We start from the raw sequence: 72,089 nt of genomic DNA on the forward strand, positions 1-72,089 counted from the left end.
TTGAGGAGAAAATATTATTCCTTTAAGTCTTCTCCCCTTATGTCTTCTTCCTTCATTTCTTCTTTGGAAACAAAACGTATTTCTTCCTCCAACCTTCTTGAAACATGTTGCATTTTCTTGAGGAGTCACCTTCTTCAGATATATGAATCTTTCCTTTTGATATGAGTCTTATTCTTCTTGAATACATGCAGTCATAGTTCTTCAAACTTTGAAGCTTTTTTCTCTCGCAGTCAGGTAAGCCATTAAGTGTTGTAGTCACTAGTTATATTTCATAAATAATTTCATCGATTTCTTGAAGTTGAACTCTTAATTTAGAAATCCTCATGAAACATGAGGCTATAGTATAATTTATTGTCTTTTTAATATCACAAAGCTCATTCTTCAAACTCATTTCTTGACCAATGTTGTTGATAATGTATAATCAAACTAGGGCATCGTACATCTGCTTTGAATATTTAAGACTTGCAACATAAGGAATCAAGTGATCCCTGATCGAGTCCACAATTATGCTTCTAGCTATGATGCCATCCTTCTCATATTTTCTTTTCCTTTCATCATTTGAATCATCATATGCACGCTTATTAACCTTACCTTTCACAATACCTAAGAGATCATTATTTGCAATAATAAGGTTAATATGTGTCTTCCATGCCCTAGGGTTTGTAGCTCCATGCAATTTGTGCTCAAAGTTCATAGAGGAACCCATAGTCATAGATAGACAATTTAATTGTAGGTGTAGGTTTCATTCAATTCTCTTCCCTTTACCAAAACTAGTTAAGAATGATATCAATGTCCTATTCTTCACTAAAGCTCTACTATGATGTTGATTTTTCAAGTGTAATAGATACATAACAAATTTTTGAAACACTCATAATTACTTCTAATGATGTAGATATTGTTTTAAGAATTCCAGTTTTTCATTAAGAAATTAAACTTTACAAAATCAACCATAAAAGCACAAGGATGGTAGATATCACAATGAACACAAAGAACACAAGATTTACCCTGGGAAAACCCACTTGGGGGGAAAACCAAACAACCTTTTTCTTAGAGAGATTCTTCAATTCAACAAGAGATACACGTAATGCAACTAGTCAACTACGAGATTAAATTGACCAAAAATCCTATGGTCAAACCTAGTCAATCAACGCTCTTGTCAATTCAAACTTCTTCCCTTCAACTTCATCCATTTATGTCCTATCTAGGTTGAGTTTCGACCTTCCAAAATACCCCGAAACTCAGCCCTGCTACCCAGAAACTGTTGCCCAGTCATTTCACTTGCTATCTAGAAACTGCCTAGAAAGTCACACACGTGAAGTCAAGAGAGAGAGAGAGAGAGAGAGAGATGAATGCTAGAGATGAACTTTTCCTTCCTCTTCCTACTTCGTTCTTCTTCTTCTTTGATGAGATGAGAAAAATATTACTTGTCTTGTGTGAGGTTGAATGGTGCTTTGTAGAAGTTTGAATGCACTATAAATAATGTTTTGCTTGTTTGAATGGGTATGTCTCTTCTCTGGGGTCGACTTGACTTGAGGGAGGGCCGAATTGACAAGTTTCAAGCCAAAATTTGAATTTTTTCTCTTACATGAAGAACATGCCATATAATAATTATTTCAACGGTTAATCAATGAAAATTACGTGAATAACATGTCCTGCAATTATATTATATACTTCAAGGGATAACATATAAATTATGGAGACCAACCATAACTACAAAAATTCAACACACACAAGGTAAAAGCTTATATTTAAACACATATTTTGACCTTTTTATATGTCATGACAAGGGAACACAATAAACTATTAATAAAACATACAGTTGCAGAGTTTACAAATTAATTGTACACATTATCAACTCAGTGCATATGCATACCAAGTACACATTATGTAGTTCAACCATGCATTAAATTACCATTCCACATGCACACTAATATTTTCCATGATTTTGATTAACGAATGTTGATTTCCTATTACAAATATATTGCAGAGATGGAAAAATATATAATGGTACAAAAGTTCAACTAATTTCATGTTGCTTCCACCTGAAGGTAAATCTATAATGATATTTTATTTGTACTCTAGGAATGGTGTAGTTATGGATATGAAATGGAGTAGTTGGGATTATTTCCAACACTCCACCTTAATCAAAACCACTAACATTCATGATCCCAAAATTGTTCCTTAGATGAAAAAAACTTTCCTTTCCCAATGATTTGGTGAAGATGCCTGCCTATTGTCCTTGAGACTTGCAATGTTCCAAAACAATTTCTCCATCATTGATAAAATGATACCTTGTGTCAATATGTTTACTTCCTTCATGAAAGACTAAGCTTTTAGATAATGCAATTGCAAAGTTGTTGTCAGAATACATCTTTGTTGTTTCTTCTTCTCCATGCCTTATTTATTTCAACACTTTTAATCCAAATTGCTTGAGAAGCTACTCTTATTATTTCTACATATTTAACTTTAGTTGTGCAAAGAGAAATGATTGGTTTTTTGTTGGAACCCTATGAAATGACTCTTGAACCCAAATAAAAAACATAGCCTGATGTGCTCTTTCTATCATCTACACTTCCTATGTAATCACTTTTTTTATATCCAACGAGCATATATTCATTTATTATAGTATATAAAATGCCATATCCTTTGGTTCCATTAACATACCTTAGAATTCTTTTATTGTTATCCAATGTGTCCCCTTTGGTGTCTCCATGAATCTAGAGACCTAACTCACTGCATACATTAGATTAGGTCTAGTTGCAGTCAAATACATCAAACTTCCAACCATGCTTTTGTATAGTGTTGGATCTACATTGTTGCTACAATTTTCTTTACTCAATTTCAAACCTATGGTTGTTGGTGCTCAAGCATGATTGTTATGCATTTTAGACCTCTTCAAGATGTTTGATGCATACTTTTTTGAGAAATAAAAATTCCATCTTTCATTTTCTTCACTTATATGCCTAGAAAGTACCTTAATAATCCCAAATATGTCATTTCAAAATCATTTTTCATGACCTATTTGAAATCAACAATAAGATCATCACTCACTGTGAAAATTAGATCATCTACATATAAAACCATAATTAAAATCTTACCATCAATTTCTTTGTTGTAAAGTGTAGGTTCACTATAACTTTTTCTAAAGGAATTGTTCAACAAATATGTGTCTATTCTACTATACTATGACCATGGTGCTTTCTTCAACCAATAAAAAGTTTTCTCTATTCTATACACTTTGTATTCTTGCCCTTGAACCTCATAACCATGCGGCTACTCCACATGCAGTTCCTCTTTCAGTTTTCCATTCAAGAAGGTTGATTTCATGTCCATTTGATATACCTTCCACTTATGTTGGGTTGTTATTGCCAAAACTATCCTCACAATTTCCATTCTTAAAAATGGAGAAAAAGTTTCAGCATCATATATTCCATGCTTTTATTTATATTTTTTAAAAACCAACCTTGCTTTATGTCTTTCCATCCTTCATTCTACATTCATTTTGGCCTCTAATACTTTATTTACACCTATGATTTATTTTCCTTATGAAGGACTCATTAATTCCAACGTATCATTCTTTTATATAGAATATATTTCTTCATCCATTGTTGCTACCCATTTTTCTTCTTTAAGTGAATTGTCAAAATTAAGTGGATCATTACATGTAAGTATAAAGAAAAGAGAGAATTCAGACCTACACTACTCTAACCTTCATTTTCCTCATAAACATCTCTCAAACTTCTAAATTTTTTTCTTATCAAGCTTTCCAAAGTTGGATTTGATGTGTCACTTGAAGTTGAAATTGTAGAATGTGTGGTTGTCCATGCATAAAACATTCTTATTATTGATGACCTTTGTTGTCCACTTAGAGGAGTATTCACTTGAATACACAAGGCTACCCCATTGCTTGTTGAAGGTGTCACTTGAGGACTACTTTGTTGAGATTGAATGGTTATGGGAGGAGTCACAATTTAAGAAGTAATTATTGCCATTAATTCCTCTTTATCTTCTTGTGGTAAACTTCCTACTACATTAATTGTTTTCTACAGAATTTTATCCCACACTTCATCTTCTATGAATTGCACATCTCTGCTGATTTCGACCCTTTTAGTTATTGGATTGTTTAAATTATATGCCTCAGATTCATCACTATAACCCATAAATATGCATTTCTCTCCTTTTTCTATTTAATTTACTTTTCAACTCATATAAGACATGTGCATATGCAACACATTCAAACACTCTCATGTGAGAAACACTATGTTTTCTCCCACTCCATGCTTCTTCTAGAGTAATGTTATTTACAGTTTTGGTTGGACATCCTTATAATGTAAGTTGCATATGATACAGATTCATATCAATAATCATTTAGAAAATCCTTTACTTTTAACATTCCCCTTTCCATTTCAATAATTGTTCTTTTTTTTCTTTCCGTATCACCATTTTTCTAAGATGTGTACCATATTGTGAATTGTTTGTGAATTTTATGCTTGCAAAAACAAGACTTCATTTGAAATATATTCATCAACTCTACCAATTCTCAAAGTTTTGATGTGTTTCCCACTTTATTTTTTAACAAGAGCCTTGAATTGACAAAATTTCTCAAACACTTTATTTTATGTCTTAGAAAGTAGATCCATGTTTTTCTTGTGTAGTCATCTATGAACATCAAGAAATAATAACTTCCAATAATTGAGGTTTTATGCATTAGTACACATAAATCTGAATGGATGATCTCTAATGGTGAATTTTCCCTTATTGACTTTACTACTAGAAATGATTTCGTATGTTGTTTGCCTAAGATGCATCCTTCACATTATCTTTCTAGTTTTTCTATAACTGGAAAACCCTTTACCATGCATTTCTTATGTTGTAACTTTAGACCTCCAAAGTTGAGATTTCTAAATATTAGATGCCATAACCAATTTTCATCTTTTATTTTTTCTTAAAAGTTTGTTTGTGTGATTGCTGCAATTTTTCAATCATCCTCTTGTGGGTTCATTGTGGGTTGTGCTTGAGAACACTCTACCTTCAAATATGGTTTTATCCTTAGAGGAAACATTATGTTTCTTGTCATTTAGACTTTTGCAATGAGCTATTTACACAAAAAATTATCTAGAAATGTGCATCCTCCATTTTTTATAAAGACTTTATACCCCTTTTGCATAAGTTGTCCAACACATATTAGATTTTCTTTTAGAACCAAAGAAAAATACACATATGAAATATATTTTTTCTCCCCCTTGGTTATAATATTGATTTTTCCTTTACCGATGACTCACAACTTGTTGCCATTTCCTAGTATGACTTCTGATTTTATGCTCTCATCGAAATTGGAAAACATTTCTATGTTCCCTGTCATTTAATTTATGCAACCTAGGTCTGAAAACCATACATCATTTTCATTCTCTTGTGCTACATTGCGAACTAAGAAAATATTGTCTTCTTCTTCTTCTTCTTTTTTCCGTTGTAAAATTTGCATTTGGTTTACTAAGATCATATTGTTTCTTTCTACATTCATTTGAATAAGCCCATACTTCCTGAAATAATGACAATTAACTTGAGACTTGTCATACCGTTGAATTTGTGTTTTATTTTAGCTTGGATTTCTAGTGTTGCCTCTTCCACTTGATCTTGAATTGTTGGTTCTTACACCTCTATATGGAATTCCTCTACCTATGGAATTTCATCTTCCTATGCCTATACCATGACCAATTGAGACTTGTGTCTTGAAGGCATGTTCCAATGAAGAGTTTACTGACTTGTTCAACTTATGTTCATGAGAAATGAGTGAGGCATGGATCTCATCTACTAAGAACTGTGAGAGATATTTTGTCTCTTTTATGGATACAACAACAGATTCAAACCTTGCTAGTAAACTTCTTAGAATATTTTCAATCACTTTCATTTCTTCAAGTGTCCCACAATGAGATAGTGATTTCTATCCAATAATTTGTGTAAAAAATGATTCTATTGTATCACAGTCCTTCATATAGATAGTTTAAAAATCCCTTCTTAACATTCACAACTTTGTTGTTTTCACCTTTTCCATGCCTTGATATGTTGTCTAGAGAATGTCCCATGCTTTCTTTTACTTTGTTGCTTTTATAATCCTTAGAATAATACTCTCATGCACTATTTAGAATATGTAGAAGATGTTTTTGAGTCTTTCTTCCTGTTATCTTTCAACAAGTCTCTTTGTTCTTGTGTCAATGCAATTTATATTACTGTATTAGCTAGTTCTTGTAACCCATTATCTACAAGATCTCATATATCTTAAGAACAAAACAATGGATTAATTTTGATTACATATTAATCATAGTTAATCCCAAGAAATTGAGCAATTTGTGGATTTTTCAAGCTTGTGATTGAAGCTAAAATGGCTCACTGATAGAAAACTTCTCTTCGTAAAGTACTAATAAACCTTTGGCTTGTTGAGGTTTTGTATCTATAGTAATTTTTCATAAATAATCCCAATCCTAGAAAATAAAGAGAAATGAAAAATATTAATTTTATTTCAAGTTAGCCTTGGAAGATGAAATTTTGAACATTTCAAATTATAATTTTTTCCTTAATATTGTAAAGTCAACTCCAAGTCGGCTTAGCCTAAGGGATGTGTCCATTCAAGCTCCCTTTATCACTATGTATAAATGATTTTGGACATCCAATTTGGAGCATTTGAGGCTTATCTTGGCTCATCATAAGGATGAGTCTGAGGCATAATTTGAGGAAAGAAAATGGAAAAATCGAGGCAGAAAGTAGAGGACAAAATTTGAGGCAAGAGGTAGAAGTTTCAGGAGGGTGAATTTTATCTCTGTTTGATCACTAATCAATTTGATTTCTTTTTGCCTAGAAAATTTAGATTGTATCTATTATTGAATGGAAAAATTTCTCTAAGCAAAGCTTGTTGGGATTTTCCCCTAGTTTGGGCTTTCTCAGGGTAAATTCTTTGTTTCTTTTGTTTGGATATCTCTTCATGATTTTAATGTCATCATTTTTTTATTGTTGAATATTTCCTATGTATAATTACTTAATGATGAAGTAGCACAATATAAAAAATGAATAAAATTATTGGAAGCAATTATATATTATGGAAATTCAAAAAATTCAACATGGTATCATATTTAAGGTTTAAGAGAAGCCCTATAATTTCTTAAAGAAGTATAACCATAAAATCGTCTTAAGAACCTCTATTTTTTGTCGTTGATCCAAGTGTGAAGTAGGAAGAATATAGTTATTTATGAGGTTGCATTAGCCACTGTTTCAAGTGATAATTAGCCCATCCTTTGGGTTGTACAAAAGCCCAAACTCTGCCATGTAACAAAAACCATGAGGTCAAATTTGACCCTAGTTAGGGCTATCTTGAGGTTAGTTTCAAAGATATTTTAGTGCCTAACCATCACAAACATTTTCCTGTGAATCAAACCCTTAGTGCTTGAATACACATTATAAAAATATCAAAGGATGAAGGAGAATTTATGATTGTGTAAATTTGTGAATATAACTGAAGGAAAATACATGAAATAGAGGATCGAGAGGCATCAAAGATGACATCAGAAGGTGTGAAAAGCCTTATAAGCAAATACCTTAGTCAGTGGAAAATTCAACAATGATATCTCTTATGCATGAAGTATTTTGTAAGGACATGTACATTTAGGCCACAATAAGGAGCCTCTCTTAAGTATTATTTTGACTAATGTTTCATAAAGTTGAAGAGTTTTTCAATGTTTGGACCATTTCAAGGATCACATGAATATTTCCTAAGACCTATTTTGAAAACACGGACTTTGTGAAATTTGTTTCGTTTGATTTGTTGTGATCTAATTATTTACAAAGGAATCTATTCCTTAATATTGATATCATCAACACCCAAATTTATGCCAAGAAATGATTCAAGTATCATTCAAATTGTAGATTTCTTTCCTCAGTTAATCAAGAAAGCTCTCCTAAAAGGTTTTATGGCACCAATATTTGACCGAAAATGGTTTGGATAAATTGTCTCATCTACATTTATACATGTCTAATTTGATAACCTTATTATGTAATAAGTCTTGCATCCTGAAGTTAACGATTTTGTAGAAAATCTCTTGACAAGTATACATATGATGTTTTATATTAGCTATTTTTAATTAGAGGGAAGGACATTGGAATACCATCTCGATTTCATAGGAAGGGAATTCATAAGTTTATAGTGAAGAAGAGGTTGAGTTCCTCATCAGCTCATGTTAAAGGCTGAGTCATTAGATTTAAATATTTACCATTGTTTTGAAGAAGCTAAGCTACTAAGTTTAAAAGGAATGCTATTATCTTATATGCTAAAGATGTCTTGCATTGCAGTACTAAATATATTTTTATCGACTGAGACTATATATATGGAATATTTTTAGAAATATGGTAATCTTCATACATCTCTCATTGATCCACCAAATATGTTCCTCTCTAAGACAAAGGGATTTAAGAAGGACACTAGAATAAACATATGCAAGAAATATTTTCAAGACTAGGGTTGTTTGATCCCATAATACAATTTGATTCTTTGAAGAATTTTGAGGGGTTAAGTTCATTTTTGATGACATGGTCAGATTATTGTTGTTTCTACAATAGTTTTTAGGAGGATGAGTTACTTTATTTGGAATAAATAAGGGTAATCATCTGAGATCTGTAAAATATTTTATCCTATTTTAAGGACAAAATTTGTTGATACCTCCTCCATGAAGGAAGTTTTACCTATTGTTTACTTATTGGTGCTATAATGTACCATTAATATTGATACATTTTCATGGAATGAATGAAGATGAGACATCCTTGATTTATTTCATTACATATGCACAGGAATGACGATTCTATGGATTTGGACCTTTTGGATATGGAAAGATAATTTGTAAATGAGATCTTGTTATTCAACCAGCTCACAAAATAGAAGAAGAGATAGATTAATGACTTCAAAATTATCCTCTTTGAGGGGAAACCTCCTTTAAATTACACAAATGAAAAATTCTTGGATGATTCAAATGAAAAAACCTCCTTTCTATATATAGGAGTCTGAGGGGTCACAATATAATCAGAGCTGATAGAACAATAATAATGTAAGGGCACAATAATAATAATAGTGGGCTTCTATGGGGCACAACAATAAAAATAAGGGGCCTACAATCATAATAAAAATGAGGGAATACACCAGTATTATAAGGACCTAACATGCCCCTTTCCTTCAAAAAAGTGTTGTCCTCAACGCTTGAGTAGTTTTGGATGCTTATTTATAAAATTCTCATCCCCCCATGTGGAATCTTGAGTGGGTGAGGTCTTCCACTTGATGAGATACTCTGAACTTGATCAATTTCGTAGCTATCGAGTTCTTGTTTCTATGGCTGCTTCAGGTTCCAATATGATTTTTCCTTCCTCGTCAAGTTCTAGCATTATTGTTTGAACTAGGAGGTTGTCACCTATAACCTTATTTAAGCATGAAACATGGAAAATTGATGCATGAGGGAAGATGCAGGAAGCTCCTGTTTATATGCCATAATACCAATCTTTTGCAACAACTTATAACATTTGGTATCAGAGGATGATATATTGAGAAATAGATGATTTCAAAATTAGCCTCTTGGAGGGGGAAAACTCCTTTACATTGCACAAATTAACAATTCTTGGATGATTCAAATGAAAAAACCTCCTTTCTATATATAGAAGTCTAGGGGGTCACAACATAATCAAAGAAGACATAACAATAATAATGTAAGGGAATAATAATAACAAGAATGGGCTTCTATGGGGCACAATAATAAAAATATGGGGACCACATGGGCACGAAAATAACAATAAGGGGGATACATTGACAATAACAATGAGGGAATACACTAGTATTATAGGGACCTAAAAGATTTGCAAAAGTATAGAATAAAATCTCAAAGGTCCATCTCCACCCTAGGAATTTTGTTTGCATGGATATTGATGTTGGCTATGATAAAGGTTTTGTCAAAGGGAAAATATTACAACATTAATGAAGAACTATCAAGAAAGGAGTGTGTGTAATGAACATAATAGAATATAATGATGTTATTCTCCCTAAGGTTTCTAAACCCTAGGTAATTCTTAATGGATATGGTTAAGAAAGCTCTAAGGTTTGTAAAATAAAAAAAAAACTAGAGCTAAATCCTAAGTATTGAAGGTTGATGCTTCCATTGAAAGAAGAAACCCTTGCTCATGGAATGAATGACAACATGTTGATAATGAAGACTAAGATGATGAACTTGCAGATGCATTTTTCAAAAAAGAAATGATCTAGAGGGAGCTATCATATTCTTTTTATTCTTCAAAGGTAAGTGTTTTATATCTCTCTTCCTTGATTATTCTTGTTGTTATTGTACTATTAAATAGCCTCTTGTCTTTGTTTCTGTTTGTTGAATTATAATAATTCTTCCATGAGATCCTAGTGAGGATTGCAGGTACATCATGAAGACCTTCCAGGGCTTTGGCAGTAAATGGAAGTATTTGAAGAAAAGAACAAAGCTTTTGGCAAGATGATTCTCCTAAGAAGATGGAGAGAGATCTATGAAAAGAAATTTTCTCCAAACCAAAGAAGAATTTTTAGGAAACTCGAGAATAAAATTGATGGATATTTGATGCATCCTAGTTGATCATGTTATTATATGGATTATTTCTGATGAGAACAGGATGAATCACGTGATAAATGGAGTAGCAATGGAAGGGATATTTTCTTCCGTGATAGTAGAATTCATGACAAAAGGAGTTGATCTCTGAGTTTGAAATGATAGATCTTGATTTGATACATTACTTCTTGGGACTAGAAGTATTGTAGAAGTATGATGAAATCCTCTTTAGTAAAAAAGGGTGGAATATTTTTATGATAGAAAAAATTTCCATGACAATTCCCGAGATATTCAAATTAATGAAGATGAGTGGAAATGGGAGCTTCCTAGATTGTCCTAACAAAATTTGTTTCAATGCTAGAATAATTGGAAAGAAATTGTGGTGATGTATTTATGGTGATCATTTTATGGTCGAGCCATGCCATGTGACACAACATGTGTGGAGGTACCAGTATGGTATTGTTGATTGAGATATGTTTCATGTGAAGGAGAACAATTGCTGGATATATAAATTTAGATTAGTCAGAATGTATTGTAGTTTTTTTGGCACATTATGAAGTAGGGTAGCTTTAGGATTGTTTGATCAAGTGCAAGATGAAAAGTCATAGAACATGGTACAAAAGGATTAATTATGCTCCTATGTATTTCTATGGTTGAGTTGATTAAATCATCTATCCATATATAAAGTTGATGTACTTATGGGACAAGCTTGGAGAAATTGAGAATTCCTTCCTTGGTTTGGAGATTATATTTGAGTATTGAGGCTTGGAGTGCTTCCTTAGGTCATGAAGTTTTACCCAGAGACCAATGGTTATGGTAAATGAGATTGATTCTATTATCATCAAAATAAGGATTCCTCCCTTAGGTCATGAGGTTTGATGAGGATACCATTGGTTATGGACGAGGATGTTTATTTTGATTACTCTCTTAGGTCATGTGGTTTGGATGGGAGACCATTGTTATGATCAAAGAGATTTATCATGATTACTCGCTCACATCATAGGGTTTAACCAAGAGACCATTGGTTATTGTTAAGGAGATTGATTCTATTGACATCTAGATAAGGATTCCTCCCTTAGGTCATGAGGTTTGACCAACAGACCATTGGTTATGGCTAGGGAGATTTATTTTGAGTACACTCATAGGTCACGGGGTTTGGATTGGAGGCCATTTCTATGGTCAAAGAGATTGATCATGATTACTCCTTTAGGTCATGGGGCTTTACCAGGAGACTTTTGGTTATGGTCAGGGAGATTGACTCTCATTATTCTCTTAGGTAATGAAGTTTAACAAGGAAACCATTATTTATGATTGGAGAGATTGACCTTATTGAATGCTTCTCGGTCATGGGTTTTGACCATATTGCCTTGGAGTTGGGCTAGTGGGTTGAGCTTGTGCCATTTTTTGTATGATGTTGATGGAATATGCTTCCCACATTGTTCTTGTGTTGAACATGTTGTGGATGGACACATCAACATAAATGATCTCATTCAACCTTCTCTTGGAATATATAATTTTTCAACAAGAAAAAATATGTGGAAGTCATTATGAATACCTCACTAGCTAAGAGGGAGTGTTGAAGTTTTGTCACTACGGTTAGTTTTCATAATTTATCCTAGCCCTCCAAAATAAACATAAATGAAAAAAATTAATTATATTTCAAGTCATTCTTGAAAGAAGGAATTTTGAATTTTTCAAATCATAAAATTTTTCCTCAAAGTTTTAAAGTCGACTCCAAGTCAGCCCAACCCAAGGGACTTGTCCATTCAACCTCCCTTGATCATTATATAGGAAGGAAATTTGACCTCATCTTTTGGAAATACAATTCAGATCATCTGAGGCTTATTTTAGATCATCATAAGGACAAGTCTAAGGCATAATTCGAGGAAAGTACAGTATGGAATATGAAGAATAAAGAAGAGGAAGAAATTTGAGGCAAGCAGCCATAATTTTAGGAGGTAAAATTTTTAGGAGAGTGAATTTTATCTCAGTTTGATCATTGGTAAGTTTGATTTGTTTTTCATTAGAAAATTTAGATTTTATCACTTGTTGTATGGACAAATTTCTCTAAGAACAATTGGCTAGTTTTTTCCTCTAGTTTGGGTTTTCCCAAGGTAAATTTTGTGTTTTTTTTGTCTGGTTGTCTCTTCATGTTTTTACTGTAATTATTGTTTTAATGTTGAAGATTTCCTATGTATAATTCATGGGGGCTTCACTCAATGAACCTTAGAAATATCATATGTGTTCATGGCATACTAAACAATACCCTTAATTTGATTACATATTGGATGGTACCTCTAAAAATCACATTATTTAACCCCCTATCAATACGAGCCCAACACACCTTCCCAATTTAAAAATCTCATATTTTCACTAGATATTGTAGGTATCCATTTTTTAATTAACATTTTTTATACCCCTTTATATTTTTTCATTAACTTTGAGCTCCATTTTTTATACTTGCCAATATAAAAATCCTTTAACCTTTATTGTATGCTCAATATATTATGTCAATTTTTCCTTAATATAGATCCCCCAATATGGATGCATGTGGTATGATATTTCTACCGTAGTAAAGCCCCTATAGTATAATTTCTTAATGATGAAGTAGCTCAAGATAATCAGTGAAAAAATCATTAGAAGTAATTATATGGGAAGGGAATCCTAAAAAAATTCAACATGGCTTTAATACTAAGTGAAGTAAAAAGCAGAGGAGAAAAGAAACACAACAAAAAATTTCAAAATAGAACTCGCATCAATATATATTTGTATTTTTAATTTCAGAAAAAACAAATACATTTAAAAAAAAACATAGAATATTGCTCCTTTTGTAGCCCACTGTAAAAACAAAATTTATAGAGCTATACCACGACATTGTTTTTACATGCACAATGAAAATTGATAATTTACACACAATGAGACCTTACATAGACCTTACACACATTGTAAAAACTTATATTTAAACACCTACTTTGACATTTTTATATGTAGTGACAAGGGAACACAATAAACTATTAATAAAACATATAATTGTGCACATTACCAACTCAGTGCATACACCTACTAAGTACACATTGCATAGTTCGACCATACATTTATTGACCATTCCATATGTGTTGATATTTTCCATGACTTTGATTGAAGATGGTGACTCCCTGTTACAGATATCTTGAAGATGTTGACTCCTTGTTACAAGATGGAAAATGGTACATTTCATGTTGTTGCAACATTAAGGTAAATATGCAATGAAATTTTCTTTGTACTCCACAATAACACAATTATAATTATAAATATAAATAAATGAAGTACTTTGGGATTATTTTCAGCATGTTCCTTTCAATGTAATTACCGATTTAGAATTAAGAGAATATTGAGTGTACATACTAGTCTTTTTTCTTATCAGGTAGGCTCTAGATTAATAGAAAATTTAGAGGATTGAATTACCTCTTCTGCATTGAGTGTAGTGAAAAAACTAACAATATGGGACACCAATAAGATAACTAAGTCCAATATCAAATGCATCTAATTTTTCTATATTCATATGAATATTCTAAACTTTGAGTCAAGTCTTGCACTGCTCTAAGATTGAAGGTGGCTTCAACTAAATATCAGTCTCGCTCTTGAATTTGCAGAAGCAATGTCTCGTCTCACCGCTCATGTCAACTATTCTTCTCTCAGATAGTGCCCAATGTTTTCTTTCATGTCAAAGTGTATATACAGATTGTACCAACCAAAGATCCTTTAAGATGTTAATCTCTCTATATGGTATATATATAGCACACCAATAGTAAATGCATAAATAAAATTTCCATAATAATAAAGCATGAATATGGACTCTATATATACAGCAAGTGAGAAATTTATTTACCATATATATATATAATATTTTAATTATATATATATATATATATATATATATATATATAATTTTAATTAAAAATTCTGAACAATAATTTTTATTTTATTTTTTTTTTCGAAGGTGGCAAAACCTATCAAACTCAGGTGTCAAACCAACAGTGAGGACAACCATCTCTGGCTGCTATCCGCGAATGTCGATTTGACTCATCACCGTTATCAAGGAAAACCACGCCACCTGTAATAACCCGCTGGTGGTCCGTAAGGGAGCAGGCTTTCACTCGTGCCAGATGCCTCTGGGTCTTGGGCCGTTAACCTGTTTCCTTACATCCGAGGAAGACGAGCTCTTAGCCAAGCAGAAGCAGTTTTACGGCATACTCCAGGCCGAACAATAAAATATTATATAAAACATTGTTTAATTATAATATTTTAATTTTATTATTATATAAATTAAAAAATAAAATTAAACTTTATTTTCTTATGCTACCACTCCTATGAATACTCTATAAATAGTTCCCCATCTATACCTTCCATTTAACCCGCTTTCAATATTCTCTATATCTTCCATTTAATATACTTTCGGTACTTTTTTTTTATAAATTTTATAAAATCAAGTTTAAATGTTTTTTTTTATCTTAAATTTGAGATATACTTTTGGTAATATTTTTTTATATAGTTTAAATTAAGATATGGTTTATATGTTCCATTTATTATATTTTAATTTTTAAATCAATTTTAAATATTTTTAAAATAAAATGTAAATAAATTGATATATAATTTATATTTCTTATTTAATTTATTTTGAATTTATTTAAGATAATTTTATTAATTTTAAATATTTTTAAAATTAATACTTTTTATTTAAATTAGAATATAAATTATTATTTTTACTATAATAACAATTTATACTTAATTCATAAATATATGATGATGAGATGATTTATGTCTATTAAGATTAATATGGTCTACCTGTTATGCAATTAGCTCACAAAATAGAAGAAAAGATAGATCGATGACTTGAGAAATAGCCTCTTCGAGGCAGCAACCTCCTTTACATCACATAAATGAACAATTCTTGGATGATACAAATCAGAAAATCTTCTTGGTATACATGGGAGTCTAAGGGGTCAAAATATAATGAGATTCTACATAAGAATAATAATGTAAAGGCACAACAATAACAATATGGGGTCTACATGGGCACAACGATAATAATAGGGACTACACTAACAATAAAAATAAGGAAGCTACACTAATAATAACAAAAAGGGGGCTACACTAGTATTATAGGGACCTAACATGCCCCTTTCCTTCAAAAAAGTGTTGTCCTCAATGCTTGAGTAGTTCTAAATGCTTTTGTATAAAAGTTTCATCCTCCCATGTGGAATCTTTAGTGAGTAAGTTCTTCCACTTAATGAGATACTCTGAAATTGGTCGATTTTGTAGTTGTCGGGTTCTTTCTTTCATGACTGCTTCAGGCTCCAATATGTTTTTTCTTTCTTCATCAAGTTTTGGAAATATTGTTTGAACCAGGAGTTTGTCACTGATAACCTTCTTTAAGCATGAAACATGGAAAAATAGGTGTACTCAGGAATATTGTTATGAAACCAGCTCAAGAAAAAGATAGAAAAGATAGATCAACGCCTTAGAATTCAGCCTCTTCGAGGGGGCAACCTCCTTTACATTACATAAATGAACAATTCTTGGATGATACAAATGAAAAGACCTCCTTTCTATATATAGGAGTCTAAGGGGTCATAACATAATCAGAGCTGACATAACAATAATAATGTAAGGGCACAATAATAACAATAGTGGGCTTCTATGGGGCACATTAGTAACAATATGGGCACTACATGGGTACATCAATATAATAAGTGGGTTGTACTAATAACAATAAGGGGTTATACTAGTAGTATAGGGGCCTAACATGCCCCTCCTTCAAAAAGCGTTGTCCTCAACGCTTGAGTAGTTCTTGATGCTTCTGTATAAAATTCTTGTCCTCCCATGTGGAATATTCAGCAGGTAAGTTCTTCCACTTGATGATATACTCTGAAATTGATCGATTTCGTAGCTGTCGGGTTCTTGTTTCTATGACTGCTCCAGGTTCCAATATGATTTTTCCTTCCTTTTCAATATCTGGCAATATTGTTTGAATTGGGATCTTTTGCAAATTTTGAATAAGTGGCCATACTTCTTTATCCTTCTTCCATTCATCCCTTGCTTCGTTTATCTAATCTGGTTGGATAATAGAAATAGCACAAAACAATGCTTCCACATCCTCATCCTTGAAGAGTCTTCCCATTCGGTAAGGTCGCCATTTTTAAGTGCATGTAGTATTGCCAACATTTCCTTCTCATAAATAGCTTGCTTTAGATGTAGCAGTAAAAATACCCAATCACCTACATCAAAACATTTTTCACTATGATGTTGATCTACCTGTTGTTTCATTTGATTTTGCATCGAAGTGGCGTTATCCTTTAAAAGTTGGAGAACTTGTTGTTGATGCTCGATGTGATCTTTCACTGCTTGAACCTTTTTCTTCTTGATATGTCCTTCTATATTTAGAGTTTGAGGAGTGGTAATTTCTTCCAATCCTTTACAAGATATGGTTGGATTCATTTCTTGACGCTCGACGTGATCTTTCACTTCTTGAACATTTTTCTTCTTGATATGTCCTTCTATCTTGATAGTTTGAGGAGTGGTAATTCTGACCAGTGAATTACAAGATATGGTTGGATTAATTTCTTATTTCTTGATGTGATATTTCACTTCTTGCACCTTTTTCTTCTTGATATGTCCTTCTATCTTGAGAGTTTGAGGAGTGGTCATTCTTGCCAATAGTTTAGAAGATATGTTCTGTTTCATTTCTTCTTTCTCTGGGTCCGGGTCCTGGCATATATCCTCTTCTTTTGATGTTTCTTGATCCTTCTCTTCCTCCTCTTCATACTCTATGTAAAATAATTTCTTCTTAGCACACTTATGACCTTTAGTGCATTTGCTATCACAATTGTAACAAAGCCCTTTTTCTCTTTTTTCTTCCAATTGTTGTGTTATAACCCTTGTAGGTTGTGGAAGGCTAGGATAAACAACACGTCCATCTTTAAAGTTGTGAGGCGTAGACTTCCTTGTTGCCATAATTTTACTTTCAAATATGTCACAAAGCCCTTTTACTCTTTCCAATTGTTGTGGTGTTGCTCTAAAGAAGGTGCTGCTCTTTGTATCCTCATAATGTGCTACCATTTCCTCCATGAGAATTGACAACGTAACAAGTTGTTTACGAGAACAAAGCCCTTTATACCATAAAAATTGATCCAGTTCTAAATATGAAGATGCAATACATACCTTTTGTAACAGTGGTACACCATGTAGATCAAAATATTGCTCCATCTAAAGTATCCAATTTACCAGATACTTGCCATCAAACTTCCTCATCTTGCTTTTTCTAGATTTTAGGACCTCAATCTTGAAACGACTGTAACTCTGTACTTGCAGAAATTTAAGTTCTGAAATTGCTACCTGTAGTAGCCCTCTGTGTCCTCTTTCCAATGCCACTAGTTTGATCCAAATTGGATTCTCAAAAAAAAAGTTATGCACAATCTCCCAAGATGACCTATGTATAGACCTTTCCAGAAGAGCGAAATTGTATGAAGTGCCACGTGTCAATTTGTCGACCTTTGGCTCTAAAAAAGATATACAAGAAACTAAAATTCGTCCTCTTTCTGTACCTTGTTACGAAATTTCAATCCAATGCTCAGAGAGAAAGTTATGACTATTTTCCTCAGGTCACCTGTTTGGAATGTAATTCAGGAGTCTACAAAAAGACCAACTTCCTCACATGATATCTCCACAAATATAGTGCAAAAAGATCTGAAATTTGGACCCGAGGTTCAGCGTGATTTCTTCTCAAATGGGGTTTTTTTGCAACTTCGGAAATGTCGCAGAGAAAAAGTTATAGCGAAAATTCCATGATGACCTGTTTGGAGCAGCGAAACCCTAGAATCCTTTAGCTCTGATACCAAATGTTATGAAACCAACTCAAGGAAAAGATAGAAAAGATAGATCAGCACCTTAGAATTCAGTCTCTTCGAGGGGGCAACCTCCTTTACATTGCATAAATGAACAATTCTTGGATGATACAAATGAAAAGACCTCCTTTCTATATATAGGAGTCTAAGGGGTCATAACATAATCAGAGCCGACATAGCAATAATAATGTAAGGGCACAATAATAACAATAGTGGGCTTCTATGGGGCACATTAGTAACAATATGGGCACTACATGGGTACATCAATATAATAAGTGGGTTGTACTAATAACAATAAGGGGTTACACTAGTAGTATAGGGGCCTAAGAAATATGTAGACAACTCCAATTTGTATACCATAGTACCAATTGTTTGCAACACTTTGTAAGGACCATAATACATGGGTGATAATTTATTATCCTTCTTAGCTCTTTTGAGAGACATTTTTTTGTATGGTTGTAGCCTTAAAAATACCAAGCCACCTACATTAGAACTTCTTTCACGGCGATGCTGATTAGCCTATTGTTTAATTTGATTTTCTGCGAGAGTAAGGTTATCATTTAAGAGTTGGAGAACTTGTTGTTGATGCTCAAAGTGATCTTCCACTACTTGAACCTTAGAATTCTAAAATTTAGGCTTTTGTGATCCACAACAACATTATAAGAAATTATTTCAGAAATAATCACATCAAGGAGAATTTTGCCAACGTGTTTCAAACCAACCAGTGTGGTTCATTGTCGGGACAAGATGAAGAATCAGATTATGGCAGTGGGCTAAATAGATAGATAGATCCTTCCAAAGGATAAAAAGAAACGACTATAAAATGATTACTTTTGACTCCGTGGAAGAAATTGGAAGAATTAATTTCAATTTTTTAGTCAAATATAAATAAATATTAATATTATTCCATCCTTAAGAAATATTCAAAATTAGTTTTGACTATATTAGGAAAATTCATATTATAATTATAAAGTAATTAAATATATAAATGGATTAATAAAAACCTTAGATACCTAAATTAGCATTTGAGTCAACTAAAAACTAGGAGAAAAATAACCTTAGGATTTGAAATAGTAATATATATATATATATATATATATATATATATATATATATAAAAGGATGAAGCATTATAACACCTTTCATGGAAAGAGGATGCGTATAAAAGTAAAATTGAGGGAAATTAATTCTTACTATAAAGCTTAAGAAAATAGACTAAAAGTAAATTCCTATAATGAATAAAAATATTAAATATAAAGAAAGGAAAGGGATACAAAGGGAAAGAAAAAATCCAAGAGGGGAGAAAACAGAAGAAACTAGAACCAAGGAAGAAAAAGGGGGAAACCAGGAAAAGTATAATTAAAAGACCAACAAGGAGAAAAAATTATGAGGAAAGTGTCGGGATCCAACAACTAATAATTTTCCACCCATCATCCCTATTCAGATTACTCAAACTCATCTCAATTTCAATGGCTTCCCTAAACTTACGGTGATGGAAATGGGGAATATTCACAATAACCTTAGCCTCCTCAATGCAAATATGAAGCTTAATCTTCTCAGCATGTTCAGCCAAGGTTGAAGAGCAGGTTCTCCCATGTTTGATGTCAGTTGCATGTTCCTTAATCCTCTTATTTATAAACCAACCTGTTTCACCAATGTATGAGATTCCGTAAGAACATGGGATAACATAAAAACCTTTCATATCCATTGGGTTCATTGAGTCTTTAACATATTTTAAGGAACTTCTTATGGTGCTAAGGGGTTTAAAGGTTGAGGGAACATTATGCTTCCTCAAGATTCTGGAAATGTTATTTGTGGTCCCTTGGATCAAAGTGAGATGAACCCCTGAAATATGATCACTTGGGTCTTTCTTGACCTTAGGACCCATGCTAGCTTTGAGGAAAGCTTTAAGACCATGTTGCCTACTATATTCATTATTGACAATGACATTAAGAAGATGGGCTTTCTCTTTGGAAAGGTGGTCTTCGTCATAAATCGTTAGAGCACAAGTAGCTAATGTGTTGAGAACACCTAGATTTTTCTCAGAAATATGATGTGTTGGACAGTGGATGTTATCCATTAAGTGCCATAAATGGGGTCATTTTTGTTGTAGTATGGAAGTTTTTGTTGTAGTATGGAAGGGAGTGTTATACCGTCATTCAGCCAGAGATAACCACTAGATCCATTATGTTTGTTTATTAGATACAAAGAAATGAAGATGTCCTTACAAACATTTGTTCATTATCTTAGTTTTCCCATTAGATTGAGGATGATAAGATGAGTTATGAGCCAATTGAGTACCAATACAAGAAAATAATTCCGTCCAAAAATTTTCAGTTAAAATGGGATTTCTGACACTTACAATAATCTTTGGATTTCTATGTAGCTTTTGAATTGTTTCCATAAACATAGTAGCAATTGTACTAGATGTAAAAGGATGAGATAATGCACAAAAATGTGCATACTTGGTAAGTCTATCAACTACCACCATGATGACACTCTTTCCTTCAAACTTGGGTAAACTTGTGATAAAATCCATTGAGACCTCCTCGTAACGCTAACTTAGAATCATTAAAGGTTATAACAGACTCGAGGCCTTAATTGTGTCAACTTTATTTTGTTGGCAAAATAAACATTCTTCCGCAAACTTCTGAATATCAGATTTAAGGACATCCCAAAAAAATCCTCGACCCTGTGGTAAGTTTTTAAAAATCATCAGCTATTAGGATACACTGATAATAACAATAAGGGAGATACACTAGTATTATAGGGACCTAACACTACAGGAACTTAAGAAAGTAGTGATTAATTAATATTATTTAATATTTTATTTTCGTGATAAACAGGAAGGGAGAGAAGCGTTGTGAGATCATTGTAGTTTTGATGACTTAATAAGTCAAGAAGTTTGGTAGTGTGAAAAATGTTTTAAGGGAATGAATGTAAGGGTCAGGTGTAACACCCCAACCCACATTTATCCAATTTTAACATGCCTACCAAGGTAAATATGAGTTGATTGTTACTATGCATGACCCAAATTACAAGATGTTGTTATGGAAATGGGGGTCCACTTTTCCAAAACGTACAACAACACCCAAATACACACGATCACTCTGATATCATACTAACTCTCCTTTGATATCATTTTCCTAGGCTTGAACTAATTCTCAACCTTGAGCTACCTCCTAGCCACACACATGCAAGACTGCCAGTGTGACTAGAGGGCTTTATTCACACACACGACTTGTCCTCCATGTAACTGGGCCAAAATTTCTTAGTTAAGACGATGCATCCACAAACATTTGTTCCATAATTTTAGGGACAACACTCAGCCAACTACCCTAAACTGTCCAAAACTGTGTCAACAAGGTTTGTAAATCTTCATACCATGTTTCTAAGATTTTTTCTTGCTCAAGCTTACACAACACATGTTAGTTATTTATACAAACACTTGGCAAATATGGTACCTGTAGGTCGTGATTGCATAATTGTTCATTGTTTACATTAGTAACCCCAGATGTTTATCAAGAAGGCTTACTACCCTCTCATGCTAGTTGCAATAAACCACATGTTATCTCATGCATCCATATAAAACATTCAAGAGGCTATTAACGATGAGTAAGATCCATAACAAGGGCACTTTATATAATAAGAAATATACTATGCATGTAACCAACATTTAACCAGAATGAAGCCTTGACGAACCAATCACAAAATAAACACATGAAAATAAAATTTATGCTCATTGCTCTCATTAAATAATAACACATATTAATATATAGATAATACCAACCAAGTTAGAGATTTCCATATACCACTTGACCCTCGATTGGTCTAAACCAGATCTTTCTTTTTGTGGAATCACCCCCATGCCATATTCCAAGCCTAAATTTGGGATCACTTGAGATAAACCAAAACATAACCAAACAGGGAATTGAGATGACAACCACCTCCACCCTCAAGCCACAATGATTTGACCTAATACCACGTCCAGAAATCACAAAAACTAATTTACAAGTTTCGATGTCGTTGGGGCTTGATTTGACCCTCTTTTAAAACTTGACCCTTTTTATTGGTTTCACGTTGCACTTCCCTCGCCATATGACATCCTTTCATTAATCAAAATCGCTTACTCAAATCTTAATGTTTGCCCTGCATTAGGTTTATCATTACAACTTTTAAAAACCCATTATTGAATTAAATACAGGACTAAAATATTGAATTTGAATTGATTATTACATAATTTTTTTTATAAATTATAACTATTATTATAATAAATGAATGATAAAAAATTAAATAATAAATAATAAATTACAAATAAAATCAAATTAGTAGGTAATTAAAATTAAAAAATATCAATACAATTTTTTAATTAAAATAATTATAAGTAAATATAAATAAAAAATTCAATATAAATCAAATTAGTTTAAATATAAACTAAATAAATTAAAAATAAAATAATTATAAATACAAAAATCTAATTATTAAAATAATAGTAAAAAAATAAAAATAAAAATATAACCATTAAATTATAACATAAACTACAAATAAATTAATCATAATAAAATTTTATATAAATTAAGAAAATATAAATTAAATAACACATGAATTAAAATAATTAAAAATAAATTAAATTAATTAATTAATTAAAACAATAAAAATTAAACCCAACCTAACCACCCTACAACATACCGTATTGGTCCACTTACCAGCATACCTTATCACTTAAAGCACCCAACGTCATCCCTTGAGGCACAAAGGAATATAATAGGAATATAATTTAAGTAATCACCAATGTATATCCCATGTGATTGGACTAAAATATGGAATCTCCTCATAAAGCTTCCTGCCCCTTAAATTATTGCTGCCGGACGATTTAAAAAACACCGAAACCCTGATCATTTTAATGCACGTAAATAAGTCATCTGGTTCGGATGAGCTGCTAACAACTGGTCAAGTAATGACAGGATAGTTGTTGATCAAATTTCCCCAGCGACTTTGATTTCATCAGCCCCAAGTTTGTATAACTCCTCCATAAATGTAACTTTAATTATAAATTTATTATCATTATCTTAAGTTTTGATATAATTTGTATAACTATATGAAAGTAAATATTCATTTGCTATATATGTAATATATATAAAATATAAATATAAATTACATATATATATGAAAGTATATTATATTATTTATACAGTATTATAACATTTTGTATTTTTTTGGATATTTAATATTTTATATTAAAACAGAAATATTAAATTTATAATTAAAAACCTAACACATATATTTTAGATTTTATTCATTTAAATTTTGAATTTTACTTTTGAATAGTTGGATGGAGAAATTTTGCAGACATAAATTTAACATAGGATGAGCATTGAGGTTTTATTACAAATTTAATATAGAGGCAAAGATAAGAATTCAATATTTCCAAAGAAAAACATTAAATTTAATATACATTTAATATTTTGGTTTCTATCTTACTTTGAAGGGTCCGGAAATTATGTTCATGTTGAACGCATATTTTATATCCTAATGTTTTACATAGTGGGAATTTTTTACTAGGTCTCATCTAAGGTAAAAATTAGATTCAATTAATAGTGTACATGAGATAATATTATGAGAACATTATGAAACATAATTTTATGGTTTAATTTCCACAGAAAAAGCGAACCATCCATTAATAAAAATAGAGAGTTACAAAGTATATGCAGAGCATTCCGAAGGACTCGTTCTTTGCCTTAAGAAAGGTAGAAGAAAAGAGTCTCAGCTGGTTAACAAAGACCAGCTCAACATCCTCAACTGGTTGATGAAGAACCAGCACAACAGCCTCAGCTGGAGGACAAGAAAAAATAGAAGAGATAGATAAGAGAAAGAGACCGAAAGAAATAATACACAAAGAGGGAGGGAAATTATGATTTTCTCCCCTTTTTCTTCTCAACCTTTCGCCACTCCCCTTGAGTTGGAGAGGATGAAATAAGGACAAGAGAGGAATCCTCCACAATACAAGGAGCATCCTTATCTGAATCAGAGTGTTCTGGAGAGTGATGTCTTTTAGCCCCGCTAGTGTCCTCAAGAACTGGATTTTTCTTCGACAAAGAGGCCAACATTCCCTGAGCTACCAAATTCTCGGATTCTGGCGACATGTGAACTTGATTAGTTGCTATGGGGGAGGAAGTCGTGGCTTCGCCCCCAATTGGATCATCGTCATGATCAGGTGAAGGGTTATCTGCCTCCTCGTCTTCTGTTTCTTCTTCTGGGTTCTCTGTGTGTTGCCAGCCTCTTGGTTTTTTTGCTTGTTTCTTGTTCCTTCTGTTTTCTCTTTTGACTTGAGGACAGTTATTATGGAGGTGACCTGTCTGTTGACAGCCTCGGCACCTGAAGGCCGTGTTTTTGTAATCTAGTGGTTGTTTCCACTGGGAGTTGTTATGGATCAGAATGATGCTGTCAGGTAGCCCTTGACTGAGGTCAACTTCGACACAGATTCTGGCAAAAGTATGTATGCATCTAGCAATTCTTTCCACATCTTGCTTGATGTATTTGCCTATTGCATTCCCCATTGCTTCAAAAACTTTGGGAAGCCAAAAATGAAGCGGGAGGTTATGTAACCTGACCCAGACCGGCATTTTGGAGACCACCATAGAGGAGGGGTCAAAACCCGGAAACCAGGGGGTCGTGAAGAGCCCTGCATTGCCCCAGAACCATGGCCCCTCATGGAGGACATGGTCTTTTTCCTCAACTGAGTCGAATTTTACAATAAAAAATCCTTTGGAGCATAAATGGATGTCACAGTTTGGTGACCATGTGGAAAAGATCCAATGCCGTAAAGCATCTGTTTTAGGCCAAAAGCCATTGAATCTACAAATGACTGCCAAAGAAGAGAAATCAGCATGAAAGTTGTTTACCTCCGGCATATCGATTGTCAAAACTGGTGTCTGCTTACTTTGCTCCACTATATAAGGACCAGGCAGATCTTGTGGTGGTGTTGGCTTGTTGGTGGCTTCCCCTTTTCCTTTGACAGCATCCTTGAACGAACCTGTGCCCTTTGAGCTAGATCTGAAACTTCCACCTCTCAGCCTCATGCTCAGAAAAATAGTTGAATCTCTCACTACTCCATAGTGTTGCACTGTAAATTTTTCCTGTAAAATGTGTCCTACATAAACCAAGCTCAGCAGGCTTGCTGATATGCCTAATAATTCTTGTATTTCGTCCTTCACATTTTTTATCAGCATCCCTGTTCTTATTTGCTTGCAGATCGTATTCCCTGATAGGGTTCTGATGAAGATTTGTATCGCTTCAAGACCGGAATCCTTTATTGCTAATTTTGTTTTTTGCCTGGATCCTTCTGCTAGTTGGTTCTCCAGTACAAGAAGGGGAGCTGGCTTAGCGTGGTCGATTCTCCGGCATTCATTTAAAGTATCTGGAGGACCTGTAAGAGTCAGGGAGACCTAGACCTCTCGACGAAAGGAGATCTTGGAAAGGGGAGTCCAGAGCATAAATTTCTTCGCTGCCGAGATGGCAACCGCCCAAATCTGCGCGAAGGTGAACAGAGGAGCCTCAAACCACAGGGAACCCAGACCCAAGCTCCCGCCCCATACTTGGTCTTCAACCAAACCTTTAAAATACTGCCAGAAAGCGGCAGATCGGGCCCACGGCATACCGAATGGGGGCAGAGGAACAGTCAGCTGCATCTTTTTCCTATAGACGCAGACAATGCTGCCTAGCCAGGGCGAAACACCCACGGAGGAGAGCGCAGCTACCCCAAACTGGGTAAGGTCCGGTTGATTTGAACCAAAACGCCCAGGGCAATGAGGAAAGGAGCCCAGATCCGCCCTGAGAAAAACGACCTGAGCCAAGAAGGGAGAGAAAACCTCCGGTCTTTGTTTGCTTTGATTCAAACCATGATACTCCTTTCCAGCAAAGGATCTGGGCCGAAACCAAAGGGGAGAATCGAGCTCTGTGAACCCAGCGGCCAGGCACCAAGCCGTTCCAAAACAAAGCTGATCTTTGGGAGCAGCGGCGGCACAGAACGGACCTTCTGAAACCCTAATCACTCGAACACCCGCCATCGCTCCCCTCGTCTTTTCCACAAAAATGGAAGCCTCCATGTGTCATTTTATGGTTTAATTTCATTTATTATAATGTTTTATATTAGAAAACTAATTCATATCTTTTCTTTTAATGTAGGAAATATTATTTAAATTATTTTTAACATGGAGGATTTGAGTGGCAGATTATTTAAATGATGGAATATGTATTATATTTAGTCATAATAATTATCATTAATGTAATTTCATTTGGGAAGTTACAAGAACTAAAAGGGAAACAAAAATCTAGAAATATAAAAGAGAATGTAAGGGTTCATTTCAGGAGCTGTTTTGGGCAAATTGAAGGGCGATGCACTAGGGATGAAGACTTATTCTTTTTACAGCCACAATATACTTGCTACAATGGTGTTTCTCATTGTAACTATGGGGATTTTTATTTAATAATATCTATTTGTTTCTTTTCTTTTCATGTGTTCTTTTTATGTGAGGTTATATTTACTAGTTCATTGTGCAGTTTATTTCTATAACATGATTATTTAGTAATATCAATTATTTAGTAATATTGCATGCAATAATGATTTAAATACGTGGATCTGTCACACTACTTTGGAGAGAATGCTCCGCGAATATGTGGCTCAAACCCTAGGGTTCGAAAACTTGTAAGAAATATGACATTACAGAGGAACGATTGCATCATTAGACAACTGACAGAAGGAAAGGAAATGCAAACATCAGATGAGGGGGGGAGAGATCCCCTCCTACTGGAATGTAGCAGTTGGGGATTCAAGTGGGAAAGCCAGTAAGCAACCGAGTTTTGAGGAATAGGCAATCCCCAATAATGGCCTTGTCCTAGGAACAAGATGGCAGGCCCGGAGCAAAGGTTAGTGCTTGCCATGTGCAATAGAGAAACCCAGATTCATAATACCCATTAACAAACTAGATAGATATTGCAGCTACATGAAGGACCACGTGATGATCTGCAAATTTATTGGTGTTTTGCCAATGGAGAAGGACCTGATCAAATGGATCCAGCAGAAATTAAAAACAAAAGGACATGTAGAACTCAAGCTCGGAGCCAAAAGGTTTTTTACGATAATATTCTCAAACCTACAACATAAGGAAAGAGTCTTCGAAAATGGTCCATATTTTCATTATAATGCAGGATTGTTTATAAGATACTGGTAGGAATGCTATAAACCTAATAAAGAGAAACTCCTAGTAGCCCTTGTTTGGGTGAGACTCTTTGGCCTCCCAATGGATTTTGGGATCCGGAAATACTGGAAGGAATCAGAAACTCAATGGGATGATTTGTTAAAATCATAGAAACCACATGAAGGGGCCACTACACTTCATATGCCAGGATCTACGTGTACATGAATATCTTAGAGCCTATCCCTGAATCAATAGAACTGGAATATCATGAAGAAATCTGAAAACGAACCTTGGACTATGGGCATATACCGTTCTGATGCCACCGATGTCATGAATATGGTCACTCATTCAAAGAATGCTCGTTGAACCAAGAAGCCTTTCTAATTTAAAAAAAAACCAAATGAAACCCCCACATGAGGTAGATGAGGGATTCAAAGAAGTCAAGAACAAAAGGAAGACCCCGAAAGGACAAAAATACCCAGGAAACAACCAAAAGAAAACAAAGAGCAAGAACATATATGAGGTATTATAGGAAGAAGAAGAAGGAATGGAAAATGGGACAAAAGCAATGGACTACTAGGACAAATAAAAAGAAAGTAGTCAAAGTAAATGCAAAGCAACCCCAAAGAAGAAAGCACAAATGGATCCGACAGAAAAATAAGAACAGGAACGAAAATATCTCACCATAATGTAAGTAGATGCAGTTAGGGGAGAGGAGTTAAGCATGAAAGAGGAAGTTCTGAAAATATTGTTAAATGAATGGAGGCATCTAGATGAAAGATTCATCCCAGAGGACCAAAAGAAACTATAGAAGGAAACCTTTCAACAATATAAGGCTAACCAGGGACAGAGACAAGTAGAGAGAGTAGAGCAATTAGGCATGCAACAAGAAGAAAACTCAAAAGAACAACAAAGCAGAAGTAAAGGAGGTAAGATACTAAGAAAAATGGGAGAAGAAATCTGCAAGAGTCAATCCAAATAATGGGAGAGATGCTGGTAAAGATTGGAAGGGTAGTACTACTCTCAGTAGTATTCCAACAACTAAATAAAGTTAACCAATGATAGTGCTATCATGGAATATAAGGGGCCTTAACAGCTGGAAAAAATATAGATATGTATAGGAGAGATTAGGAAAGGAAAAGCCTCAAATAGCTCTTCTCCAAGAAACAAAGATAATAGGTGAAAAACTAGAGGAGATTCTACCAAAAATGAAACCAAGATATGAAGCAGTTGCACTAGATGCAAAAAGGAGTGCAGGGGGAATAGCTATACTCTGGAACCCTACATAGGTTATCGTAGACAAATGTATAAGAATGTCGTGAATTCTTACTGGTTGCTTCCAGAATATAGGAACTAAAGAATGGATCATAATCTTAGCAATATATTGGCTGCATATCCCTATAGAGAAGGAAAACTTTATACAAAGCATTACGAAATTAAGCCACTTGCATGCAGAAAAACTCTGGTTAATAGCAGGGATTTCAATTTAATAAACTCTTTGGAGGAAAAAAAAAGAAGGATCAGAAGAGAAGAACCTGAAATGGAGCAGTTTAGGGACATACAAGAAGAGATACACCTAGTAGATATCCCCACCAATAATGGAACTTATGCAAGGAATAACAGAATAGGAGGAAACCGTCAAATTGCATCAAAGCTAGACAGATTCCTCGGAATTGAGAATTTAATAAATAGAGATGCTTATTATGAAGCATGAATCCTACCATGCATGGCATCTGACCACTCACCAATTAGGCTGGAAGTAGATATGAAACAAAGGAAAAATAAGCGACCACTTCTGGTTTGAAGCCTTCTGCCTCTGAGATCCAACCTTCTTAGAAAAAATAAAGGGATGGTGGAGATCAAGCATATAACAAGGAAGGAACAAAATGCATACATTCCATCTTTGCCTTAAAGAGCTCAAACACAAAATAAAAAAATGGAACAAAGAAGAAGTTGGGAATATTGAACAAGATCGGGAATTGATTTAGGCAAGGACAAAAAGGGTGCAACAACAAATAATAACAAATGGCTGATCAGAAACCCTAGTGGAGGAAGAAGGAAAATTTCTCACAAGGATGGAGGAAAGGAGGCAAAAAGAATAAATCTTGTGGAAATAGAAATCGAGAGTCCAGTGGCTAAGGGAGGGAGAAAGGAACAGAAGATTATTCCATAAAGAAATGATACAACACTATCAATATAGATGAATATTTTCTTTATTAGATCAAGGAGGAAACCAACTAATACAAACTGAAGAGATGGAGAACTTGCTAGTTCATCATTTCTAAGATATAATGACAAAGCGAAATCAAGACACAACAGAGGAGATAGGTAAGATAACTAGGCATATCCCCTAGCTAGTCAGTGGAGATCATAACCTAGGTCTAATGAGGATAATAACCATGGAATAAGTGGAAGAGTTAGTCAAAGGATTAGCAAAGAATAAAGCTCTGAGACTAGATGGATTTATTGCAAAATTCTTCCAAGCAACATGGCCTATTCTAGGAGAGGATATCCTAGAAGTAGTGTGATCCATATTTAAATAGGAACGCAATAAAATATAGAGATAACCATAAAGACAAATATGCAGCGGAAATAATACTTCATTTCATTACTGTAAAATACTGAAATATTCTTACAAATAGAAATGGAAATAACCCAGCCAGGGCGATGGTAGCTTATCTCTGAGAAGAGATGTGTTGGCTACATGCCTCTGAACTGTTCCCCAAAAATTGTGTTACAATGAGGCTCGAGGGCCTGTTTATTGTTGAGAAACAATGGAAAACCCTTCACATTCCAAAACCTAACCCTAGAAGATGAAACGCCAAATTGTGGGCCCCGTTTTTGGGTAAGTTGGTACATCAACTTTGCGGGGTCGCGAATTGGTCGTACTATCTCTGTTTGACGCGCATGATAGCCCGTTGGAAAGATCTCTCCGAGGACTATGATGGAAAAGGCATTTTTTAGGCAGAAAAATCGCTGGCGGTGGATTTCCCAAAAAACGTCGTTTAGGGCCTCAAAACGGCTCCGGAAGTTTAGGACCCGAAAAATTGCTAAAAATAGTAAACTGTGCTATAATTAAGGAAACAGAAAAAATGAAAGAGACAGTTGTGGGGGTCCAAATGGGATAGGTGGGTGGCCACCAACATCCACCTGGATCATTCCTCCCCCCTTAGGAAGCAATGGTCCCCATTGCGTTGAGTTCCTCCCTGAGATGAGGAAGCTTCTGCTGAGCTGGGTCTCTGGTGAGCTGTTCTGCAATCTCTGATGTGTCCAGAAATGGTGGGGAGCATGGTCGGCGATGGTCCACATTGAACACTCGGTGCAAGCGAAGGAATGGAGGAATGTTGTGCTTCAAAGCATTGTTTCCCGTAGCCTTGTTACTTGTATAAGGACCATGTCGAAGTGGTCTGAGTTTCTGATGGGTTCTGGTAAGGCACTCCCTCTGTAAATGTAACCAAACTTTGTTGCCCACCTCAAACTTGTGTGGTACCCCTCCGGGTAAGGAGAAGTTGTCCCTGTGTTCTGTCACGACTGTATCCCTCTGTTGCTGCTGCTGTGTGGAGGAACCCTTCGCGGGGGTCATGGATGTAGCAACGATCTTCCCCTTACTTTGGGAGCGAATGAGACAGAAAATAAATTTCCTAGTCTGTGAGATGAGCTTGCTGCCTTTCTTAGCAGTGATCAAAGAGGTGGCAGTAGGCGGGGCTACCTCCGGTATCCTGTATAATGAATTATCCAAAGAAATGATGACAGCGCGAGGCCTTGACTCATACACAGCATGTCACCTATACAAGTATGGATGGCCTAATAGTACATCACAAACATCCAGAGGTGTAACATCACACAATACCTCATTTGTGAAGGGCTTGATGCTGTAGGGTAGGCGGCACTGCTGGCGAACTTTGAGATCTCGTCCTTCGTGAAGCCAACCGATATTGTACGGCTATGGGTGTGGTGTAGTTGGTAGGCCCAACCGCTTCACGACCTCTGCTGAAATGAGGTTCTTTTGGCTGCCACTGTCGACAATGAATTGCAGCGGCAAACCCTTCACCCACATCTGTGAGTGGAAAAGACGTTCCCCCTCCTCTGGATCCTCGGGCTCATTTTTCTGGATCTTGGTAGTAGCAACAGTGGCGCTGGGATCCACATCAATGATCTGCTTCCCTTTGTCATTCCCCTTGTCGGGTTCTGACTCAGAGTCGGAACATGGATTCGATTCGGAAGCCTTCAACTCAGCCACCAGCGACTGCTTGGTCCAACACTCACTTGTGTTATGAGTGGAACTCTTGTGGAACTCACACCACTTTCCTGTGTCCTTCTTCGACTTCGTGGTGTTGTTCTTTTCTTGCGGCGTCGACAGGTTGTCTTGGGTCACCCTGCCTTGGCTTTGTCCTTTAGGCTTTGGATTTGCAGATCCAAAGTCTTACTTCTTCTGTTTGAACTTTTGCTCAATTTTGACAGCGTATCGGTATGCTGTGCCGAGTGAGGAGATGTTCAAGAACTCCATCTCTTCCTGGATGTATCTGTGTAGGCAGCCGCGGTATTTGAGTACCAGATGCAACTCAGAAACTTTGATACCCAATTGTGTGCGAAGGGTATGAAAAATGTTTGTGAACTCTGGCACATCTTGGTCTTGTCCCTGCCGCAGTGTGGTCCATTTGATGTATTTGTCCTCATAGCTTTTGACAGGGTAGTACTGCTCCTTGATGGCATCCCGGAAGTCATTCCAAGTGGGTGCGGCTGAAAACAGTGAGCCTGTACTTTCATCCTTCTGTTCGCAGTAGGTTTCCCACCAGTCCTTGACGTGGGGGGCTGCTTTGAGAAGAGAAAAAACAATCTTTTCCCGACTTGAAAATTCATGAACAGAAAAATACCCATCGAGCAGATTTAACCATTTATCTACGGCATCTGCGTTTATTTGACCCTCGAGGATGGGGATTTCAAAATTAACTTGTACCTTAAATGGCGTGGCATTTCCAGAGTAGCTGTTGGAAGCCGATGCGTCACCTCTAGGTAGCCGCTGAAGGATTTGGGCAAAGCTATCCATCATCGCGTTCCTTTGTCGCTCGAGGGCTTGTTTGAGCAAGATTTTGATATGATCTCCTGCCCCCTCGTTTTTCTTCTCATCCGCCATGGGAGGTCGTCGAGATTTGCGAGGCTGGTCTTGCAAAGGTTCGACCAGTTCCAGACCCTACTCCTTATATCCCGACCTCGTTGGGGACATGCAAAGAAAAACAGAGAAAAAGCAAACCGCTCTGATACCACTTATCCAGATTTAAACGAGAACGCAATAAAATATAGAGATAACCATAAAGACAAATATGCAGCGGAAATAATACTTCATTTCATTATTGTAAAATACTGAAATATTCTTACAAATAGAAATGGAAATAACCCAGCTAGGGCGATGGTAGCTTATCTCTGAGAAGAGATGTGTCGGCTACATGCCTCTGAACTGTTCCCCAAAAACTGTGTTACAATGAGGCTCGAGGGCCTATTTATTGTTGAGAAACAATGGAAAACCCTTCACATTCCAAAACCTAACCCTAGAAGATGAAACACCAAATTGTGGGCCCCTTTTTTGGGTAAGTTGGTACATCAACTTCCCGGGGTCGCGAATTGGTCGTACTATCTCCGTTTGACGCGCATGATAGCCTGTTGGAAAGATCTCTCCGAGGACTATGAAGGAAAAGGGGATTTTTAGGCAGAAAAATTGTTGGCGGTGGATTTCCCAAAAAACGTCGTTTAGGGCCTCAAAACGGCTCAAGAGTTTAGGACCCGAAAAACTGGTAAAAATAGTAAACTGTGATATAATTAAGGAAACAGAAAAAATGAAAGAGACAGTTGTGGGGGTCCAAATGGGATAGGTGGCTGGCCACCAACATCCACCTGGATCATAGTGGAGGAGTCCAGACGAACAAAAAAGGTACACCCGGCTCTTAACTCAACCTTTTTAGCTCTTATTCTAAAATCTGACCACTCCAAAGAGCCGCAGGGGTTTATAACCATAGGTTTATAAATTGTAATTTATACAATCCTTTCAACCATCTTGGTCAATCGTCTCAAACCGATTCTCCCAACCCTAATTTCACAAGAGCAAACTGGTTTCGTTAAAGGAAGAAAAATAGTGGATGGAATAGTAACAACTCAAGAAGCAATACATTCCCTTAAGCACCTCAAAGCCAAAGGAATTATGATCAAATTAGATCTATCGAAAGCTTATGATCGGTTAAGCTGGACCTACCTCCAAGGTATCCTGAAAGCCTTCGGCTTTGACCCTAGATGGATAAATTGGATTTATTCTTTGATATCGACTCCTGTATTTTCAATCCTCTTGAATGAAAAAGGCAGCTCAAACAAGGATATCTGATTTCCCCTTTCTTTTTCATATTAAGAGGTGAAGTTCTTGGGAGATATGTGAAATAGAAGGTGGAAGCAAGACAATTTAACTGCCTATGCATGTGGGGAAATGATTTGGCCTTAACACATCAATAGTTTGTTGATGACATTATGATGTTCTTCCAAGCAACCCTTAAGGAAGCCAGAGCCCTCCTTGCCATTTTGCAAGACTTCATGAATGCTTCAGGAATGTAGATCAACAAAGAGAAGTCAGATATCTTCTTCTTCAACACAAGAACTCAATCCCAAACATTTTTAGCAAGAATAATGGGATTTTGTATAGGAACCTTCCCATAAAAATATCTAGGGATTTCATTAAGCCTTCATCCGATCAGAGTGGAAAATTGGAAGGTACTCCTGGAAAAGATCCAAGGTTGCCTATAGAACTAGACTTTCCGCACTTTAAACATGGCAAGTAGAGTCATACTGCTTAAGGCAGTGCTGCAATCAATACCTATATACCAGCTTTCAAGCCTAGCAGTCCCTAAAACTATGTGCAACGAGATGACAAATATATTCAAGAAATTCTTGTGGCAAGGGCCACAAACAACAAAGAAATGGGCTTTATTATCTTGGAACTAGCTAATTAAACCAAACAAAGTAGGGGGGTTGGGCCTCCGGGACCTGTACACTCTGAACCAGGTCATGGGGGCTAAGTTATGGTGGCGATGGATACAAGGAGGAGTAGATCTATGGAAAGAGACATGGGGTAGAAAATATGGGATGCTTCGGTCGACAAAAGGAACACTGAGAATCCAGGAGAATATAAAAGGATCGGTAATTTGGAACCTTGCAGCAGAAAACAAGGAACTGGTAAGAACCCATAGTTTCTGGGAAATTACAGGAGGAGATAAAGAAAGGTTCTAGAAAGAGGCTTGGAAGCAGAGAGAAAAAGTATTTAGTAAGCTAGACCTAGCAGAAATATTCCTAAACACCAAGAGGTCAACAAACCAGATGGTGAGAAACTTCTGGGAAATGGAAATAGGAGCACAATGGAGAAAATGGAAGAGCAGACAACATTGGTCTGAAGCACCAGATTCTATACAATGGGAAAATTATGATAAAGAAATGGAAACCAGAAGAATAGCGATTGCGTAAGGATCAGATATTATAAGGTGGGGATACAGAACAAAATGGATGTTCACCATCAAAGAAGGATATTATCTGCAAGCAGAACACCAACAACATTAAGGGAAACCCATATGGGAATGCATATGGAAGGACAAACTATGGCCGAAAGTAGCCTTCTTCCTATGGGTGGTACACCATGGCCGCACCTTAACATGGGGCCAACTATAGGTAAGAGGGACGCAGGGGCCATTAGTCTATTGCACATGTGAAGGACAAAATGAAACAATGGAACACCTAATGAATGCTTGCAGTTACAACAAAGTCCTATGAAAAAATATCGAATTACTCTTCAGCCACATGGACAAGGATCAATCAAGCACCAAAAAAACAATGGAAAAATGGAGAAAGAAAATATACTAGAGCCCTATCTTGAACCGAGCCTAGAATATCTCATTACGATTCCTTCTGTGGGCAATATGGAAAGAGAGGAACCAAAGAATATTCAAAGGGGAAAAAACAGTAATGGAATTGTGGGAAATGACAGTTCAAAATATCCAAGAGATGATTCTAGCTGAGAAATGGTACCCAGATGATTGGGAAAACACACCATGGGAGAGACGAGTAATGAACATGCAAAATATGAACTCAAGAATGTTGATGCGGAACTCCTAGAAACAACAACCTTTACGTTGAGACTCCTTAGCCCACTTCATGTTTCCCCTGGAGCACTTTCTTAAACTAAACTTCGATGGTGTAGCCAAAGGAAATCCGGGAACAACTGGCTCAAGGGGAGTGTTTAGAGATCACCAAGGAAACACAATCAGGACATTTGCAATGGATTGTGGAACAGCGAACAACAACGAGGCAAAATTATTCGTGTTGAAATTTTTTTTAGAATTTGCTCGAAGAGAAAACTACCAAAAGATGGTTGTGGAAGGAGAATCAACACTAGTGATAGATACAATGAGAAAAATTCAGCAAGGAACCTCATGCAAAAAAATAAGCCAAGGTTGGAGAACAACAAGACTAGTACAAGAAATAGGAACCTTGATAAAAGGAGTAGCCTACATCATCTTGACACATGTACGTCAATTGCGAAACGTGGCAATAGATTTCTTAGCAAACTGGGGATGTGGCAGACTTGGTAGTAGTCTAGATATATCGGGAGAAGCGATAAATCAAACAGAAGGGTTGAATAGCCTCACGGAAATACTAAGAAACGAGGAAGATAAAGCACATAATCCTCGATTGAGGTGTGTAAGGCAATGGGAGCCATCAAGTGGAGGAAGTGTGGGACAAGTGGAAGGAGGACGGGAGAGTTGGCAAAAGGAATGGGTGAAAAGAAGGTGGCTAGAGAAGCCGAAGAAAGGAAGTAAATGATAGAGGGTAATCAATAGATGGGAGGTGGGCACCTCAACCGAGGACCTCACATGAAGGAAGAAGAGGAGAAAATTAAAAAATGGAAAGGGGAAAGTACCTCAGTATTGAGGACAGATAGGTGGGGGAGAATGTTAAGGAAAATGGTGGTGAGGCAATAAGGCATTTACATGCAGGGTGATCATGCGGACGAATAAGGTGGTGAACGCCAAGAGAAGATGGGTGACAAACAACAACTAGAATTCGTCTATAGAAATGGGTATGTAATTACAGCTCCCTCCTATGGTGATAGAGTAACAATGCCTTGCAAATGGAGAAGAATGTGGAAAACAAGTAATGAATGTCTGGTATACATTAAGGTAAGAATGTTTGTTTTGTGAGTTAAGGAAATAAATGAAATACTCCATAGGTTTAAGTATAATTGCTTGATTATTATGTATGGGGTTGAGCGGATAGAATTCATGGAAGGGTGGGGGGGGGAAATTCGAACCCTGTAAGGGGCCTGGTTGGTCTCGGGGAAAAATAAGACTCTCTGGTCTTGTCGCAAAGGAAATCCATGGCAAACCTAGTGGTTTCAATTATAACTGCTTGTTGACAGGTTTGGGTATCCTTGGATGGCCACTCTGGAGGGGTGGGGGGGAGAATTTGGGACCTATGAGAAACCTGGAAGGAAAACCTATGAGAAACCTGGATTGGGATTTAAAGCCAAAGCCTCCAACTCCATGTAAGTGGTGTCCGTGTACTATATGGTTCTCACCTTTAAAACATCTGACTCACCTTAGGAATAGTATTCCTATCATCAAACAAACAATGGTCCATACAACACGCTTTCATGCACATTTTATTACCACTAGACTTATGGTTGTAAAATGATGATAGGTTCAATTGTGGCATTGTATGGAATGTGGCATTGTATGGGTGTCTTCCTATTTACAATTTCAACGACTATTTCAAAGCCTCCATGCATTGTTAAGTTCCCTTCAATGAGTTTTATATACCTCATTCTTCCCATTACGCATGTGAATTTACCAATGCATTGAGCATAAAACACATTCTCTTGTGCAGGACTATTATGTCTTTGAATCATCAAGGAGATGATGGTTTATTAAGATCAATAGGGGTTTATATATATCTATATATATATATATATATATATATATATATATAGATAGATAGATTATTTAATTAGTACTCAATGTTTATCATGCCTACAATGTAATGGTATAGTAACCCATGTGCACCATACTCACATAAATGTTTGTATGTATGTGATTTAAGTATAAGGAAAATCAATGTTTAAATATCGATATCGAAACAAATAACTAGGCCTTGGACTACTATCTTTCCTGCAACAAAAATAGGAATAAACACTTATATTTATATTTTTGGTGCAAACAACATTTTTAATGAGCATGAGGTTAATTTGTGACAACTACTTTAGGATGTGATTCACTTAGGTGTTTATACATGTATACATATTGTCTGCACAAAGAACATAAATGCAACATCACAAAAATGAAGCACCAAATTTGAAATGCTCATTACATTAACCACAAGAATTCATGTAATTCCATACATACTCTACAAAATCAATTCCTCAACATAAATGTGATTTCATATTAGATATTACACAAGAAGAACTTATCTTGGATTCAACTCAAGATGGGCAATTCTATTTGGAATTGCAACTTTCCACTCAACCATAGATTGTTGCCGCCAAATCTCTCTTGTAGCCATCACCCCCGAGTCGTTTTCTAGGGACTGAGATGGTTACTTAAGAAATTGAATAAAAAATGTTGTTTGAAATAGGGACCCTAGAGGTTCTTTCTCCTCCACCCACTAGCTAAATTTTTGTCAATAAAAAGCATAGAGACTCCATAGATCCACTGTTGCTAGTCTACTAAACCCACTCTAGAAGTTCGAATTATCAATTCTCAGCTGTACTATCCTAGCAGCTCGAACTATCTCTCTTTTCTATTATGCCCTCGCCAATCCAAATATTTTCTGTTGCATTTTTAGTAACTTTAGTCACCTCTTTTGTGTTTCTCTCTTACCCTCTCTAGTAGCTTGAATCCTCCTCATCCCTTTTCCTGCTATCGAGTCTGTTAGTTTGCTCCCTAGCTTCCCCCTCTGTTCCTTTTTTCTCTACGCTGCTCTATGCAGTTATTGACATTCACTCCTTCCTTTTCCAGTTGCTCATGTAGCCTCTTTCCCATTAAATTGTTTGTCCTTTTTCTTGTTCCTCTTCCAAAGTAACATATGGGTTGCGTCTTTTTATTTGCACACAATAAATATTAAACTTAGATCTAAGACTTTTGTGATCCATAATGTAGAATAAAGTCTTTCAGGTTAACACATTGTTAGGATTTGGTCGACATTTAGAACCAACTAATGTGGTTTATCTTGAGGACTATGTTAGAAATACATCGATCAGAAGGAATAAATAGTAAGGATGCAACATTGTCGAGAGTTAGCCGTTAAAAACTTGTTGTTGGTGAATTAGTTAATAGGTAAAGAAATTAATTATTAGGGAATTAGTGGTAAGGAGTTATTCTATTAAAATATTCTATAGTTAGTTGAAAATAGTTGTTAAAGAATAATTAAATATAAAATATTGAATTTCCATATTATCGAATGAATGTAAAGTAGTTATTTATTAATAATTTATATCATCTTATTTGTTAGAGGTTGACTTATTAGAAAACTAGTTGTTATGAATTTAAATTATTTAATCCCAATATAATCCAATAATTATTAATTTATTAAAATCAAGTTTATATTATTTGATAGAGGGACGAATAAGTTCTTCAAAAAGGTAGCCATGATAAATTAAATCAAATAAGAGTTAAAGGTTAACTAGAAAAATAATACTAGTAATTTTATATTGTTATGCACATAAATTTAATAATAATAATAATAATAATAATTAAAAAAAAGTAATTGATAAATAAATTAATTAAGATAATAATAATAAAAGTAAAAATAGGGGATCAAGGCAGAAACTAGAAGAAAATAAACCAAAAAGAGAATAAAGAGGAGAAAGGAGAAGGAATGATGAGTTACAGTGAGAGAGGTGGAATCGAGCTCTTGCTTAATTTCCAACCATCATCCCTATTAAGATTTTTGGCATGCCTTTTGATCTCAATCGCCTCCCTAAGATTCCTGTGGTGGAAGTGATCTACCTTAGCGATGACTTTGGATTCTTCAATGCAAACATGGTGCTTCGATTTTTCGGCATGCTCGACTAAGGCTGATGAGCAGGAGTGATTGTGTCTAATGTCTGTAGCATGCTCATTGATTCTCTGTTTAATAGATCTACCTGTTTCTCCAATGTAAGGGATACCACAGGAGCAAGGAACAAGGTAGAACCCTTTCGAGTCCTTAGGATTAATAAGGTCTTTAACAAATCTAAGAGAATTTTTAATGGTATCGAGAGGCTTGAATGAGGAAAAGGCATTAATCTTCTTAAGGATATGGGAAATCCTATATGTGGTTCCTTGGGTATACGGGAGATGAACCTTAGAGACAGGATCATCACGAGCAGGTTTAACTCTAGGCTCTTTGCAAGATTTTTGAAAGGCCTTGAGGCTTTGAGATATGATATACCCATTATTTCTAAGAACTTCAAGAAGATGGGATTTCTCCTTTTCAAGGTGGCTATCATCAGAGATTCTTAGAGCACGTGTAGTAAGAGTGCTAAGAACCTCAAATTTTTGAGCCGAGAAATGATGAGAACTGGCATGGAGATACTGTTTTGTGTGAGTCCTTTTCCGAAAGTCTTGGTGACAAATGGAACCATCACTCATCCTTGAAAGGAGAATGTAGAGAAAGAGAAGGTGACCATCCACCTCAACTTCCATCGTGAACTTGATGGAGTCAGATTGAGAATTAAGGTGGTTAAGAAATAGGTTGAACTTCTCCCGACCATGAGTCTAGATGACACACGTATCATCAACAAACCTCTTCCAATTTTTGGGATGAAATTGAGTAGTGGCTAAGGCCTTGGTCTGAAAATCTTCCATAAACAGGTTAGCGATGATAAGGGAAAGAGGGGCGGCCATCGCAACACCGCGAGTTTTCTCATAGAAATCATCTTGGAAACTGAAGAAGGTCGAGGTGAGGCAGATGCCAACTAACTTGGCAGTGTCTTTTTCAGTGATGTGATTATGATATCAATAGCTTCTTGGATGGGGATTTTGGTGTGTAAGGAAACAATGTCAAAACTAACCAGAAAATCTCCTGGTTCTTATTTGATATCTCTCCACTCTTGAATAAAGGAGGGAGAGTCATTAACAAAAGAATCAATGTGCGCAACAAGAGGCTTAAGCTTCTGAGATAAAAATTTAGCAAGAAGATAGGTGGTTCCGCTTATTGTGTTGAAAATAGGTCTTAGGGGGGCCCCATATTTATGAATCTTCGGTAGGCCATAGATCCTCGGGGTAAGGGGATTTCTCTCAATGAGATTACGGGAAAGAGGATTAAGGGACAGATCCGACTTAATAGCGGTTGCTACCTACTTAGAGACAAACTTAATGGGATTCTTCTTAAGCTTGATGTAACTCCCACTGTTAGATAGATGGTCTAACATTTTGTGGACATAATGAGACTTATCAAGAATGACAACTTCTCCACCTTTGTCTACTCTAAGGATAACAATGGCAGGGTCATCCCTTATGGATTTAGGGCACAAAACTCAACCTTGTTGAGGTTTTTCTTAGGAGGTTTAGCTTTCCTAAGAACAACAATGTAATCTTGCCTAATAGCTTCCTTAACATTATCTGGAAGGTCCTTAATACCATACTCAATGCTACAGATAATGTCATCCGTAGGAATCTTATTTGGGACAAGGGAAAAATTGAGACCTTTGTTAAGAAGACTGATGACAGAAGGATCAAATTTCTTGCTGGAAAGATTAATAACATTCTTAAAAAACAAAAAAGAATTATCATCATCATCATCATCATCATCATCATCGTCATCATTTTCATCGTCATCGACATTGTCGCCGTAGCCATCGTGACATTATCATCATTGTCATCTTCATCGTCATCGCCGCTGTTGCCGCCGCCATCGTCGTCGTCATCGTTGTCGATGTCAATGTTGTCATCGTTATTATTATTATTATTATTAAAATCCAAAAGAAATTGCATTATTATTATAAAATAAATCTATGTTATTTCTATTATTAATTAAGTTCTTATTCCTAAATTTAATCAAGTTAATAGAATATTTATTAAATTTATTATTATTAAAATTATTCTGGTGATAATGTCCATTATTTTTCCTTTGAAGCGAGGACAAGATACAGTTATTATACACAGTATTATTATTATATTTATTAAAATCAGAGGTAACATTGTTATTTATATTAATGATATTCTTATTGTTAATAGTTTTATTATCATAATATTTATCAAACTTAGAAAACTGAATGCTATTAAAACCCCAATTGCCAACGGAGTCAAACCGAACCCAATCGTTTAAAGCCGCAACTTGTCCTTTATTAACGGCACTGGAGACGACTTTAGAAACAGGAGCGTTTGTCATTACATTTTTTTATTTTATTAAAAATGTGTTAACAACAAATTGTACAAAGTTAAAACCTATATTAGTTATTAGAAAGACTTCAACGTTTAAAAACAATTTTTTCTTTATCTTAAATTACTAACCATTTTCTTTCATCATAAGAATTAATTTCACAAGAATTGATGTTGCAGATCTCTTACTTTAGACAATGTTCATATAGATAAAAAAAATAGAAATGTCCACTTCGGTACGATGGCCCGGGAAATAATTACTTGTGGCCACTTTTGCATATGTGAAATTAGTAAACTCATGGCCACTTTTCTTTCTCCTCTTTCTACTTTTATTGTTTAGTAAACTCAGGCATATGTTGATGGTTGCATAAATCTGACATGTTGGTTGTCAAGTTTAACCTAACTTTAATTACCCATGCATTATCCAATGCCCGTGTGATGAAATATTATTGTATAGTTCATCATTTTTAGTTTTTATCTGGTTTTAATAGTTTTTCAACTATGAATATAGATTATTTTGTTTTTTTGCTTTTTTTATCTCATTAAACTCAGTTTGACTTTTTATTTGCATGAAAGAATAATCTATTAGATAAACAAATTATTTAGTTGACATATTGTCATGAATGATTGATTAGACGAGTCTAAGCTGATTAGATAAATTATTATTTTTATTATTTTATAATCATTAATAAAATCATAATGTTCTTATCATGTAAGGAATTTTAGACAAAAAAATAAGACTTGCAAAATTCATCTAGAAAAAGAATTTGATGTCAGCTAATTTTTCTTGATAAATTTTTCAGAGGGTTTGTTTTTTAATGATCTCTAAGGTATGTTCTTTCCACAATAGTTATCAATTTAGAATAAGGAGAGCATTGAGTGCCCACACTCCTCCTTCCTTCTTGAGAGGAGGGTTCTAGAGTAAAGCAGACATAGGAGAGGATCATGTGGGGGGGGGGGGGGGGGGGGGGGGTACGTTGAGAAAACTAACAATATAGGACACCAACAAGATCACCATGCTCAATTCAAATGCATCTCATTTTCCTATTTTTATATGAATATCCATCCTAAACTCCCAATCTAAGTGTTGAAGTGCATCCATCCTAAACTCCCAGTCCAAGTGTTGAAGTGCTCTAAGATGGATGCTCGCTTCAACAACATATCATTCTTGCTCTTGAATGTGCATAATGGAACTTGAAAAATGGCTAAAACAAGCAAAGAAAACTACAATATACACATAGCATAAAATAAAGTTTGTAATCAATGATTCAAAAGGAATTGAAATACATAAGCATCAACATGACAAAAGTATAGGAAAACATAGTGCTTTTTGTATTAATAAATGAAGGAGAGAGTTACAACCATTTATAGATGTTTGACTTTGTAGATGTATCCCCAATTGTCTTATTCTTCCTTTGCATAAAGAAAACCTTCAAACTGAACCCCAATGTATTAGTGGAGGGTGATTCCTTAAGCTCAAAGCAACAACGTGAGGACACTAGTAATATCCAAAAGCTAACCCATACTATATGGGAGACAATGAATTTATAACGTAAAAGTGGTAGTTTAGTATTTACCAATCTAGGCTTGAGATCCACATATGAACAAGGATAAGCTCTAAGAATAAGATATAAGACCTCTAGAGTAGGCAAACGAGATCTCTATCCGTGGTAAATGGTTAAAACCACCTTAGAAGGTTCTAGAAGGAAACATTTCATAAATAATTTTTTTATTTTTCTCAAAATTCTAGAACCATCGTGTAGAGCCCGAAAATTGTCCTACCATGACATCCTTTTTTTCCTAATGATCCTCTCTTTTCACTATATACTTACCATCTAAATAAAGCCATATCTACCAGTTTTTGATGAGGGTATGCAATAATATGTCTTGTTCATATTTAACTTTATACCCTATTGTTTTGTTAAAGTTGCAATTGGCTACCAATTAGTATGTTTTCGTAGCTAATCCGGGTTTCTGTAGTTGTCTCCATTTTTTGCAAGGTTTTGGAGTTCCAGATCAGCAGCAAAGGGTGCAGATGGATAGAGGACGACTCCCTCGTGGATCCCTTCCTATACCCTCGAAACTGTTTGCTAAGAGAAGCACAAGAGATCATGGTCAAACTCCAAGTGAACTGCCCATTAATGAAGAACAGAACCCGAGATCGATTTAAACCTCATAGTTTTGCTTTCAGAATATAAAAACGAATGTTTAGCGATATAAGTTTAGATAGGATAGAGATATTAGGCTTGAATTATTCATACAGTTATGCCAAGAGACCTGCTATAAAACTTATGGTTGCACTGTGATTTGGGTGCATGCCGAATGATATAATTGTGAACAGTTTGTGAATTCCGTGTGAATAGAATTGGTTTTTGTGTGCAAGCATTGTGTTGATTGGAAGCTCTGAACTACTATGTGGAGGGCCCCTACAAACAATGACAGGTTTTAATCAATTGCAATATGATTTCCTTTAATTCTTCAATTGCTCTATTTTGTGTGACAATGCAGCATAATGATCTTACCAGCGAATTGTTATTTGCATAAGAACTTTCATTTTCTTTATACCTAGTTTAGTCTGTTATTTAATTTTATTTATACCTGGTACAACATGGTCCTTTCATTTGCTTATTATCTAGCATAATTGAAGTGTGTTCAATTCATAATATATATGTTGCTTGGGTTATTTTATTTGAGAGAAAATTGAATAAGTAAAAGAGTGAGAAGTTCTCTCCTAAACAATTGAGTTCAGATAGTATTTCTTCATAGCTGATAGAATAAGTTTCTTTCTGCGCTTAGGGAATTAGAAGCTGCAGCATAAAGATTCAGGATCAACAATCCCAAAACAATCTAATACAGGTAGAACCAATCTCACATCATCCACAAACTAATTGGATAAAGATTAAATCTTAGGAAACTTAACCAACATCCCTAAGAATTACGACACTAATATAATTGAAAAACACCACCTCCATCTTAATTTTAGTTCTTAACAAATATATAACAACCTAATGAATAAATTCTAAGCACATATTGTGCACCTGTACTTCATCAGTCTACGCACCCTGGTTGACAATTTATGATTGACAATTCAAAGACATTGAATTTACCAAACATTTCGGCATCGTTTCTGGGGAAGTACAATTAGAAGTGAAGAAAAAACCATCATTAATTTAAAACATGACATGCGTAGGGATAGAGACTCTAGGGGTAGATTTGTAGGATGAGGAAGAAGTTTGATTTCCACAAATCCACTCACTTCACCACGATTTCAAAATTCTACACCACCTACTCAAACCCAAATTTCATTTAGAGACCGACAGAGACTTCCTGAAGCCTCAAGATTAGAAATTCAATCTAGAACTTCACATACTTCTTCTACTGAAGCTATAATTGAAGATAATCCTACATCCCCAATTATAGGAGTAATCTTTCTATCCCCCACACATGAACAAATTTTGGGAGAAGAATTAGAAATTCCTAGTGAAGAAGAGGAATTGGAAACTTATTCTGAGCAACCATTGATAGAGGAACCAGAAAGATTAGAATAACACTATATTAGCTCTGAAGAACCTATCATGGATGAAGAAGGGGAAGGAGAAGTACACAATGTTCATGGTGAAGAAGATAGGATTGGAGGAAGAGGAAGAAGAAGAGGTAGAGGTAGAGGAGGGGGTAGAGGTAGAGGAAATCAATATCCTTCGAGATTCCCTATTCTTACTGAAGATACAACCCTCACAATGAAAAATATATCACCCTCGATTCTTCCTAATTTCCACGGGAAAATAAACGAAGATCTGGAGACATTTCTCTTCAAATTTGAAGTATTATGCAGATCATATGACTATTTGCATGATGCTCAAAAGTTAAAATTGTCCCCTCCCATATTAAAAGACTCGGTGTTAAAATGGTTCATGAGTCTAGGAGTGCATTCTATAACAACATGGGGACAAATGAAAGAGGCTTTCTTCAGCAAATATAGAGATTATTACATGCCTAGTAACCTTAAAGATGAAGTCTTCAAAATGACACAAAAGGAAGAAGAAAATCTTGAAGACTTGGTAGAAAGATTTATTTATAATGTTAAAAGAGAAAAAATTGGATAATTTGGATGAAGAAAGCTTAAAATATCTTTTACTCAGAGCCATTAAAGATGAATGGATTGATCTCCTTAACCTAACTGGAAAAGGAGATATTTCCCAACTACCATTTGCAGATATTTGTGATTTATGTGTACATATCTCAAGGGGTAAAGCACGAGTTGGAAAGAGTCCTAGAGACCCTCCCTTGTTGAGAATAAACAAGTCTGTAACTAGGACAGTTAGCAGGGTAGAAATAGGAAATTTTCTTGACACCTTCAAAATAGATATTTTAGGGAGCCTAAGTGAATATATAAACACCCTTAAAATACAAAACAAGAAAAATTCTGAAAATGTTGCATTATCTATATTCTGTCCAAAATGTCAGAATAAACATGCTATAAGAGAGTGCCCCTTAGACTCAAAAGCCATAGAAACCTATGTCATATGTGCAGATAATCATGATATAAAGGAATGTCCATCCTTACCAAGTCTTAAGGCTATATTCAATGATGAAGGAATCTTAGAAGCAATAGACCCTCTCTACTTTATAGCCAAAAGACCATGACAAAACCCCCAACCAAATCAACCACAAGGATTTAACCACAACAATTTTCCAAGTCTTCACAAAGTAATTGGAATTCAGCCTGGCAGCCTTAGGCTCTGCCATAGTCACAACATTGGAATCAAGGATGGAAAAATCCTTATGGATTCTATGCTCAATATCAACAATACTCGCCATCTTACCTTCCACCACAATTCTTACCCCCGTCCAATCAAATTCCTCAAGCTAATCAATCACCACAAGTCCCAGTTTAGAATAAAAACCCACAACTTTCCCTACCATTTCCACAAAAATAAAATCAACTACCCGCTCAACCACTTCCAAATCCTAATAATAAAATAACACAACAACCAATGTACAACATGGAGGGTTAGAATCCTCAAACTTATGTAATAAATCCATTAGACCTAAACAATGTCCAATTAAGGTCTGGAAGAGTATTACCAATAAAACCTATTGTTTTCATTCAAAAAAACAAAATCTGATCTTCAAAAACACAAAAATCAATCAGAAGAAGGGGAGAATTCTCTCCCTCAAAAAGAAAATAAACAAACAAAAGAAATTCCAATAGATGCTCCTATCATAGAAAAACCCTCGATATCAATTAAACCACCTTTCCCAGAAAGGTTGAAAATTGATGGAGGAGTAGAGAAACAAATTATCTTGACTGATTACAATATGATGGATGAATTGAGAAATGTTTGTATTAAGATTCCTTTATTACAAGCCATATTAGAAATACCAATTTTTGCAAAAACAATTAAGGAACTAAGTACACAATAATCAGGGAGAAGAAGAAAAAATATAAGAAGAATTCAGTTAGTCGGAAAATTTGCAGACACTATGATGGGAAAGCCGACAATTCAAAAATATTTAGACCCAAGAAGCCCCATTGTAAAAGTTCACATCAATGGAGCTAAAATACCAAACACACTTATTGATCTAGGATCAGCCATAAACGTAATGAGCAAACAAGTTATGGACACACTTAGGCTTCCTAAACTTCAATACACACCAACCTTATTGCAATTAGCAGATAGATCTGTTATTAAACTAGATGGTGTGTTAGAAGATGTTTGTGTATCTTTAGATTCTTGGGAATATCCTGTTGATTTCATGGTCTTAACACCCAATACTAATCTAGGAGGACATCCATTAATTCTAGGAAGGCCTTGGTTGGCTATAGCTGATGCTTTTATCGGCTGTAGATCAGGTGATATGTTTATCTTAGATGGAAATTCTACAAAGAAATTTACAATATACCTCCCTACAAGAACAACAATAGATACAGAAACTAAAGAATGGTTAGAAGATGGAGAAGATATACAACCTATTCTTGCCATTGAACGAGTGAAAGAAGAAGACCAACTTTTAAATCTACTAGAAAATAATGAATCTTCCTCACATTATGAGCATAGTCGAAATGAATATCTCTCATCTGACAAGTATCATTGTTGTCCATGGAAAAATTTGGGAATTTCTCGATAGAAATGTTTCCAGGAAAAACCTTGAATGTCAATGAAAACTTGGAAGACATGCAAAAGAAACAATTGATAGAAATTTTATAGAAACATTCTTCTGCTTTTGCATGAGAATACACTGACATGACAGGGCTTGATCCTAAAATTTGCATACATCATATCTACATTGAACAAAATGCAAGACCAATCAGACAACCTCAGCGAATAATGAACCCAAATCTAAAAGAAATTGTTAAGGAAGAACTGTAGAAATTATTAAATGTAAATTTCATCTATCCGATATCTGACAGTCAGTGGGCTTCACCCCTAGTAATTGTCCCTAAAAAGAATGGAAAATGGAGAGTATTCATCAATTACATGGAATTAAACAAAGCAACATTAAAAGACCACTTTCCATTACCTTTCATAAACCAGCTCTTAGATACCTTAGCAGTGAAAAAATATTTTTTCTTCTTAGATGGGTTCAATGGATATAACCAGATTTAGGTAGCTCCTAAAGATCAAGATCAAACCACGTTCACTTGTCCATGGGGAACTTATGCTTACTGGGTACTTCCCTTTGGTTTATGTAATGCTCCAGCAACATTCCAAAGATCAGTCCTCGACATTTTCTCTGACTTTATCCATGATTGTGTGGAAGTGTACATGGATGATTTCATAGTCTATGGGGATTCTTTCAATGAAACACTAGGAAAATTAGAAAAATTCATAATAATATGTCAAGAAACAAATGTCTTATTAAGTCAGGAAAAATGTTTCATGGTGTTTAACGAGGGAATTATTTTAGGTCACCATATTTCCGAAGATAGAATTAAGGTAGACTCGTATAAGGTAGAAGTAATTTCTAAGTTATCAATGCCAAGTTGTCAAAAGGATGTTAGAATTTTTCTCGGTTTTACTGGATACTATAGAATATTTATAGAAAACTTCACAAAAATTGCATCCCCACTCTTTAAATTACTCACCAAAGACTGTGAATTCAGTTGGGATTCTAAATGTCAAGTTGCCTTTGAAACTTTGAAAAAGAGAATTTTTGAAGCACCCATCTTAAAAGGACCTAATTGGAAATTGCCTTTCCATATCTCAACAGATGCTTCAGATTCAACCTTAGGAGTTGTTTTAGGACAAAAAGATCTCACTCCTTATGCCATTTATTATACTAGTAAAAATTTAACTCCTGCAGAGTTAAATTATACTGTAACCGAAAAAGAGTTCTTAGTTGTAATTCATGCCATTAATAAATTCAGACATTATATAACTGGCTATGAAACTTTTGTCCACACAGACCATTCTGCCATTAGATACCTAATGAATAAACCAGTCACTAATGGAAGAATAACTAGATGGCTCCTACTTTTACAATAATTCAACATAATGATGCTGTACCATGAGGCTTGAAGGCAAAAGGCTTCGAACTTATTCCAAAAATGCAAAAAACGTTACAAGAAAAGGAGTGGGATCCTTTAGCTGTCAATTTACAAGCTTTCTAGATAGGATTTGCGCTAGGATTTAGGGATTGAATGGATTTGTAATTAATTCATGTAGTTTTGGTTCAATTGAGATTTTCAAGGAGAATATCGACTAGATTTGGTATTGTTCAAGATTAGGAAAATTCGATTTAGTGTTTAAGGATCTAATATTTAGGATGGAATAGTATTTATGTAAGTTATGAATGATTGTAAAAGGATTTGGAATGATTCGGCTTTTTTTGGCCATATATGATTAAAATTGTAGACATTAAATCTTTGTTCACTTCTGTGTAAAATTGGTCAATCCCCGAGGTGTCCAATCCTTCTGTAGTATCTCTGTGTATCTTTGAATTCCAGTTTGGTTTAAAAATACAAAGTTCTATTTAATCTGGTGTGTTCGCATTTAATCTCTTTTCGCTGTGTATTAGCAATTGCGGGGTTAGAAGTGAATGAATTCTTGATCCAAGATTGAAATCCTGCGCTTATTCCTCACCGTTGATTCCATTTTCAACGTATTGTGCCACAATCAATAGTGGGGGTTGGCCTGGGTTTGACCCTTGTGTTAATTGAAGTCCCGCAAGCCATAGATCTGAAGGCCAATGTCATTGGGCGTTAATCTCAAGTTCGGACCTGAACTGTTATAAATTGAGGTTTATAAGTCTATCGGCTCCGTGAGGCAATATTGTCTCATAGATCTCCATGTGATATCACAATGACCGTCGGATCACTGTTGATTGTCAACCATTGGATCACTTGTGAATATCACATCACAACATTAAAGAGTGAATAATCTCAACCCAGCAGAGTTGCGAAATGCGACGTGCGATACGAGGAGCACCAATAAATATCGCATCGCATTGTTAATAAGTAAAGGGACCTTGTCAACGAGCTTGTGATTGTGATATGTGATGTTTAAAGTATTTGTAAAGCACTTGGTGATTGCGGCTAAATTTAGCGGTTCTGATAATTTAGCAGAATAGATAACTTTGGAGGTAGATGAATGAGAGTCCGCAGGAAATCCAAGAAGAAATTCCACTAGAATTGGAAGAAATAGTTTCTGGATTTGAACGTTTGTCACTTACGCCTGCACTCTGGCCACCACATAACCAGTCTAGATAGGCCAGGAAAACATAACACAATTACCAATTTTCTATCTAGAATACAAAATGGAAACAATGATCAACTCGTAGAATATAAATTTCCTAATGAATACCTTTTTGCAGTATGTACAAAATCACCTTGGTATGTAGATATTGCTAACTATTTGGCCACAGGAAAAATTCCATTTCATTTATCCCCTAGAGAAAAAAGAAGAATAGTCCACAATAGCACATCCTATTCATGGATAAATGGGGAATTATATAAGACACGACTAGAACTCATCATCAGAAGATGTGTTCGGGAGGATGAAATATCAGAGATACTAAAAGCTTGTCATGATGAGCCATGTGGAGGACATTTTTCTGACAACAAAAATTGCTTACAAAACCTTGCTTTTATGATATTATTGGTCTTCCACTTTCAGGGACACCAAGGAATATGTTAAAAGATGTGATAGTTTTCAGAGAATGGGAAAACCTACTCTTTCAAATGAAATGCCACTGCAACCATAGGTACTTATCAAACCATTTGAAAAGTGGGCATTGGATTTTGTTGGACCTGTTAGCACTCGAGGAAGCTCTCCTAGGTTGTAGCTCAGAGATGCCTGGTAACACATAAATCTTCAATATCGTTCTCGGAACTACTGGAATGGATGATGGTTTGGATCAAGTCAGATGACTATTTCAACTCAGTTTTCACTCAAGACATGCATGAACACCCTCAGCTTTACAAGGTTTTAGACCACCAATGCTCAATAGCTTGTAGATTCAGTGGATAGATGGAGAATATTGATTGTACTAGTATATGCATACATAAACACATATGAATGGCTAGCTACAGAAAGTAAATGAAGCTTGCAAATCTAATTTATCAACGCAGAGATAAGATGATAATTATCTGGCATTAGACACAGAAGAAAACATGAATAGCCTATTCAAGTGAAAGATTAGAACATAGGAGAAAATGGGAATTGAACATGTAACAACAAAAGAAGCTTGTATTACTGGAATGAAGATGAGACGTTGAGAGGAGCAGAGTCTCCATAGTCTCCAAAAGTTGAACCTTTAATACCTCTAGCTTTTAGCCATTTATAGGCTTTTTACAATGCTCTCGAACCCTCTGAGGCTCGAGAGGCCTTAATCTATCCTCTTTGTCTTTTCAACAACTTGATGCCATGACTAGACACACATGGGCTTGGAGGTCTCTTTTTCTAACAACATAGTAACCAATTCTGGTAAATTCGTTGCATTGTCAGGTGGCTCGTTCATGCTAGTGATGCTCCATGATCACTTCTGTTGTTCTGGCTATATCGTGTTGTGGCTTTCCCCCTTCCGGCCATCTATGTCCCAGCCTCTGTCTCCCAGATGAGTGCATATAGCCTTTGAAATCCCTAAAACGGCCCATTTTTGTTTTACACAGAGAAATGCATTCAAACTATGAAAATTCACTGCGAACACTGTTCATCCACACTTCAAAAGTCCTTAAATATGGTCTATTCTCCTATCGGGTCCATCCTCAATCATTGTCACAAGTCACTTCAGCCTTGTTCCAAGGCTTCCCTTTATATTTTGGAAATACGTTTAAAACATTGAAAATAACATGAAAATTGGCTCCCTTCAGACTTCAAACATTATACATTTCCCTTCATGGACCCTTTCGGGTCCGGGTCTTATCGCATCGGTGCTGTTTCTTTGTATTTCGTTAAATAATGAAATATGTGAAATTACATTAAAAAATGCCTTTCGGTGGATCTCAAAATCTATGCAATAATTTTTATATAGTCATCGAGTCTGGCTAATCGCATCGCATATGTGTATGGGTATAGGCCCCTCTCCATAATGTTTCTTCGATTGTGATATCGTGATGCAATCAGTCGCAATCGCATATCGCGATAGCCCCGGGCTGTTGTAAGCGCTCTGTTGTGGTTGCCGATTGTGATTTTCCAATAAGATCTCGACCGTTGATGGACAGATCTGATGGTTGTTGTGCATTCATTGCTCAAGCATCCACTACTCTATTTTTCACTACTTTCTAGTGTTTTTCACCTCCCAATATTGTTTTTATGCCTATTTGAAGGTTCCCCTTGTGCGATGGTTTTGATCTTCTGAATGATTTTAAGAAGATTTTGAAGACTTATAGAGTGTTTTGGATCTGTTTGGATCAACACCTCAGGGTTAACAGGACCCGATGCAATTATAGATGCGAGAGTAGTATTTTTGAAGTCCAGCTTATGGCCAAAGCAGAGCAAGAGGAGACATGGCCGTCAGAGCCAAAACAAGGGACATTTCCGCTAAAAATAGCAGCACTACACCTCAAGGGCTAACACTGGCTCCTTTTGGGGATGAAAGCCTCCCTGTGAGGTTTCAAGAACTGTAGATTATTGCCTTTACAGTAACAACCAAAACAAACTTATCTCCTAGTGTTCCATTGGGCATGGAGTTTATTTGAATAAAAAACAAAAAATGAGAAAAACTATTACAATATTAAGGCCTTAGAGCCTCATATGAAGTAAAATTTCAAAAACCGCCCATTGACTGGGCCATCAGAAACACCTTCCCCCTCCAAATTGTGCAGAATGAAAGTGTTGTTCATCTGAACTTCAGCAATGACAAATGGTCCTGTCCATAAGGCATCAAATTTACCATGGTGGCCCTTCTTTTCCTTCAATTCATCCCATTTGAGAACCCAGTCACCAACCTAAAAACTATCCATTTTTGCCTTTCTATCAAAGGTTTATTTGATCTTCTTCTGATGAATTCTTCACTTCTCAACCATTTGTTCTCTGATCTGCTGTAATTCAACCAAGTTACTCATTCTCCTTGCTATTTCATTCTCTTCGTCTTCTTCTTCTTGCAAGAATTTGGCTATAAAGAGAATCAGCTGGATAGGAAAAGAAACATCAATGCCATAAACCAGCTTAAATGGAGAATTTCATATGGACTTCTTGTTGGTAACTTTGTCAGCCCGAACTTGGAATCCTAGTTCTTTTTGTTGTCCTCCAACAGTTTTTTTATTATCCTTACAAGACTTTTGTTAGATGATTCTGCCAGGCCATTGCCTTGAGGATAATATGAAGTAGAATGAAACATTTGAATGCCCATGGATTCACACATGTCCACCAATTCTTCTGCCCTGAAAGCTGCTAAATTATCAGTGACTAGTTTGGTTGGGCAACCAAATCTAGTGAAAATATTCTCATTCAAGAACTTCATGATAACCTGATGATTAGCATTTTTAGTGGGTACAACCTTAATCCATTTGGTGAAATAATGAGTAGCTACCAAGATCCATTTGTGATGGCCACTGGAATGTGGATTGATCTCACCAATGAATTCCAAGCCCCATTGCTGGAAGGGACCGTTGACATGTACTGGCTTCAGGGGCAGAGATTTTAGCTGTTGTCTTTCTGAAAACCTCTGACATTTGTCACAAGACTTCACAAAAGAAAAAACATAAAAGAATAGAGTAGGCCAATAATACCTAGCTCTCAGGATCTTGTGGGCCGTGGTTTTCCAATAATGATGCCCTCCACAGATGCTAGAATGGAACTGGTGCGTGACTTCCACAGATTGTCCTTTGTCTAGACATCTTAGGAGGATCCCTGACGGGTCTTTCCAATAGAGAAGATTTTCATTAATGCAAAATTTGGCTGATATGAGCTTAATGGCTCCGGATTCACTCAAGTTAAGCCCTGGAGGGACTTCTAGCTTTTGCAAAAAATGCACTATACTAGAATACCATTCACAGGTGGCTATAATTTCAACTAAAGACTGATTCGGCTTTCACTCTACCACTGCTTTCTCTATCCGCTCACCACCTGAATTTGAACCCACACAATTGATGTCTAAAAAACTACAATTTTCCTCAGCCATAAGCTTAGCCAAGCCCTGGCCTTTGACAAGCTTGGTGGGCTTCACCTCTATGTTGAACTCCATGAATTTTACAATCCATTTAGCTCTCTTTCCATCAATATCTGGCTGAGTTAGAACATTTTTTACTGAGGCTGACGGTACATATGTAGTCACTTTGGAATGTAGAATATAAATTCTGAATGCCTTTAAAGATTTTATGAGAGCATAAGCTTGTTTTTCAATAAGGTCATACCTTAGTTCAGCGTCCCTCAGAGTTTTGCTGAAAAATGCCACAGGGTGCTCTACACCTTCATCATTTTTCTACAATAGAACTGTTGCAAGTGTATCATAAGAGGCAAAAGAGAAGATATAAAACTCCTTGTTATAATCTGGGTTGATTAGAGTGGGAGCTTCCATGATAGCTTGTTTGATGGCTTTAAAAGAGCTTCTTGCACCTTCTGTCCATTTTATTTCTGATCCTTTCTTCAGCATGGAAGCAATGTGCTTCACTAGCTCTGCGAAGTTTGGAATAAACCTCCTGACAAAGTTAATCTTACCCAGGAAAGATTGAATGTCCCTTTTTGACTTTGGGATGTTTTGAGTTGCGAAATGGGTATGCATTTACTATTAATTTCATCATTGCTTTCCTTGATTCTTATCTTTTTCATATCTTAATGCACTAATATATTGAGGAATTATGGTAAGAAATAGATGAATTAATTGTAGTTATGATTTAGCTAACTTTTACCCTTCTTTATGCAGGAAAGTGACAAAAGGAATGATTGTTGTTCCCTAATGATGGAACAACAAAAACTGACAAGCAAAGGAAGGAACACGTCGGTTGTGGACAAGGCTGAGGGTGAATAAGAGGGATCAGCGCAAAATAGGAAAGGTGTCTAAAATTAGAAATCAGTTGTGAATTCCTCAAGATTAGGAGATTCTGAGGGATCACATTTACCATTTACCCTTTACCCTTTTCTAATTATAAAAGAAAGAGATTGCAGGAAGAAAGGGGAGGAATATTTGTGATTTTACAAATTGTAAGTTTTAATTAGAGACTTGCATTATTGGAGAACGTGCTCATATTGTAACGCTACTTAAGTTTGATGATTAATATATAATTGAAGTTGTTGTTCCCTCGCATTATCTGAAGTAGCTCAGCAGTGTTTGCTGGCGGCTAAGGGCCTGACCTCTATTGGATCTAACTGCTTTCTTGTGTTATACTTCTAATTCTCATAAAGTTTGGTTGGTTTGATAATTTTCCTATTTCTGTGATTTTACTTTATTTGCTGTTTATCGCTTCCTTGTATTGAAGTAGTGTATGTTATTTATATCTTTTATAGTGTTGTCATTTGATTTGAGTTATGTTTATTACAGAGTAAATTACTTAGAGAGTGAACCGCATTGATTTAATCAACTATAAGAGTTTGGTTATCGCTATTGAACTCTTAGATTGATGTCATTTCTATTTTGATTGCTTTGTATAGATTGAGCATAGTTTAGATTGAATTAGCCAAGAAGAGGTGAGTTATTGCTACTGTGCTCTTGGTTGATACTGTGGTTACTTGAATTGCTGTAAGATTTGATTTCAGTAGAGGATTGAGTTTTGATATTTCCTTTAATAATTGCAATTGGAGTTTATTAGATGCATCCATTTATTCTTGTGTCAAAAATCTATTCTACAATTTAAGAAACATTACTCTCTAAATTTATAGCAGCCACATACTGTGTACACTCTTGAAATAAGAGGACTTGTCTGGGTTGATGATTAATGTGGGATAATTATGAGTTTTAAAAGGCACCTTTTATCAACCAACATTTTGGCGCCATTGTTGGGGAGAGTGTAGCCATTTTACAAAGAGTGATGTATATATGATAACTGTTGTTGAGGAAGAATTAGGTATTCAACACAGAAGGTAAGAACCTACGTAACGAGCAAGTAAAGTGCTTGCTCCTCCACCCGCTTTTCAACACAATTACAGAAAACTGAAGTAGGTGTTTGATACTTGTTTTTTGAGAGAGAACTGGGTATTAAAAATGGAGGGTAAGAACTTGCATATGGAGCAAGTAAATTGCCTGCTACCTTGCCCGCTTTTTAGCAGAACTGCTAGGAACTTAAGGTAGAAATAAACATTTGAATTTTTCACGTGAATGAGTAAGATGAAAAGACCAGAAAACAATCCAATTCCACATCCCAAACCTAAAAACTCTAAGGGACTGGTGACCCTTGGACGATCAACTTTCATCGATGACATCCTAAAAAAAGCTGAATCTCAGCCATCAGTAGGTCCCCGAACTGTTACTTCCAGATAACCTACTGTCTCCCTTTGGGCCATAGGCTCACCATCTGTAGCCTAAGCTGAGGTCCACAATAAAACGGAAGGGACTGAGCAGAGTTTTCAAGATATTGAAAATTTGTGCCCAATTCCCTCACAAGAAGGGAATTCTTGCAATATTCGTGAAGGAGGAGGAGAAACAGGGGAAATAGATGAACCAAGATCCCCTCAGGTAGTAATTGAGAAAAGGACACCTAGTGTCCCAGATCAAGGGAGTGGTGTTAAGATCATTCCCACCTCTTCTAAACATCGTAGGGATAACTCTCTAGCTCCAGAGATCCCGGAAGGGTACTGGCATATCTTTGATCAAATGACCAATAATCCACAAGCACCCTAGACCTCTATATTACAATATCCTATCGTTGACACAACTATTAATGCACCAATGAAAACTATCCCTCTAAAAAATATTGCCACCTTTCCTGGACTCATGTCAGAAGATCCAGATGCATTTCTGTTTGAATTTGATGTATTATGTTGGGGTTATGCTTACATCACCGATCCCCAGAAACTGAATCTGTTTCCCTCTACGCTAAAAGGAGCAGCCCTGTGTTGGTTTATGGGACTAGGTGGGGGCACCATAAATGATTGGGATCAAATGAAAACTGCTTTCCTTAAAAAATATCAGGATTATTGCAGATCTAGGGAACTAAAAGACAAAATATTCCATATGGTAGTAAGACCTAGTGAAACATTGGAAGAGTATGTGGAGCATTTCCAATATAACCTCTAAAGGTCTCCCTACACAACTCTACCTTTTCCTGATAATGTGCTACAAACTACACTGATTAAAGGGATGAAAGACCAATGGATAGAGACATTAAATATTATGGGTAAAGGTGACATATATCAAGAATACTATGCTAACATTATTAATTTTTGTATCAGGTGCTCAAGAGGCAATACGAGACTGAAACCAGCAAAACGCAATATGACCACCAAGGATAGCAAAATCTCTGGCAGAAGCATTCCTCATGTAGAAATCGGCAATCTACTGGAAGATTTCAAAATAGATATCTTGGGAACTTTGATGACACAATTAGACATTAGGCAAGCCAAGTAGAATCAGGTCGAAGAAGAACAGGACCTGGTGATCTTTTACCCTCGATGCAGGATGAAGCATAATCATAAAGAATGCCCATTGGATATGGTACAGACCTATGCCATATGCACTAAATATCATGCCATAGAAAAGCCCATCGCTCCCAAGGTTAAAAGAAATATTCAAAGAGGCAGATGAAGAAATGAAACCAGTCTACTTGTTAAATCAATGTCACCAATGGCAAACACAACAAACAGGTATGCCTACTGACCCATCATTCTTTCAGCCCTCGCAATATAATTCTCAACAATACACAGGGGCTACATGGAAGAACCAGCCACCTTTTCCTAATTGGTCACCGCATGCATTCTCTATGCCACCTTGGTCCAATCAATCAAATCAAAACAATAGTTGGCTGTTATCGGGAAAAGTGTCCATTCAGATCTACTCTATCCCACTAAGGTGTGACAACTACCTTAGAAACAAACAGAGAAAACTACTTTTGTATTCTTATTTATGAACTATAAACGAAGAGGAATAGGATGAACCAACCTATGTCTTGCGTTAGTCCTTTGATCCGATCTGTCTCCTCTTTGACAGCTTCCACCTACCTGCTCTCTCACTTACCTAGCTTCACCAAGTTCCTGTAAGATCATAGAAGAAAGAAACTATACAAAGACATGGGTTTATATTCATAAATAACTTAGGATCATATTTAAGTTAACCATACAAATGTAATAAGCATCAGTGAAACACAAGAATGGAGAAGAAACTCAAATAGTTTTATTGATATACAAGAAGATCCAGGAGGAGTTACAACCAATGATTCCTGACCCAGCATCAACCTCCCAGCAAAGAAGTCCCTTCTTCAACCCCAACAAAGCATAGATCACCCAATTCTCTGATATGTATCTCAGAACCAACAACAATTCCTTACAATGTGCAATATTCCAGCCTTTGGATCTCTGGGATGAGGGATCCATATATAGATGTATGGAAGGAGGATGAGTCAGCTCATGAATTGATTAGTGGCTTCTCTCTGTCAGTTCTTGCTTCCACTTGGAGACTGAGAGCCTCTTACTCATCCTTGGTCGAATTCAGTGAGGCAAGTGTCATTGGAGAAGATTCTGGAAGCTTCCATTGTCTCTCCACCTCGTGGAATGACTCTGCCACTTGTCATTTCCCGCTCAACGCAACCTGGTAGTGCATTTAGGTGCGTTGCAACGCACCTAGCTAGTGGATTTAGGTGCTATGCAACGCACTTGGCTAGTGGAGAAGCTGAAATGATCCTGATTTGACTAGTTCTGAGCAGTTTCTGGTGGAGAACTTCTGGGAGAAGCTGTAATTTGTTGACCTTGTTCCTTTAGGAGTTAGAACAACACTTTTAGGGACTTAGGAGCCCTTGGTTTATGGAAATTTCATGCTTAGAGCTGTAAGGCACAAAAATGTCTATAACAGTTGCCCCCTAAAGTATGAGGCCGTTTATCGGGTGAAATGCTTTATTAGGAGGATCCGAAGTTCTTTCAATGCTGGGAGGAGACCTGTAATAAGATACAATACAATACATTATCTTCATATTGTTTTCATGATCTAGCTGAGGCGGGCATTCCCATGCTCAGCTTTATAAATTCATTTTCATGTACATAGGACAGACAATCGTCTGATGGTAGACTGATGATTCTGATAGAGCCATCATCTTTTTGGTAGGATGATTATCTGTGCTGCAATGCTGTACATTTCAATGTCTTTATTTTCCTGAATATATATCGCAGCCCGGATGGATGAAACTAGATCCGGGGTCTTCAATCTTGTCCGATCTTCACTCGAAGTACAATTCGATCCATGTGAGAAATGTTTTGAAGTCGAACATGGAAAGACATCGCTTGATTACCAGTCAATGATGTAAACTGTTAACAAGCGCGAGAGGAATCACCGATAATGATAATGACCCTCAAGGTACTGCAGTACAATTCACGTGGTGTGAATAAAGGACTTGGCGTCGAACACCACGCAAAATCTTTCGGTCGAAGGTCATTGATGTATACCTGTCACCGGAAGTGAGAAACTTGCCATTGAGGCATGCAAGCTTCAAAGTACTGAATGGGGTGTTCCTAGATCAACTTCTTCGATAATTAGCTGATGTCGACAAGAAGTGATCCGTCATAGGAGGGCCTTAATGAATCCCACATCAATGACACGGAATGGAGCAAATGATTTTGATGGAGGTGAAAACGATCTGATGATATATGGTTCAGGGTGGCGGTCATGAAAGAATGGAGTATAATGTATGGTAGTGGGCGGGACACAGGTGGCCTTTCTGGATGACTTCTCTTGAACATGTTGGTGACACTTATGTGATGGATTGGTAGCATTAATCCCAAATGTGGATGGTATGGCAAGACCATGGCGATGTGACCGGTGAATGAAACAACCCAACTTGACTCGAGCACGGAGTGGAAGTGTCATGTTCAAGAGCGACTTGCTACCAATAAAGATTCTTTGAGTTTTCTTCCCAATTTTTCCACAGTCATTGCTGACCAGTACCTCTTTATTTTTGTCAAGCTTGAGGAGGAGGATAACATATGATTGTTCTATAATTTTCCCTTCAGGCAAACCCATCGCTATGTTTTAACGAGCCTAGCGATAGTGAAACTCGTTCTCGTCTAAAGACAAGTTTGTCGCTATTAATCTTTTTAACGAGTCTAACGACAAAGATAACTCGGTCCTTTTCATTTTTAGAGAGTCCGAAAAGGTACGTAAAGGTAACTCCAAAATTCCTTTTTCGTCATCTAATCCCTTAGGTCCGAAAAAGTATAAAACAATACAGAAGGGATGAATTTTCGATTAGCTTTAACGAGCCGAATAAAAAAAGCGCTCGATCTTTCTGTGCAATAATCCCTCAGGTCCAAAAAAGATTAAAATCTAGAGGAGGGATAGCACTTCCGGTCGCTTTAACGAGATGGAAGGCCAAAACTCGGCAATCTTTTCATATTTTACGAGTCAGTTGAAAAGAGTTTAAAGAAGACTCGTCTTTTGAGGAACGAGTGATAGAATGGGTAGCAGCTGATTCCAGGTAAGGTTTGGAATTTTCCAATCACGACTGTGTCACAAGGATGGCTAGTGAAATCACTCTTCGTAGCTGTTCCTCAAAATGGGTAAACAATCAAATGGAGGTGAATGATTGGCCAATAGAAAAGTGGAGGTGACGGTGCAAACACGACCAAGGCTTTAATGGCTTAAATGCTTCATTCGCGGTGGTTATTTACCAGGGAATAGTTCATTTTTTAACGAGCTTAAATGCGGGTGGAAACATTTGCTCATGTCTTATGTTTATTTTTTAATGAGCTTGAACTATGTGCTAAAACTGCTCGATTAATCCAGTCATATGATAATAATGTCTCATATAAAAACGACAACTTTTAGATTTTTGCCCCACATCCTTTCTTTATGCAAGTTAGGTGACGACTAATCCTACGAGTTTAAAGGGTTAGCCTACGGGTTTAAAGGGAGGACCTAAAAATTTAAAAAATAAATAGTTGCCCTTCGCTTGCACTCCAAAAGGTTTGCATGCCCCCAGGTATAAAATATGGTTTCAAGGTTACCCCTCAATTTGTAGACAAAACATTTGTTCTATCAGGAGAGGCCTACCTCTTACAGGTTACCCAAATATTGTTCTATTTACGGCGTAAAAAAAACACTTCTTCGGCAATGTCTACCGAGATAAACAGGGGTGAGCGATGACGCCCGCCAACTCACATAACTTTGACAAGAGAATCTTATTCTAGAATAACCCCTCTTCCACTGACGGACGGGGTACAGACTAGTCATATTCTCCCACGGAAACCTACCCTATACCCGAAGTTTTCCTGCCGAAGCAGACCAGGACGCATGCCCCTTGGGTTTCAGTCATATCCCTCCGAATTACTCGCGCTCATCGGGAGGACGGACCAGGGATGGAGACATTTCTTGCGTGAAGAGACCATTTAGGGACGGTATATGACTATTTTCTATGCGTGATCCGGGAAATGAAAGCTGGTCCACGAGCTTGACCACTCTTCCTTCGTGCAGAAAACACATTACTCTAAAGAGTGAGGAGACAATGGCTCCCATGCAATAAATATAGTCTCATCCAAGGAGTAGGTTATAATCCAAGGGTCCTTGAACTACCATGACATTCATGCGAACTGTCTTCCTTCTCAATGTTATGGGCACATCGAGAAGGATCCCTAAAGGTCGACTGGTTCCTTTATCAAAGCCTGTCAGATTTCTCATTTCAGGCAAAAGCGATGGCGAACCAAGTGCTTTCCAAGCAGTAGAGGAAATGATACTCACAGAAGCCCCCTCATCTATGATGGTACCAGCCATGACCATTCTATATATTTGAACTATAATTCGGAATGGTATGCTAGCTGGTAGGCGGGGTCTGCCTAGTTTATTCCAGTCGAAGGAGACAACTAGGTTGCTTGGAGGTGGGACCGAATAGACGGCTGGGTATGGCTCTGACGAACTTCCTTCCTGCGGTAAAGGAACGGGTAGATTTCCCCCATGTTCGTCGGAGTCTGTGTTGATGAAAAGAATTTGGACGGTGTCATCCTTGTTCTCTTCAGTGACTGTATCATCTGAAGATAAAACCTCTGAAGGCAAGACCGGGTCAACTGCCGCCTCAACCTTTTGACTTTCGTCTGGTATGGATTCAGTTGGTTTATCTTCAATGATAGGCGCTTCATCCAACCACCTGAGCGGGCCAGCTAGATTCTCAACTAGTGACGAACTCGGAAAGAGTTTTTTATGTCCAGGAGGAAGTCATAACGGTGAAACCGGACGATCATCCAAAACGCTTTTAGCTTCGTCTAAGAAGGGACAATGGTGGAGGGCATGGTCGCCTTCGCACAGTTTACAAGGAAATCTAGCTTTCCCTTTTTTTTTCTGGGGCTTCACTTTCACTAGTTGACGGTGTGCTTTCAACATGATTACCAGAGGTTGACGACACCGGGTTGTGCAAACGAGGAAACCAGTCCCTTAGTATCCGGGGGATGCAAGGACAATCTCTGTGAAGGTGATCTCCTTTGCAAATGACACATGGAGATTTAGGCCTGGTCGGTGCAATGTGTGGATTTTCGTTAGACGACACTCGTTTTCCCCCATTCGACTTTGGCTCCTTCTTCTTTTTCTCTTTCTTCTTCTTTTCCTTCTTCTCCTTAGGAACTTCGCTTTTAGCTTTACCAGTTCCATCAAGCAAAGAGGAAGGAGGAGAGGAAGAATTAGAAGAAGTAGAAGGCTGGTGGGCAACTCTGGACTCGTCTAATTGCTGATTCGATTGTTCAGGAATAGTGGTGTTCTGAATGACATTGGTTGAGAAGAGCCATTTGGCAAGCCAATTGTCAGTCCTGGAAGCGATAATGTGGCAATATGGGGCGCACCAACATCTCCCCAAGAGGAGAAGGGACTAGGATTTCCACCAAGGGGAATTCCTTGGTTGGTAGGCTCCATTTTCGCAACCCAAGATCAACGTAGGAAAAGGGTATGAATATTCCGTTTAAAATAAATTTTAGCACGCTTTGACACAACTTGTTTTTTCAGTTTTTAAGAGTCGAGAAAAAACAAAAGATGACTCTAGTCTCCTTCGATTTTTAATGAGCCTGAAGTGACAAGTGCTCAGATGGACCTTTTCCGTTAAGGAGTCTGAAAAGCAACGAAAGCGATTGCTCTGGAGGTCTAGGTAGAGGGAGTACGAAACCAATCGCAAAACTACAGAATACTTTTTACGGTATGGCAGTCAATCTTCCCGAATGCTGTGTTTGGTGCATTGTGATCAGTAGGGCGGCCGACACGGCTTCCTATGGATAAAGGTTTTAAGCCTATAGGGGTCTCCCAATATATACTCGACGGTACGTGGGAGCACAAGTCCGTACTGGCACTTATCATCTCAAAGTGGAGGAATCACCCAACCATCAGTGAGGGCAACAGTTACCAGGCTTTACGACGTCAGAATACGTCTCTAGCCTAGACCTCTAAATGTTGTGCGTTAAGTTCCAAAGCGTTGTTAAGTTCATTGAATTTATTTTAGGTTGATCTTTCTTATGAAGTTTGCCTTTTGGGATCACCACGAGATGTAGATGTAATTCCTAAAATGCAATCTAAAGATGATAAACAAACTTTTATCTCTTTTCAGCAATGAAAATCCTAGCTACTAAGGGAAAAGAAAGACACAATCTTTTCGCAAAGAGCAAAGAACACACTGTAAATGCACTTTTCCTAAATCAAGCCAAATAGACTGTCAATATGCAAATGCACATGCATGTGTTTTTTTTTTCACTTTCTTAATATTGATGCCTAAAAAGAAAGTTGTTGTACAAATCTGAATTTGCTTTCAAGTGACAAACACAAACAAGCTTCTTTTCGAAATCAAAAGGTAGAGATGATTACGACACTTTATGATTTTGAAATAAATACTCGTTTCGACACTAGAAAGTGACAAATTCAAACCAAAGGCAAAAGTAAAAGCATAATCGACTATCAACAGCAAATAAACTTTCTCCTATGATCAAAATCGACACTTGCGACAGATCTAAATCAAAGGACGACAGTACGACTATTCTACTTTTGCAATGGAAAACTGTAAACGACGCCACAAACACATAAAAACATCTACAGTTTCTTTTGTACAACTGAGGTGGAATATCAGTAAGGAAAAGGGGTTTGAAACAGTGAAATACTGATCACAGGATGCAAAAAACAAAGACAAAACTGGAAAAATGAAGCAAAGAACCTCAGCTACACAAGGCTAGGCTGATCAGCGCACCTGTTACATAGAGAAACTGCATTGCAGCACAGGTAGCCCTCTCGGGAAGTGCGTTGAAATGCAGAACCTCTTCACAGAGCCTGCGCTGGGGCAGAAATGAGAATTCTATCCGGGTTCTAGGTCACGGTTTGCAGTTTAATCTATGGTTTTTGGCCGAGTAAAAGCAATCAATAATACACAATCAGAGGTAGATCTAAGGGGGGTTCTAAGAGCTATCACAAGGGTAATCAGTTGGTTTATGAATCAGCTGTTCAAATCATAAACAAATCCAGTGAGTGGATTGAAGCTGCAGATGTCTACTTTGCATTTGTTAATGGCAAATGCAGTTCGATTGCTACTTCTAATTTTATGAAACAAACAACAAGAGAAACACAAACAAGCTAACTAGACACGATTCCCCAGTGGAGTCGCCATTTTGTTATCGGGAAAAGTGTCCATTCAGATCTACTCTATCCCACTAAGGTGTGACAGCTACCTTAGAAACAAACAGAGAAAACTACTTTTGTATTCTTCTTTATGAACTATAAACGAAGAGGAATAGGATGAACCAACCTGTGTCTTGCGTTAGTCCTTTGATCCGATCTCTCTCCTCTTTGACAGCTTCCAGCTACCTGCTCTCTCACTTACCCAGCTTCACCAAGTTCCTGTAAGATCACAGAAGAAAGAAACTATACAAAGACATGGGTTTATATTCATAAATAACTTAGGATCAGATTTAAGTTAACCATACAAATGTAACAAGCATCAGTGAAACACAAGAATGGAGAAGAAACTCAAATAGTTTTATTGATATAAAAGAAGATCCAGGAGGAGTTACAACCGATGATTCCTGACCCAGCATCAACCTCCCAGCAAAGAAGTCCCTTCTTCAACCCCAACAAAGCATAGATCACCCAATTCTCTGATATGTATCTCAGAACCAACAGCAATTCCTTACAATGTGCAATATTCCAGCCTTTGGATCTCTGGGATGAGGGATCCATATATATATTTATGCAAGGAGGATGAGTCAGCTCATGAATTGATTAGTGGAGTCTCTCTGTCAGTTCTTGCTTCCACTTGGAGACTGAGAGCCTCTTACTCATCCTTGGTCGAATTCAGTGAGGCAAGTGTCATTGGAGAAGATTCTGGAAGCTTCCATTGTCTCTCCACCTAGTGGAATGACTTTTCCACTTGTCATTTCCCGCTCAACGCACCCTGGTAGTGCATTTAGGTGCATTGCAACGCACCTAGCTAGTGGATTTAGGTGCTATGCAACGCACTTGGCTAGTGGAGCAACTGAAATGATCCTGATTTAACTAGTTCTGAGCAGTTTCTGGTGGAGAACTTCTGGGAGAAGCTGTAATTTGTTGACCTTGTTCCTTTAGGAGTTACAACAACACTTTTAGGGACTTAGGAACCCTTGGTTTATGGACATTTCATGCTTAGAGCTGTAAGGCACAAAAATGTTTATAACATTGGCCAAATTCGTCTTACTTTCCACCATTCTAGCAGAACAATACATATCCATCCCAATGGCCACCCTCCACTTCACAAAACCAGAACTGGCAGTCAAGCTGGAAAAGACCTACAAACCAGCCAGCAAGAACAATCCCCCTACCTCAACCTACACTACCAGCACCTTACACATTGCAGCAAAACCCTCAACCCAATCTACGACCATAGCTCCCAGCCCAGCCCAACCCGAATCCCAACAATAGACCAGTCTAGTCGGTACAAATTATCAAAGGACGGAGCTAGAAACTAAGTTGAGAGAGTGTAATGAACTCAAATTGAGGTCTGGACAAATAATTGAGTCAGAGGGTGATAAAAATATACAATTATAAGAATCGTTACCTATAGAACAAACACCTCAAATGGAGAATACAGTTAAACAGAAAAGCCACGATCAAACTATTACCTCTTCTCCACCATTCCCAGAAAGGTTGATTATACCTCACCCAATAGAATATCCTGATTTCGATCTTCTGGGAGAATTAAAAAATCTTTGTGTAAAAATACCCCTCCTCCAGGCTATTCAGGACATTCCAATTTATGCAAAAGCTATTAAAGAATTGTGTACTAAAAAGCCTAAGAGGAAAATAAAAACAACACCAATTGTCCATGTAGTCGGAACTTTGTTTTTTTTATTATCAGGCATAGAAACATCGGTGAAATATGAGGACCCAGGAAACCCTATAGTCACAATACAAATAAATGGATGTTCCTTTCCCAATGCATTAATTGATCTAGGAGAAACCATTAATATTCTCACAACAACAACCTATCAAAAATTTGGCATCACAGCCTTAGATCCAACTACGACCTTGCTGGAACTTGTTGACTGATCAGTTGTCAAACCAGAAGGGACATTATAGGATGTAATGGTGTATGTAGATTCTTGGGAATACCCAGCAGATTTCTTGATTATCAATCCTAGAAACTGGTTAGATGGACATCCACTAATTCTAGGAAGACCTTGGCTAGTGACCGCAGATGCTTATATAATTTGTCGAACAGGAAATATGACTATAGCAAGGGGAACTAATGTGAGGAATCTAGCTGTATATCCTCCAGCTCAGCCAAGCCTAACAATAATAAAAACTAGAAAATAACCTGTAACATACTTAACTGAAAATATTCGATCACCACTAACTGTAGCAGATGCTCTTGAATTTAAGAATCAAATAGAAGATGACATTATTAACACTTACATTAACCACCCAGATGTCGTATCTAATCTAAAATGTCACATGATTGAAGCAGCCCTAGATAACGAAATTGAATAAGATCCCTTAATCAATGACCAAACAATACCAACAACAACTGTTTATAATAGCAAACCCATTGAAATTGAGCCAGGGAAAGTCTTAAACATTAACAAAAACTTGACTGATGACCAGCAGCAGAGGCTTGTTCAACTCCTTAGAAAATATAAAGAGGCTTTCACTTGGGATTACCCAGATATGAAAGGGATTGATCCCCAATTATGTATGCACCACATTTATACTGAGAAAGATGCGAGACCCATTCGACAACCTCAACGAAGGTTAAACCCTCACCTAAAAGATGTTGTTAAAGATGAACTACAAAAACTGTTAGATGTAAATTTCATCTATCCTATATCTGATAGCAAATGGGTTTCTCCATTAGTTGTGGTTCCTAAAAAGAATGGGAAGTGGCATATATGTGTTGATTATAGAGAGATTAATAAAGCAACCGAAAAAGATCATTTGCCCCTCCCCTTCGTCGACCATTTTTTGGACACATTGGCAGGTAAAAAATTCTTCTCTTTCTTAGACAGCTTCGGTGACTACAACCAAATCCAAATTTCCCCTGAAGACCGGGATAAGACTACCTTCACCTGCCCCTGGGGGATGTTTTCTTACAGGGTATTACCTTTTGGACTGTGCAATACACCTACCACATACCAGAGAGCCATACTTAGCATTTTTGAAGACTTGATAAATGAGGGACTCGAGGTGTACATGGACGATTTTACACCCTGTGGAGATGACTTCAAGCCGGCGTTACAAATGCTAGAGAAAGTCCTACAAATGTGCATTGCTACCAGGCTCTGCTTAAGCCATGAGAAATGCCACATGATGATGACCGAGGGCCTCATCCTGGGTCACTACATCTTAGCAGCTAGAATTTAGGTAGATCCAACAAAAATTCAGATAATCCTCGTAATACCTACCCCCTGCATAGAAACTGAGGTATGTAGTTTTTGGGGATTTTTCGGATACTATAGAAGATTTATAAAGAACTTCTCCCAAATTGCTGCACCATTATATGCTTTGACAGGAAATATCGATTTCCTATGGACTGACCAATGTGACATTGCCTTTGAAGATTTAAAATGGCTAGTACCAACAGCCCCAGTATTACGGGGCCCATACTGGGATTTACCATTTCATATTTCATCTGATGCATCAGATACAACCATTCGCGCAGTTCTTGGCCAAGAGGATGATAAGAAACCTTATGCGATATACTAGATCAGCAAAAATTTAATTCCCGTTGAGTTGAATTACACCGTGGCCGAGAAAGAGTTTCTAGCTATAATCTATGCTATTAACAAATTTAGACACTATATAACAAGATACCCCGTGGTTTTGTATACTAATCACTCTACTATCAAATATTTAGCTAATAAACCTATTATGAATGGAAAAGTGACACGATGGTTAATCCTTTTGCAGGAATTCGACATAACAATCAGGGATCGACCAAGAAAGGAAAATCTTGTGGCAGACTTCCTCTCACGTGTGCCAAAGAGAGACAACTCGGTAACAGTAGAAGACCAGTTCCCTGATGAGCACCTATTTGATGTAACTGTGAAAAAACCATGGTACGCAGATGTTGTGCACTACCTAGTAGTGGGAAAATTACCCAAGCACTTGACGCCCAGTGAAAGAAAACCAATAGTACAATGCAACACATGGTTCACCTAGATCGGAGGATACCTCTTTCACACAGGAGCCGATATACATATCCGAAGGTGTGTCAGGGAAGATGAAATCTTAGATATCCTAAAAGCCTACCATGATGGACCTTGCGGTGGACACTTTGCAGACTGCAGGACTGGGCATAAAGTCTTACAGATGGGCTATTATTGGCCCACCATTTTTAAGGACGCTAAGAAGTTTGTCTAGGCATGCGATAGCTACCAAAGAATGGGTCGCCTTGGCCACTCTGACGAGATGCCCCTACATCCACATTGAACCTTTTGAACGCCAGAAATTAGATTTCATTTGCCCAATAAACCCATCATCTAATGAAAATACATATATATTGGTTGCAACAGAATATATGACTAAATGGGTGGAGGCAGAAGCATTACCAAGGGCATCAGAGGACACAGTAATCCACTTTCTCTTCCAAATTTTCGTGTGGTATGGCTTGCCTAGCGAAATAATCACGGATGGAGCGCCACAATTTGTAGGCCATAAGATTGCTGTTACATTAAAAAATCATCATAATATGCACAGAATCACATCTCCATACCACCCGCAGGCAAACGTACACGTAGAAAGTACCAAAAAAGTAATTGAGGCTATACTAAAAAATACAGTCGCCTCACATAGACGTTACTGGGCTACTCGATTTCCAGAAGACCTGTGGGCATATCGTATGACTTGGAGGAATACCATAGGATACTCCCCATATCAGCTAGTGTTTGGAAAAGAACCTATCTTCCCAATAGAATTTGAAATTTAGGCATTGAGGATAGCCCAAGGAAAAGAAGCTATCTTCCCAATAGAATTTGAAATTCAGACATTGAGGATAGCCCAAGAAGTAGGCTTGGACTTGAATGAAGCACAGATTAATAGGCTACATCAAATCAATGAATTGGATGAAATCCGGCTATCAGCTCTTCAACCTACTGCACTGATCCAGCAACAAAGAGCGAAATGGCATGATGCCCTCATTAAGAAAAAGATCTTCCATGAAGGTGATTGGGCACTTATGTATGATTCTAGGTTCCAGAATTTCCCGGGAAAACTCTAGACCAGATGGTTAGGCCCCTACGAGATACAAGAGGTGCATGACAATGGCACCCTTACATTAGCCATCATTGATGGTTCTGGCTACTCTTTTAAAGCGAATGGACATCGAGTATGCCTGTATCAAAAACTGCTTACAAGGGAATACTTTTGCCAACAATTACGAAATATTCCACAATACAAATTCTTGCTGAGGAGGGAAACCCTTCCACAGCACCAGTCCAGTGAAGAATTTTTTTTTTGAAACCTATACATAAATTTTCCTTTATGTTTTCTTTCTATTTGATTGGATTTGCTTGGATAATAGATTGTATATTAGTTTTTTCTCTATTTTTCCTTTGTTGTTCCCTATAGGGAACAATTGTTGTTCCCTCTAGGGAACAACAATTTTCGTGTGTATTTTCCCTTGTTGTTCCCTACAGGGAACAACAATTTTTGTGTGAATTTTGCTTTGTTGTTCCCTACAGGGAACAACTGTTGTTCCCTACAGGGAACAACTGTTGTTCCCTCTAAGGAACAACAATTTTGGCGTGCATTTTTTCTTGTTGTTCCCTACAGGGAACAGCTATTATTCCCTACAGGGAACAATAATTTTTGTGTGTATTTTGATTTGTTGTTCCCTACAAGGAACAACTGTTGTTCCCTATAAGGAACACCAATTTTTTGCATGCGTTTTCTCTTTCTATTCCCTACAGGGGACAACTGCTGTCCCCTACAGGGAACAACAATTTTTAGCGTGTATTTCCCTTGTTGTTTCCTATAAGGAATAATTATTGTTCCCTACAGGGAACAACAATTTTCGTGTGTATTTCCCTTGTTGTTCCCTACAGGGAATAGCATCGTTTTGCGTTTGTTTTCTTTGTTGTTCCCTATGGGGAACAATTGTTGTTCCCTATAAGGAACATCACCTTTTTTACGTATTTTTATTTGTTGTTCCTTACAGGGAATAGTTGTTGTTCCCTATAAGGAACAACACTTTTTGTGTGGGTTTTTCCTTTGCTATTCCCTTCAAGGAACAAAAATTTGTGAATATTTTTTAGAACATCCTCTTTCTCTTCCTTGCATAATTATCCCTAGACCATCCAAGTTCACTCTTTATGATCCTCTTAATGGCATAAAAATTACAATACATATTTAAGGACAAGTATGGAGTTTAGTGGAACAGGCAAATATCTTGAATACTATCATCTTTAACAAGATTGCTTTGTGATGATCGAAAAAGAAAAGGACACAGTTATCTATATCACTTCATTGTCTTCATTTCCACTATAAACCAAACTGATTAATTATCTATACCATGCTAGTTCCCCCTTTCCTGTATAACTCTCTCTGTGTATTATCAATAAGATTATGGGTATATTTTTTTTTATATTGATATGTTCAAACTTCTTCCGCCATCCCTACTCTTAAGGAGTGATGAGCCACCCTCTATGTATAAAATGGGGACTGCATAATAATATATATATATATATATATATATATATATATATATATATATATATATATATATATATATATATATATATATATATATATATATATATATTCACTAACAGTTTTATGATTCTGTTCAACAGATTGAGGATAGGGGGTCTCATCATGAGCCGGACTAACCACTTTCGCTACTTCTCAGTGAATGACAATGTGTTCACCTGGTTACCATGCCAGCACATTGGTTTCTACTATGGACATCATAAGGAACTTCCACAATTATACATAGAGGACCATGGTTCCCAAGGGTTAGAAAGAAACTCTGTTGAGGTTAGGGATGCCTGTAGGCAACAAAAGCTCTGTTGATGGTAT

The sequence above is a fragment of the Pinus tabuliformis genome, chromosome 5_1 (genome assembly GCF_031772625.1).
Source record: "Pinus tabuliformis cultivar Carrire ecotype Pingquan chromosome 5_1, CPIR1, whole genome shotgun sequence".
Lineage (NCBI taxonomy): Eukaryota > Viridiplantae > Streptophyta > Pinopsida > Pinales > Pinaceae > Pinus > Pinus tabuliformis.